The sequence below is a fragment of the Arvicola amphibius genome, chromosome 6, assembly GCF_903992535.2.
Source record: "Arvicola amphibius chromosome 6, mArvAmp1.2, whole genome shotgun sequence".
NCBI lineage: Eukaryota > Metazoa > Chordata > Mammalia > Rodentia > Cricetidae > Arvicola > Arvicola amphibius.
The window spans coordinates 91383618-91444565 of NC_052052.2; the positions used below are offsets into that span (position 1 = coordinate 91383618).

The following is a 60948-nucleotide window of genomic DNA, read 5'->3' on the forward strand; positions in this document are numbered from 1 at the left end:
CTAACCAACTCCATTATGTGTGCTTTCCTTTGTGCTGCGTATACTTGGCAGGGAAGCTGCAGAGACCTTAACTACTTGCTTCCCTTGCTGCTTTTCAGTGCCCAAGACAAAAAACCAGCAAACATAAAATTACCATAAAACGAAAGGAGAAAGTAGTCTCTAAGATTGCCAAAAAGTAGGATCGAAGAGATGACTCAGTGACTAAAAGCACTTACTGCTCTTGCAGAGGGTCCAGGGTCAATTCCCAGCACCCACATGGTGGCTTACAACAGTCTATACCTCAGTTCTAGGGGGTCCAACGCCACCTTCTGACCTCCACAGGCATGTATGTGATACACAGACATATATACAAACAATCGCATATATAAACAAATAAAAAAATTATTTTTTAAAAAAAAGATTGCTAGAAAGTGTCCAAGAAAAGGAAAAGCCAAAATCCAAACCTGAAGTTCAAGTTCGTCCCTTTTATAACCAGAAAGTTCTAGAACAGGCAAGTCTATCTTTGAATTAAGGACTCATTACTCAGACCCTTGCTTTTCTTCCCACTGTTGGTGCGTCTTCTAATGGCAGGGGAACGGGGTAGGGAGATGTCCCACTGATTGCCAATACTTCTGTGAAAGACAGAGGAATGGGAACAGTTGGAAAGATATTAGGCCAACTACCCTGCTTCTTACGACTGCACCAAGGTTTGAAAAATGTAGTGGGAGGCTGCTAGTTAGTTCCTGGCTGCTCAGCCCCAAAATTATCACACAGACACTATATTATTTGCAATACTGTTTGACCAATAGCTTAAGCATATTTCTGGATAACTCATATCTTAAATTTACCCATTTCTATTAGTTTATATTTTAACACAAGGCTTGTGGCCTACTGGCAAGGTTTCAGCTGGCAGCTTACATCTTTCCCCTCTGGCAGCTACATGGCATCTCGCAACTCCGCCTTCTTTCTCCCAGCATTCAGTTTAGGCCCCCCCCCCCACACACACACCTCTATTCTGCCCTGTGTAGGCCTAAGACAGTATTCACAGCATACAGAGGGGAATCCCACATCAGACAAGGAAGAAGGCTTCAGTGAAAATAAGGTACAAGAGTTTGCTAACTGAACTATCCATTCTTTTCCTACCCATGACTAGTTTTGAATAGTTAAATATGAGTGACCAGACAGAACAATAGACCAGAATTTTCTAGTGGTTGCCTGGAATCTTATCCTGCTGCTGATATATAACAATACCCTTGTCATAAAAAGAATGTGATATGAAAATAATTAGCATCCATGAATAAACCTGCTAATATTGTGTTCATTATCAGATTAAATTTATAAAGAAGAAAAACGGGTTTCATGATTTCTAAAGTGTAAGATTTGTATAATTGGCACTTAAACCGTCACTGGTTTCAGGGCCAGTGACTCTCGAGATTTAAAAAAAAAAAATCTTGTTTTAATTTGTTAGAAAACACAGTAAGAGTCTATTGTTTGGACCTAAAACTCATATCAGCTTGCAGTTGGTAAATTCCCAAATTTTCCACCCAAATATAACACCTTCTATTAATATCTTAGACTTCTCAGGGTGGGAACTAAATTTCAAGGACAGTAACCTTTTGATGAATCCTCAGGATGTGTAGGAAAAGGTTTCTGTCAATATATTTTTATGGTAATATTTTACAAACTTTCTAAACTTGTGTGGTTTCTTAGAGTATTCCTTTTTTTCCCAAAATTATTTTCTTAAGTACTAAAATATTTTAAACAATTTTAATTACATTCATCTATTCATTTGTGTGTTTCTGTGTGGGCTCTCACACTCACGCACACGTGTGTGGAGGTCAGAGGACACTTTACAGGATCAGTTCTCACCCTCCACCAAGTGAGTCCTGGCCACGGAACTCAGGTCAGTAGTCTTGGCAACAGGAGTTTATTCATTCCTTCAGAGCCATCTCACCAATTCTAAAATATACTTTAAAATCATGTTAACATATTTACTTCCCATAACATGGCAAAGAACAGAAATCTTATCCCCTAAATTAAACCTCAGGACAGAACAAGTAACTCAGTGACAGAGAGCATGCATAGAGAATGTTTTCATAACTGACTGCAAAGCAAAGAGTAGCGGTGCCTTTAATCCCGGCAAGTAGGAGCACGAGATGGGTGGCTCTCCATGAGATTGGGGTCTACACAGAGAACTTCAGGCTAGCTACGGTAACATAAAAAGACCGTCTCAAAAAAAAATTAAATACATTTCAATAGTTTTGAGAAACGCCAAAGTACAAGAAAAGTAAAATTTGCCAATAAATGGGTGACTTGAGATGGGTGACCCAGACGAGAGAGACAAAGTCAGGCCACCAGTCCTTACTCCGGTGGATTCTAGCTTTGCATCTTTGATTTTGTGTGTCTCACTTAAAACACCCTTAAAGTTGGGAAACTAGAAAGGGACCATTGGATGAGGGAGGAGTGAACTTACGGGGGAGGATGGTAGGACCCGTGGCTCGGGGGTCAGGCCCAGGGGAGAGGCTACTACTATTTCAATGGATGGACATAGTATCTAACTGCCTTTGAATGTCTGTTCTTAGATTCAGAGGTTAGTGCGGCTCTCTCTCATCCCTCATCAGAGAAGCTTCCTCTTATACAGAGATTTACAGTTTGTGCAGAGAATAAGTGACTGCAGAGTGCTCAGCCACAGATGAGACACATCATATCCCCTCCCTGCCGAGGCTCAGACAACATTAAAGAGGAGAAAGCAGAAAGACGACAGAGTCAGAGTGCAGGGAGGAGGGCAAAGCATCCTCCAGATGCAGCAGGGCTGCTGTGTCTCTCTGCAATAGTGAAGCCAGTCCACATTCCCACATGGACGGGTTAAGAGGTATGAATTCTCACACCTAGCTGAGGAGCTACTGGCAGCTGATGGATCCTGGGAGTGTGAACTATTGTAGGTTGCTCAGACTCCATCAGATGACTCCACACCCATGTGCATTGGTTAGCACTAACTAATCCTGTGATTGTGTGCTCACAAGCATACATGAGAGCAGGGGGAGGGGAAGAACACAAAGTTGGGAGGAAAATGTGGGGTGTGTCCAGGAGGAGTTGGAGTGGTTACTATGTAAATATATTGTAAACATGTATCAAACTACCAAAGAAGAAATTTTAAATAATAAACTTTCATCATTGACAAAAAATAAGCACTACTTCCCTTTTCAATATAAAAAATAAACATGCAGAAAATGGTAATGGTAATTCCACTAAAATAATGAAATTAGAAGTGTAGGGGCTGGAGAAATGGCTCAGAGGTTAAGAGCATTGTCTGCTCTTCCAAAGGTCCTGAGTTCAATTCCCAGCAACCACATGGTGGCTCACAACCATCTGTAATGGGGTCTGGTGCCCTCTTCTGGCCTGCAAGCAAACACACAGTACAGAATATTGTATACATAATAAATAAATAAATATTTTAAAAAAAAGAAATTAGAAGTGTAGACCAGGCTGGCCTTGAACTCAGAGATCTTCTTGCCTCTGCCTCTCAATTGCTGGGATTAAAGGTACCATAGGACTTTTATATAAGTCACAAGTAAGCAGAATTCTAAAGAGATAAGAGATTGAGGCAGGATAAGCGGTGAATAACCAGAAGTCTATCAACATGCGTGAAAGAAAGAACTGTACACATTCAAGCAGCTTACAAAACTCCAAGTAAGATGAATACATAGAAAGCCATGCTTAGATGCACCATGCAACTGCTGAAAAGAGAGAAGAGCAAAACAACAGAACAAAGCCAAACCAAAATCTCTCAAAAAGATAGGAAAGAGTTATGTTCCACACAAAGAGACAGTGGCCCAGACAAACACTGTGCCTCATCAAAGCCATGGGAACCAGAAGGCTGAGATAGGGTCCTTTCTGAAGGATCACAAACTTATTTTAAATGTCCATACCCTTTATCTAAGAATTCCACGTCAACAAATGTGTCATGACTAGATGAGCAAAATCCATGTAAGTAGCTTTAGACAGTAGGGGGGAATGACATATACTAAACACGGGTTCCAGAAATCAAACTCAGGTCCTCATCATGCCAGCAAAGGCTTTGCCAATGGAGGGAGTCATCTGGTGAAGCTTTGAAGGGAGGTTAACAAATGGCATGAACTTGTGTCTATTCCTGAACTTAAGCATGGCAAATTTTCACCAAAGAAAAACAGAATCCTGATTCTGTTTAATAAAGAAAGGCCATACGATCAAATACTATGAGGTACAGGAATCAACATTATTAGTGTTAGAATTCTCAAATCATGAACAATGAACTGTCTTCCTGGTGTAATGCCCACCTGTTATAACTGTGGTCGAGTGTATAAAACGGCCCCACGGATGACCTCATCCCACATTCCTTTACTGTTTGACTTTGCTACTCCACTCACAAGGGGCAGCACCTTGAACTTGCCAGCTTCTGTACAGTGCAGTAGGAGTGATGTTCTGGATCATTCTATGCCTTAATCAGCCTTACAGTTTCTATTTCTGCTTTTGGAATATGGCAACCATAGAGAAGTGGTCCTGCTGGAGGGAAGGCCTGGGAGGAGGGTGGGACAGCATATGAAGACAGGAGACAGGCAGGAAGAAAGGCTGTGTGTTTTGGCCCAGGCTCTGGCCTTCTAATTGGTCTTGGACCTGTGAATTTTAATTCCTCTACCTCCATCTAGCAGCCAACACGATCTCTCTAAACTAAAAGGGTTAGCGTGGATCTGGAGCGACGGCTCGGTAGTTAAGAGCATTTGTTCTCGCAAAGGGCCCAGGTTCAACACCCAGCTGCCACATGGTGGCTGAGAACTGTCTATTACTCCAGTTCTAGGAAACCCAGGGACCTCTTCTGACCTCTGAGGATGTAAGCAAAACACTCTCATAACATAACTTTTTAAAAAGGACTGCAGTATTCAACTTAAACTTCCTCAGTGACATCACATAGCGTTCAGAAATCAAATCAAAACGGATCTTGCCTTCCTAGCCTCATCTTTAAAACTCCCTTTGTTTGAAAATGAACACTACATACCACACTCTGGGCCATGTTCTCTCCGGTCCCATTTGCCTATTTAACTTTCACTTAAATTTTAAGCTTTGGATTTCATGTGTTTCATCATGTCCCCTAGAACGTTTATTTTAAAAATGTTTGTGTTTTGCTGTATGTCTGTGCCCCGTGCACAAGCCTGGTATCGACATTAGCCAGGAGAGGACTGTATCCCTGGAACTGGAGTGACAAATGGTTGTAAGGTGCCATGTGGGTGCTGCCAATCAAACTTGGGTCCTTTGGAAAAATAGCCAGTGCACTTGACAAGCCATCTCTCCAGCCCCCAGACTCACAAATTAAAGACAGCTAACAACCAAAAGCAAACTTCAGCAGGAAGCAACCTACTTTACTTTCATAAAAATATTGCTTGATGTCTTCTCTTTGACGGTTCTCTCTTCTGTTACATTTGCTACTTCTTTGCTTTGCTTTAAGTGAGAAGTTTGTCTTTGAAAGAATCTACTTGTAAGTAAAAAATATAAAGAGATAAAAATATATAAATATATATAAAGAGATAAAAAAATATAAAGAGATAAAAATGTAAGAGATAAAGCTAATGACTTTAATGGCTAGAGTGTAGATGGAGCCCCCCACAATGATTATTTCATATGTAGATTTTATTTATGTTACCAAATGGAAACAAAAGCAGATTACATTTCATGGGTTTGCTGGTGATGTAAAGTCTATTTTTGTTATGGTGACATCAAGCAGTCTGAATTATAAACCAGGTGTGCCAGCGGATTTAGGGCAACACTGCACCATCCATGATTTTCCAGTGGGTAACTTTTCAACTCTAAAGCATCATACAGTACTGTCTTAACTTTATTTTGATTGAATCATTTTATAATTTCTAAAATGCACAATTAAAAACCTTACTTGTAGCCCAGTGGTCATGCACACATCTTTAATTGCAATACTCAGGAGGGGCAGAGGTACAGGTATCTCTGAGTTCAAGACAAGCCTGATCTACAAAGAGAGTTCCAGGACAGCCAGGACTACACAGAAAAACTTGTTTCAAAAAACAAAACAAAACAAAACAAAAATTCTTATCTGTTTTTCAAAGTCTTATAAATTCACTGTAGGCATGTAATTATAAAATAATTTCATATGTACATTCTTATTGTAATGTCAAGATAAAACACATTACTAGAATTTTACAAAATGATATACTCATTGGATACAAGAACAGAGAAAAATTAGTAAAACACTCACAAATTGATAAGCATATTGTGATATGCTTACATATTATATATATATATATTATCTTATACTAAGAAAAGTCAGTGAGCCATAGCTTAATTCATCTGGTTGTCATAGTTTTAAAGTGTTCAACCACAATAAATAGATGATGCAGTATGATTTTATTTACAGAAAATTGAAGAAGTTCGCTGGGCAGTGGTGGTGCACGCCTTTAATCTCAACACTTGGGAGGCAGTGGCAGGAGGATCTCTGTGAGTTGGAGGCCAGCCTGTTCTACAGAGTGAGTTCCAAAACAGTCTCCAAAGCTACACAGAGAAACCCCGTCTCAAAAAATTAGATAGATAATAAATGAAGTTCAAAACTAAATAAAGCAAATACACACGCACGCACGCACGCACGCACGCACGCTGACTAACATGACGTTTGGGATAGCTACTTCTTAGAGGAGGAATAAATGCTAAGAGGGGCACAGTCTTTGCTCTCCACCTCAGGCTTCACTACCCACCCTGCATCACACTGTGCAGTGGAGATGATTATGGGGGATCACATAGCACTACATCTTGGGTAGAACATGCAGAAGCATAGTTGGGGAGACGTGTGGGTGCTTAGCAAGGTTTGCTTTGAATGCTAAACTATGAAAGGAGCATCTAAATGCACAGGAAGTCAGGCTCCCGGGAGAAGTTGAGGAAACAGGAGAGGAATGAGGCACATTATCAGAGTTGAAGGAAACCCGGCACAGGGCTCAGCCGGACACAAGCCCTTGAAAGGATGACCACCGCCTCAATCACATGGGCGGTGATGGCGCACGCCCTCAATCCCAGCACTTGGGAGGCAGAGGCGGGAGGATCTGTGAGTTTGTGGCCAGCCTGTTCGACATAGGGTATTTCAGGCCAGTTGGGGCTACATCCTGAGACCCTGTCTCAAAACAAACACAAAAAGAAGAGCTGAGGGATGATGGGGAACCACACACATGAAGACACTAGGTAACCATTTAGACACAAGCGCACAACGGAGAGCAAAGCAGGCAGACGCGGCATTTTCTCCCCATTGCCTGCTCCAAAAACTGCGCCCCGGTACTCCATCTGCTGTGGAACCTGGTTACCTTACAGCAGTGTTTCCTTTTGTTAGCTCGTTTATGTAGCACACATGGTCTCAAGTTCGCAGTCCTACTGCCTCAGCTTCCCGGGTGCTGGGACCACACGTGCGTGCCACCGCACCCACACCTTATTCCGTTTTCTGTTCAGCTCTGCCCCACCTGGCCTCATCACTTGCTTTTTAATATTCACACATATTTTGTGGTTATTTTGTGCTGTATGTCACTCTGACACCATGCGTTCTTCCATCAGGTGTTGAGTCCAAAATCAAGAATTTTAACGTCATCCCATTATTTCCGAGAATGCATTATCATGCACACGGCAGCATTAGGATAATTCTCTAACTCTATCCATGGAAGCAAATATTCTGAAATGATAGACTTTATACACAAACACCTCGAGCTTTGCGACTCCATCATCATAAACTGCTTCAGGTTTTTCATTTCTGGCTTTTTTTAAAAGACAGGATCTCGTGTATCCCAGGCTGGCCTCAAACTATGTAGCTTAACATGTCTTTTAAGCACTGTGTCTACCTTCCTATGTGCTAAGGTTGGAACCCAGAGTTCTGTGCATGCTAGGCAAGCACTGGAGCAGGGACATTCCCAGCCTCATGACAGGCTGTAGAACTACGTTTTAAAAGCCAAGCCAGAGATCTGATGCTAAAATGAAATTGATTTAATTTCAAACTTGTAAAACAGATTGCCCCTTGCCCTTTAAAACTATTAATATTTTTTATCATTTTAATTTTTAAATTAAGTTAAGCTAACTAGATGCAGAACATCATCAGCAAAGACACTCTGCAAGGAATGCCATCTTGTGGTGGAGACACTTCAGGTCAGTGACAACCTGTAATCCAGAAAGTAAATATTCAGGAAATACACACAGAGCAGTTAAAATCACTGCCACTACACAGCAATGAACATTAAGCATTTGCATTAATTTGAGTGGGTTAGGTGCCCAAAAATGTTTATTAAATTTGAGACAAATAGGAACAGACTTTGAATAATATAGAAAAGCTGTTGTCTATAATTGTACTTTTATTAAAACTTTTAAACATTACTGATTTTGGAACCCCTTCCTCTTGAAGTAGGTGGTTTTATTTCTGTATACTACACTCTGCAGTTCTGTTGATTGCTACACCCTAGAGTCAAGTGCTGGCTCAACTTTCAGACGTCCTCAGCCTAACTACAAATATTCTAAGGGTAGTGAACAGTCCGCCAACTCTAACTGGACAGGGTAGATACACACAAGCAACCACTGTCCAAGCTGGAGCTTGAAAGGGTTAAAAAAATATGGCTCCAATATTAATGAACTAACTTCCTATTTTTGCTATGTGAGTTAACTATCTCAAGCAGCAAACGGTTTGAACAATAAACAGTAAATGGCTACAGATGCAGTACTTAGCTGTGCTTAAATATTTTTAAATACCAAGCTAGATACCAGTATTTTGTTCCTCTCAGAAGTGGGGGTGAAGGAGAAACTGCCATATGCCCCATAAGCAGAGAATGAAGCTTGACAGCACCAGGCTCCAGGGGCGATGCTGGAAGGTCTCTTCTGGAGGACCTGGGGGTCACTGCAGGTGTAAGGTCAGGCCCAGGGGTCAGGGCACTGGGTTTCCAACAGATGCACACACAACATTTACACAAAACAAAACGCTACTGTAGTCCCAACCAACTGTCTAGATTTATTTTTTGCTTCTTGCCAAGAATACTCTACTCAGACTTCCTTATGAACCGATTTTGGATCAGACTTTCTACATGGCTCTTCAGGGCGTTCACGTCAGCTGCACAAACCTGGTAGTCCATCTTCCCTTGCTGTTTCATTCTCTCTAACAAAGCCTCATGAGGAGGTGGTAATGCATTGTACGAGCCCAGTAAGTAAAGCTGGCTTGATGATGTCTCGTTGAGCTCTTTAATCTTCAGGGCCTGCAGGATAGCGGGCGCAAACTTGGAGTAGTGAGCTGTCGATGAGATGATCACCGGGCAGCTTCTGTCTTGCATCTTGTCTGCAACCACCTTTGCGACAGCCGTGTGTGGGTCCAGAATATACCCTGCCGTGTTGTAGGTAGTGCTGATGGCTGCGAGGCACTCTCCCTCAGAACACCAGTCAGCAACAAAGTCCTCCTGCAGCTTCTGGACGAGCATCTTCTCTATTTGGAAGTGAAGCTGGTTCTCCAACTGATTAAATAAATCTGCCACTAACTGTCCATCTTTGTTGGCCATCAAGTATAAGTGTCGCTCCAGGTTTGAAGACTTGAGAACATCTATTAACGGTGAAAATGTTTGTGCTAATTTCCTATCCCTTAGGTCATAATGTCCCGTTTTTATGAAATCTGTCAAAACGTGGTTCTGATTAGAGGCACAGATAAATTTTCGGATAGGGATCCCCATTATCTTGGCATAGACTGCTGCTAGCATGTTCCCAAAGTTTCCTGTGGGGATACAGACGTCTACTGGGCTTCCAAAGGAAATAAACCCTTGGCTAACAAGATCAAGATAGGCAGATGCATGATAAACTACTTGGGGAAGCAGCCGAGCCCAATTTATAGAATTTGCTGAACTTAAGACTGTTCCATATTCCACAGTCAGAAAGCCAGTAAAATCAGAATCGTTAAATATTTTTTTTATAGCCGTCTGGCAAAAATCGAAATCTGACCTGACACCTATTGCCCATCCGTTTTCTCTCTGACTGCCAATTATCTGTGCTTTTTGAAAACCACTAACTCCACTCTCTGGGAAAAATGTGACCACAGCTATCCTTTGCTTGTCGTTTTTACTAAGGTGGCTAAACCCGTTTAAGACTGCACTCCCTGTGTCTCCTGAAGTAGCTACAAGGATCACATAATTGCAACCTGGTGGGATGCAGTAGGCAAAGATATGCGGCATGAGCTGCAGAGACAAATCCTTGAAGGACCCCGTGGGCCCATAGAACAACTCCAGGATGAACTGGTTGCCTGACAGGTGCCTGACGGGGGCAATTCTGGAGCAGGCAAAGCTGTCCCCGTAAGCAGTTTCAATCATTTCTCCCAACTTGGTGGCAGGTATGTCCGCAGGGTGAATACACCTTTCCAGAAGTATCTGCGCTCTCTCTATGTAGGTCGCTCCTATTAGGCTTTTCCACTCCCCACAGCTTAATTTTGGAAACTCCTTCTCAGGGACAAAGAGTCCGCCATCAGAAGCCAATCCCTCAATCACAGCTTCACTGAAACATTTTGGTGGAGGCTTCTTGTCAAGGTCTTTGGGACACACGTGCCTTGTTGAAATGAAAGTCTCTGAATCCACATCTTGGTATCGTTTCACCGCATCCAGCACTCGGTCTGCAACCTCCTCGGCGGAAGCCCCGCTCTCACAGAAGACTCGAGTGTCATACCACTTCTTATAGTACAGTCTTCTGTGCTGCAGGAGGTCTCTCATAGACGCTCCCGAGTTCTGACCAACAATCCTGCTAACTCTCACTGATTTCAGACGATTAATTATATCCACTAGAGGCACATCCAGGTACACAACAATCCCATTTTTCTTCAGATGCCACATACTAGCATCATGCATGGGATTGGACCCACTGAGGGAAATCACACTTCCAGATGCAGACAAGTTTAACACGGCTTTTCCTTCTTCTTCTAAAAACTGCTCATGACCAACATCCTGCAACTTTTCAGAAGCGCTCATCTTCCAGGTTTTCTCAAGGATGTCATCGACCACGTCAATAACACAGCGACCTAGTTTGTGACCTATTATTCTACCTACTGTCGTTTTCCCTGCACCAGGAGGCCCCATCAGGATAATATTTTTGTCTCCAACAAGAGAGTGGATTGAGTGCCATGACTTCCCTGATCCTGCATATGCAAAGGCCCGTGAGAGCAAGCGCTGCATGTGAGTCCGCACGTTAACCGGTGCACTAGAAAAACACTTCCGCGTTATCTGTTTCAGATGTTGACATCTGGTAAAGTTCAGCATTTCTTTCCACTTTTCTGTCCAAGCCAACCTAGGGTTGACTTTAGACCCTTTAAAGACATAACGACATTTAGTTACTTATTTCAAGAAATGGTTAAAATCCCGATAAGATTAAATATATTCATGCCTTCAACACATAAGACGTTCAAACTACTTCAAACTGATGGGACACTTAAGAAGTATTATACGAGATACACTGTATACTATCTTCCTTAATAAACTGATATAATTATGACATATTAATTATACAAAGCAATGAGCTTCACTAAGCCATCATGCTTTCATTAACCTGACTGCCTTTCTCCACCCCTTCTCCACCCCTCCTGCCTCTCCTCTCCCATCCCCTCCCTCCCAGTCCCTCTTCTACTATTACGTCTATTTGGTTGTCAGAAAGAAACACACAGTATTTGTTAATATCTTTTCAAATTTCAAGACACCAATAAAACGAAACTTCAAAAAAATATGTATGACTCCCAGTATGATACAAAGCAAATGTTAACAACAGAAATCTTATTCAGAAAACGTCCTATCACGCGTCTTCATAAAGACACAGTAAGTCCCATTGGCATCTCTCTTCCTTGTAGGAGCACTGTGACAAAGACAGGGTCACGATTTGTTGGCTTATAACACATCCGGATAAAATGTGCAGTTGTAGTAACAAGTATTTGCAACTCGTAAAAGCTGAGACACACTCTTAATATTCAACTTATTTTTATGATCATGTTGATAGACTATCATTATTTATTAATTTCTCATAAAATCCACAACAGGAAACTAGAATAAACAAGCACACTTGCTTATAAGATGCATAAACAATTTTCTAATCTGCAATTCCACATGTGCCCTTCTCTTCCCTATGTGTCTTTAACCTGCAGACTCTTGAGGGTCATGTTAACATATTTGTATATTCGATGCCTTTAAAGGCCATAGTGAAATGGAAAATGTGCCAAAATTAATAAAGACTAATTAATGAGGCCCTCACTTCCGTTTATGTTTCTATAAGCATCATTAATGGTGAGAATTCTAGACTTCAGAGAAGTAAAGAAACTCATGAGGACAGAAAACCTTTTCGGCATATGGAGATGATCTACAATTGTTCATATCAATCCTGTGCCTGCCTTTGGAAATGTACTCATCCGTAAAACAAAACATGCCAGATATCAAATATTTTGCTACAATAAAATTTAATAGCTTGCAATATTTCTTAAATTGACTGATATAATTTTATAGGCATGCTCTCTGATAGAACTAATATGAAGTAAACTATATCAAAAATTAAGTAAAAAACTATAAAAAATTTCCAACAGTATACTGCTATTGATACTACCTAAACTCTGTTTTGCAATAAAATCTTTAGACCATTTTTAAAAAGTTATTTCTGAATTTTACTTACAAGCACTTCAACCTAACAAGAGAAAGAATTCATTTCCCACTGACTTTGTATGCTGCTGTGTCTAACTCCATTGAAATACAAACGCAAAATAACAGGAACCATAGATGAAGAGTCTAGCAAGACCGAGGCAAAGCCAATCTTTGAAGAAAGCAGGGTCTACAATGAAAAAGAATTTCAAGTTAATCAGAACTTTATACAGTATCATAAAATCATGCATAAATACTTCAAATGGCACCTGAAATTTGTAAATCATCTATTATTGAATGATTAAGATATTGGACTTTTCTTTATTGCAACATTTATAGTATAACAGCAAAGAACTTTGCTAACAATAAAGAAGGCATTTTTACCATTAAGCAATAAAAGACAACATAACCATAACCAGGACTGGAGAGATGACTCAGAAGGGAAGAGTACTTGTCCTTGCCTGGGACCAGAAATTGATTCCCAGCATCCACACAGCAGCTCACAGCCATCTGCCAATCTAGTTCCCAGGATCTGGTACCCTCTTCTTACCTCTCTGGACACCAGACAGGCACACGATACACAGCTATCTATGTGAGCAAAACACTCGTACATATAAAATAAAATAAAAAGACAATATAACCAAATAATAACAACTGCAAAATCTTCCACAGTGACATGTGATTTTAATCATTTAATTAGATGTTTAATGAGGGGCTGACCAGTGAACTAAAAGCTATGAAATAAGGACCAAAATTGTTCTTTCAGATTTTATCCATCCAAATTACCATGAAAAGCCTGCAAGCCCCTGCCACCCACATACACATCTTAGCTACTGAAACAGGTCCGTGATAAATTCAAAGTGTATATTCTGGTGACTAGCACAAATATATTAATAGTAATCATTGCCAGTCAATGACAACTATCAAAGAATCTGTAGACCAAACGAATTATGCAGAGAAGAGGCTAAGCATATCACTTATAAATTTTCAGAGAGAACAATGGTGCTTCCCCTAAATCACAAACAATTTTGCCATGCAGTCTGATATACTCTGTAGAGTATAGCAAAGCCTAGAGAAAATTTTAACTTAAATCACTCAGCAATTTATAAAACTGCACTCTGGTACCATGTGTTAGTACTACCTGCTTTTAAGGACACTGTGCAAAACAGCATAATTAATCTATTTATGACAGGTACACTCTTAGGTACACACACACATCAAACAACTCACCACACACACACACACACACACACACACACACACTCTCCCGGAACTGTGTAATACCTGAGTTGCTGGTTTGTTTTGTTTTCATGAACAATTAATCTTCCACGTTTGATTCAACTTTATATTGGATGCTTGATATCCATCCCATTAAAAGCAGACAGTGGAAAAGCAAACACATGCATATTAACTTCCCTTATCTTCTCCAGTCTTCTTGGCCTCACTTCCCCCAAGCTCCCATTTTAAACTTTATCTCATTTCCCCTTTCCAAACGACACTGGGAGAGCAAAGTAAACCACAAGACTACTCTGCAGCTGAATTGGTAAGTCCCGCTTCGGTAGCACTTCACAGCAAACGTTCTCTTTGGGCTGGAAGGCAGCAAGCGCTGCGCCAAGCCCAATAGAGCCCTTTCGAAAGAAAACCTGTAAACTACATGCTAAATTTTGTTTGGTAATATTTAGTCATGAAAATAACTTTGAAGCCTCTCTGCCCTAGTCAGGCTAATTAAAAGAGAAAAGAAGATGGAATAATTCCCAGCTGTCAACTGGGTCTTCACTACAGGGGTTAGGCGGTATAACGCCGCCTCTCTCCCTGAACTGGTGTGCAAGGCCACTCGCTACTCATTCTTAGGTGAAATGCCGGGGTGGATTCCTACAAGCCTTTAGGTTCAATCCTTTTTTCCAATGAGTGATTATATTAATGTTAATACATATGTGTATCTGTTCAATGACATTACATACACTGCTTATTAATTACCACGCCAGCGGCACTTAACTCGTGCCTAAATGAAACCCATCTTAACATACCTGTTTTCTCTGTAAAACACACCAGCCTCTTCACACTTGGAACCACTACAGAGCAACTGAGTGCTCAGTTTAGGACCTGTCTGCGTGGCCACGGAAAGCATGAGAGTGCAGAACCTGTGGCGCCAAACAAAACGTAAAAAGAGCATCTGTTACTGAAACCCCAAAGAAACAACCAACACCTTTGACTTCAGCTGGGAATGTGCATGTACCACATTCAAAATTTCCAATGCCATGTGCAAGTTCACCATTGACTAAACATGTGTGGCCAGATATTGATTTGGGGGATTATGAATAAACTTGAGCAAACAGGACATTAACATATCGAATCCATCAATAATGTGGGTTTACTTACGCCATTCCCTTTATTGAAGGCGGCATTCTTACATCTTTTCCCACATATAGACTCCTTCCAATTAGAACAAATATAAGGCTTGAGGCATCACTGTGCCTTCAACCATGGGCTTAGCACAGCTGAAACCCTGGGTTCAATCCTGAGGTCAGGAAGGTATATATGTCTTGGCTAACGACTACTAGCAAGTTGATTAATTTTATGAAATCATAATTCAAACTTTAGCAAGCATAGGAACAGACGTCCCTGAAGAATTTTTTTCTATATATGTTAAACAAAAAGAAGAAGAGCAAACTTTTTTTTCCGAGGCAAAAATGGGTAATGTTTATACCTAAATTTATATAAAAGGTTTTTCTTAAAAACTCAATCTGATGTGAAATAAGGAGAATCTTTCCCCCAAAAGGTCATTCATCTGAACTATGGACTACCGAGAAAAATTAAATCCTATCAAATCAAAAACCAGAAAATTAAATTTATTCTTTATTCTTATAGAATAAAATTTACCAAGAGTCTCAGATTAGGATTTGCATTGAGCGAAGCCTTCCAAGTAGGAACTGAAAAGCTCCCTAAACCACCAGGCCATTTAACCCATCCACTAGGCAGTGAGGACTGCAGAAGAGATGCGCTCCGACTTCCCTGCTGGACACCTTCCCAGTGGATTCAGAGCTATGGATTTTTTCTTCCAAAGTACAGAGTGTGGCTGGGGCCAAGGTTTCTAAATGAGCGTGCAGATACTAGTGCATACGCATGAACGGAAGAGCAAATGGCTCAAAAAGGAATAAAAGCACTTGTCGGAGAGCGAAAAAAAAATGTCAAAAGGGGATGGGGGGGCTGAAACCTTGGCAATATCCGAGGCCCTCTTCTAAAAGCTGGTCCTGCTGGCGCAGGCTCGCACTCGCGCCCGCGCTCCCGAGACCTAGCGGAGCACAGGGCGGGCCGCGGGAACCGGTGCGACAGGTGGATGGCCTCGCGGGTCCCGATCGGGGGCGACGGAAGGAAGGATATGAGGGTAACGACCCGCGCCAGCCTTTCTTTCCTCCTCCATTAACTCACCAAGTAAACCACCCAGAGAAGATCAGGGAGAGAAAAGGGAAAGAGAAGCAGCTTCGGCACCTCCAAGGTAGCCTCAGCCGGCACGCCCGCCCCAAAGCCGCTGCATCTGCGCCTGCGCCGACTGCGCCGCTAGGTCGGCCACGTGACAACACGTCCCGCCCACTGGCCCGCGGCTCTTCCCCTTCCCCCCCGGCCGCTAGCTCCGCCCCCACAGGGGGGCGGCCCGCGTGTTGGAGACTATTGTGTGACGCCTGCGCACCAGCCATGCTCCCTGTAGTAGAATTTTTCTTCCCAGATGCACCGAATAATAAAAGAAAAAAAAAAATGAGTGGTGGTGGTGGGGCATTATTTTCATGTCGTCTTTCCCAAAGGCGCAGGAACGTTCTTACGTATTTCTCAGGCAGCAGAAGGAGTTACAAAACAGGGACCAGCCCGCCACTGCCCGTTTCCTAGCAACTGTTTCCACAGCAACCACGCGGTCAACAACGCTAGGCCGTCTCTGGAGGAGTAGAATAGGTTCTTCCCGAAAAGGGGTTACTATGAAAGGGTCAAAGGGAGATTATTATGCGAAAGAGAAATTTTAGTTCCTTGTTAAGAGAGCAAGAAAAGAAAAAAGCGGCGAGAAAAGGAGCAGAGACAGTTGGATAGGGAGTCAAAAGTTGAGTAGTTGTTAAGAAATCCTCGGTGGCCATGGACCCACCCTGCACTTCCGAGAGTATTTATAACCTCATACCCAATGACTCAAAGGAGCCGCCCCAGCCTCCTAGGTATGTGGTAAGCAAAAGTGACCAGCTCAAAGGAAGACTGTAAATCTTCCTTTTAAGGGCTTTCTGAGCTTACATATCGTAGGACTTTTAAAATTAAAATATATTTTTGTTTTAATGAAGTAACCTTGGGTGGCAACTTCTTAGGAACAGGTGAACAGGTCTGTTTAGCTTTTCATAATCTCAGAGAATGTGGTCGGGTGCTGTGAGATGGTCATTTTATGGCCATAGTCTCCTGCTATACGTAATTATTGATTCAGTTTGGTGGTGTGGTGAAACATTTGATGTTATTGAAAAGAGAAATATCAGTTTTATTAATAAGTTTTAAGAAATTCTATGTCTAACTTTAAGTTAAATTCCATGTTGTATTTGACGTCACGATTTCTCCTTCTGTATTCTTTGCCTCCTCTACCTAAATTCTCATTTGTTGCTTACTTGAATTGGTTAAGCAAAAATAGTGAACTAGGGAGTATTTTCTAGGATTTTTTTCAGGTCTTATGGTTTAATGGAAGGAATATAGTTGGACGGATAGAGATTCCAAATTATATAATTGAGGGAATTTGAATGCATTTGTTAGACCCCCTACAAATCTCCAAATCTCAAAAAGGAAACCGCAAAATAAATATCCCAGATACGCTGCCCTATAACTATTTCTTAAACTCTATTGAAGTCTGAGAGGGGAGAAGAGGGCAGTCTCATTTTGACTCATGAAACTTGCAGCTACTTTAAAAGAATCAGCACCCAGGAAGCTGAGTTCCAAGGCTAGCCTGAGCTACAAAGGCAGACCTTGTCACTAAAACCAAACAACCAAGAAAAGAAACCAACACTCTGAGCTTTAAAAATCAGATTTACAAGTTATTTTGAAGGTGTTCAGACAATTTGCAGTTGTTGTCAGATTTGAACAATAGGTGAAATAGAATCTCTGAGGTCAACTTCTTGTTGCTTGGTATGTGGCAGCAAAGTGTGCTCCTTCTGCTTTAAGCCTGAGTAGCTTAAACCAGAGAAGTCACGAATATTATACTTCCATCTACCTATCAAAATCTAGTTGAGGTCAGGCAGTAATGTGAATGCTGACACACTGTGGGGTTTACAGGGGTCACATTACTTATGGCTAAATTTGGTCCAAAATTTCCCTATACTGTATAAGATAAGCTTCTGGCTCTCTGTAACATAGTGAAAGAAACTACCTTCTGTGGAATACTGAATTTGGATGTCAAATTATTTTATTAGTTAGCATTCTGTTAAATTAGCGTTCTGTTAAAGTTTTACTACACCTGGGAATTTTGTTGTTGTAAAACAGTAATCATTTGGCCCCTGCTCTGTGTATAACAGTGCCCTAGTGTTCTTGCACATGTTGGAGTGACAGCATGCATTTTTTTTTTGGTTTTATTCTGAAGAAATAAGTACAAAAAAGGGACTTATGATGAGAAGAAATAAAGGAGGTGCCCTAAATAATTCTATTAGTTGAAGTCAATTTTCACAGTTAGCAATAATGGTAAGAGGGTTTTGACAAGATGCCAGGCATGCAAACTACTGATTTGTTTCTTAAAAATGATGCCCAAACACTTCACCACGTTCCTTCACCACACTAATATGAACTTCTTCCCCTCGGCCTTCTCATTAGTAGCCTTGATCACACAAGAAGTTTTAAATGTGCAAATCCTGTTTTACAACCCTGAATGATAATAACCCGAGCTCCCGGGGAGCTTGCCATGGGTTGAAGCACTGGCTTAGACTCATCTCTTGCTGCACTGGGATGTCCCACATGTCACAGATAAAAGTTTCCCTTGTTGAACAGAAATATAAGCATTAAAATGCTGATTAAGCACAAAGTAATATATTATTTAAAACCCTAATGAAAGTTTCAAATAAATGAGTAGAAGAGATATTTTAGAAACAACAATTTTCACTTTCTGACATATGAAGAGAAGGTCGCAATTACAGGTGGGGTTTTGTCAACAAGGAAAATTGCAGCTGCCATGTTCATCTGAGTCACCACCTTTTACCCACATTTCTGTAGATAACAAGCAGTAAGAACTGTTAGCACACCTTGCTGGAATTCTACATACAAACCACCGAGGAAAGAAAACATGCCAACACTGCCGGTTAAAGTGAGCTGCCAAGAAAATTTGTAGATAAGTGAACCTGTTCAGAACATTATTCAATTACAGAACAAGGTTTGCCCTCTTATGCAAACAACCTGTAATATGTAATTGTGATATGAAAAGTCATTTTAAAACATTAGTTGTTAGATTCACCAGAATTCAAATTTTTAGCAAGTAAGCCTGTGTCTTTATTCTATCCAGGACTCAGTAAAAACAAAGTATTAAATTAATTTAGTTTTAAATTTTAACTGAGCTGGGCATGGTGGCACACACCTCTAATTCCAGCACTCAGGAGGCAGAGGAAGGCAGATCTCTAAATTCAAGGCCAGCCTGGTCTACAGATCAAGTTCCAAGACAACCAGGGCTACACACACAGGAGAAACCCTGTCTCTGAAAACAACAACAAAAAAAATCCTTAATATACATGTCTACTAGTAAGAAGAAACAGAGTTGCAATGGTACTACCCAAAGAATCATGTCCAACATAAAAACCTTAATATACATGTCTACTAGTAAGAAGAAACAGTTGCAATGGTACTACCCAAAGGATCGTGTCCAACATAAAAACCTTAATATACATGTCTACTAGTAAGAAGAAACAGTTGCAATGGTACTACCCAAAGGATCGTGTCCAACATAAAAACCTTAATATACATGTCTACTAGTAAGAAGAAACAGAGTTGCAATGGTACTACCCAAAGGATCGTGTCCAACATAAAAACCTTAATATACATGTCTACTAGTAAGAAGAAACAGAGTTGCAATGGTACTACCCAAAGGATCGTGTCCAACATAACTGTTACTGCTGATGTTCCAGACACTCTTTTTTATCATCATCATCTATTCCCACAGCTCTATAATCAGTATATTTTAATTTTATGGAAGAGAACACTTGGGTCCAGAACCTCGAGGCAGATACGAAGGGCAGGAGCAAAGACTGATACCAGTAGGACAGGAAGGTCCAAACAGTCTGCGCATGCCCAGAGAGAGAAAGGGGACTGGGGGAGTGCCGCTGCTTCCGTAAGAGTGTTTGCCTCTGCTACTGATAGCATCTCACCTATCGGACACTGGTAAGTGTCCATACACTGTTCTCTTCCCATACAATAAGAAGTGTTGTGATGAGACTACCAGAGAGAAGAGAAACGGTGACATAAAACTGTGGTGGCATTACAGATGAGGAAGGTGGAAGGTGAGCTTGGAAGTCTTGTATCTGTCTCCCTCGGGTTTGACTCACAGCTACCAGAAAGCCGTCAGTCATCCACAAAGAAAGAAATGTGCTCCAAGTCATATGTCACAAGCAAACGTTAAATTGCAGCTGAGCAGAAGTATGGTGCTCTTTATAGGGATCCATGGTTCCTGGACAGAGGACACGTCGTGAGATAAGGACAAGGGTCAGCATCCCACAAGGAATGTTCCGTGCTTCACTGGTCTAATATTGGCCCTACTGCCAGCATAATTTAATGAAAACAATTTGAACAAAAAATGCTGTCCCATAGTTAAATTGGGTATATTTTTCTTGTATTTGGGACAACACTGTCCAATAGAAATGTAAAGCACTAAAACATTTTCTTAGTCCTTTTTAAAAGAAGGCAAAAGCAAAACTAAACTTCATGATGTATGTTGTTTAGTTCAATGATCTTCACTACCATTCTTTCAGCATGTGGCACTAGCCCCATTTCAAGTGTTGACTATCCACAATTATAGAGCAGCAGGAATCTAGAAGGTATAGTGACTGCGCTGATATTTGTCAACTATTTTTTCTCAATAGCTTATGAGAGATCATAATGTCACTCAACAAAACACCCCTTCATTACTGGTGATAAATTAAGTACAGAGCATACCTATCATAACTAACCACTCTGGAAGTAGAATATCATCTATTTTTGAAAAATTACTTTATGTAATCAAAAGGATGAATTGAAAATCATTTCAATGCCTGTGTGTGAACTTACACAGTATCTAACTAAATGTGAAAACAATCTCCTCAAGAAATAATTTTGAGGATTTTCTAACACAGTTCAGGCTCCAGAGTTAATATTCATTCATCTAAAATCAAAAGCAAACACACATGAACTCTTCTCCCGCACACTGTGGTTTCTCAGGTGTCTCATTCAGTAAAAGGAGAATCTTAGCTTCTTTCACATTACTAGCACGTTTGTGCATGTTACCTCTTTGTGTGTCCTTTTAAATTTATAAAATGGATAACTATATGGTGATTGTTAGCAGTAAAATGTTATAGTGTCTTAATTGAGGATGATAATTTTAATTTCAAAATAAGTCATCTCTAGTTCAGTCTAAAATGAGTAGACAACAAATTCACTTGTCTGATAAAAGTACTTACTACATCTTTACAGTAAAGCCATATAATTTCAAAAATGTAATGAAATGTAGCTATTTAATGTAATGAAAATAGCTGGATGGTGGTGGCACATGCCTTTAATCCCAGCATGGCAGGCAGAGGGAGACAGAGCTCTGTGAGTTCGAGGTCAGCCTGGTCGACAGGGCCCTGTAGTCGGATTTTCTTTTACTCTAGCTCCATGTTGGAACACCAAAACATTGTTGGCCATTCATTCATTCATTCATTCATTCATTCATTGTATATACAGTTTTCTGTCTGCATTGTGCCTACACCCCAGAAGAAGACACCAGATCTCATTCTAGATGATTGTGAGCCGTCATGTGGTTACTGGGAATTGAACTCAGGATCTCCGGAAAAATAACAGCCAATGCTCTTAACCTCTGAACCATCTCTCCGGGCCCTTGTTGATCATTTTTTTACTCTTATTATTCTTACTCTCTGCTCTTTAGTCTTTTTTGGGGGGTGGGGGTCTGCCGCCCAGCTACCAAATGAATACACACAGAGGCTTATTCTTATTCTTATTATAAATGCCTGACCTTAGCTAAGCTTGTTTCTAGCCAGCTTTACTTAATTTAAATTAACCAATATACCTTTAGCCTCTGGACTTTCATTTTCTGTCTTTCGGTATCCCTTTCTTTACTTCTTGCCCCGTGGCTTGCTGTGTAGCTGGGTGGCTGGCCCTGGAGTCATGGTCTCGTTCTCTTGCTCCTTCTTCCCTCAGATTTCTTCTTCCTTATTCTCTCTGCCTTCCGGCACTGCCTGTCCTTTCTCCTGCCTGACTGTTGGCCATCTTGTTACACCATCAGCTGTTTTAGACAGAGACTAACAGCTTCACAGAGTCAAACAAACGCAACATAAAAGAGTGGAATGTCCCACAGCATAAACAAATGCAACACACCTTAGAATACATTCTACAACAAAAGCGAGTTCCAGGGCTACCAGAGATACACAGAAAAACCCTGTCTTGACAAAACAGTAATAATAATATAAATAAAAGAATAAGCTTTGTATTTACTGATATAAAAATGTATCACACTAATCATACTTTAAAAATAAAGTTGCATATATACATGTACATATATCCATGAAACAATATGTAGTATAAAATAGTCCATGAATCTGATAAAGAGCAAGAGGAGTACATGGAATGGTTAGGAGGAAAGAAAGGAAAGCAAGAAATTATGTAATTATAGTCTAAACCTCAAAAAAAGAGAAAGAACTGTATATGAGCAAAGTTGAGAATTTTGATGTTCGTTAGTGCACTATAGGGAAGAAGAAATTAAAAAGAAAGACTACAGCACCAAATTAAAGTTACAATTCATATAGATAAACAGACACTGATTTTATACCAGAAAATTAATTGGAGAAATGAAGGGAAGGAAGCCAAGATTATTGCTCATTTGCAATTAATCTGAAACAAAAGATGTTACCAATATAGAATAAAATATCAACCATTGCTTTATGTAACCAATGAGTATGTTTTCAATTCATATACACGAGAAAAGTACTGAGTCACAAGTTTTCAAACTAAGAAGGAGGTGGCTATAGACACACCCTGCTTCACATAAAATGAAATCACGTCATTGATGATGACACCTCTGCCTACTTCCACAGAAGCTAAAGGCACAGGTTTGGCCTGATGATTGCTTCCTGAAATTGTCTTATGACTCATTCATTTCCATAATGTTCCCAGCTACTGAGTTCATGGGTAAGGAAAGGCCCAAAAGCATAGAAACAGTTTGTTTTTGCAAACAGACTTGTGTATCCACGTGAGCATGAACTGATAAAGGCAGGATAATTGACATGGAGCAGGGGGACGTGATCAGAGTGGATTTATACAACATGAGTGTGTCTAAGTTAAAAACCCAAGTTAGAAACAGACGAGAAAGAAAACCTATTTCCCCAAATTCCACATCCCCAAAGTAAATAGTTATATTTAAAGTATTTGCTTCCAACAATATTAGTGCAAACATTTCAATATGTTTATAACTTAGATAGACATTATATGTATAATTTTCATAACATCACTAGGTCTTGGGAATTTTCTAAAATTATTGAATATTCTACAAAAAGAAATCTATTTTTAATTATTTTAAAACCAAAAAATAGGACAGTCTAACTTCTGCCTCCAGCAAGGGTGGGGTTTGTTGTCTCACCAGAAGCAGCTAGGACACCAGGTTAAAAACACACAGAACAAAGGATTTCAAAGCCTGGAGAGTGGACACACAGCTCAGCCCTCCCTAAAGGAATGAGGCTGGCTTGCAGTTGCCCTAACAGACACTCCAGGGACAACTTCCTGGCCAAAGTCCAGAGAAAGGAAACAAAGCCCTTGATTATCCTGGAATTATGAGGACAGTTTGGAGCTGGAAAGACAAAGCAGCTATAATTCACATCATGGAGCAGAGAGCAGAGAGCTGCCGAGACAGGAACAGAAACCCACATGAGGTTTCCTTGAACTCCTTGATTGATAGTGTATATGTGTGATGAAATACAACACCAAGAAAATGACCCTCGGAAAGCAGCAGCTCCAAGTTCATCCGCTTACAGGGAGAGTGGTAAGGTCTCCTTATACACAGAGCGCATTGCCACAGGGCAGAATCGGAGCAAAGCTCTCAAGATGAAGACTTGACATCTAAGCTTAAAATTACCACTTTTTCCAACTGTGACAACTGCCTTCCAGACTCAAACTAAAGAAATGTTAAAGCAATAAAAGAAGAAAAAAGTTATATAAAAAAACAGAAGTCAGGAATCAATACTATAAAATTTGCATTACTTGGCATCCAATAAAATATGTACATTCAAGCCAGGCATGGTGTTGCATGCCTTAAATACCCATACCCAGGAAGCAGAGGCTGGTGGATCTCTGTAAATTCGAGGTCAGTCTAATCTTTCAAAGTGAGTTCTGAGACCGACAGAGCTATGTAGAGAGAGAGACCCTGTATTAAACGAACAAAAGAACAAAAATGTACAGGCATGCAAAGAAACAGGAAAATATAAGATATATCCTAAAAGAAAAGCAGTTAATCTAAACAGCTAGAACTGTCACAAATAAGAAAATTACAAGTCAAAGGCATTTAAGGGAGACATTTTAAACATCATGTCCGAAGAGGTAGAGGGATGCAGGAATAAGCTATAAGGAGATGAAGACGGGGAGTTGGGGGGGAGATACAAGTCTAACTTTCAAATGTGAAGAAGATCGTCCAAAATGAAAATATTGGGTGGGGTCAGCAACAGCCAAGGCACTAATAAAGAAAATAAAACAAATCTGAAGACACCACAGCAATACAAAATGAGACATGGGGAATAAAGAGCAGAAAAGAGAACAGAGCATTGTGAGCTAAGGACAATGTCAGCCAGCCTGTAAGTCGGGCGTGGTGATGCATGCCTTTAATCTACAGGAATCAGTCTCTCTTTCTACCACGTGGTCCCAAGGATCAAAACCTTCCTGACAAGTCTCTCAACCTGCTGTGCCATCTCACCAGCCCACAAAATTAGACTAAAAGACACATTAAAATCAAATGACACAGACATACAAAATAAAAGCAGTGACTGGCTAAAATTTCTATGTAGTCTATAAGAACATCCCTCTAACAATAAAACACCACGTACAAGAACCAGCTGATTCAGTCATCTAGCTGGCTTGGGCAGGTGTCCCCTCCTCACTACCTCACGGGTGTCCTTCTCCAAGCCATGTACTGGAAAGAGGAGGATGACCTATCCCCGAGATAGTCTTCAGTCACGGGAATGTAGTTGCGACCCTAGCTGTGCTTTGTCTAGGCCGCAACAGTATCTTGTTCCAGTGACTGAAGTCACATCAAGTATGTTCCCCAGCTACAGTGGAACTAAGAAGTTGGTGAAAAGGTATTGGGAAGCCTGAATCTATGAAAACAGAGCAAACACATACGAGCATACTTCTAATAGAAGATGATATCAAAGGCATTTAGGGCTGCATAAGAATGGAAGATGTCTTTCCTTTCCTTTCCTTCCTTCCTTCCTTCCTTCTTTCCTTCCTTCCTTTCTTCCTTCCTTCCTTTTTGTTCAAATTTTTATTTTTTCCAAGACAAGAGTTTCTCTGTGAAGCCCTGGCTGTCCTGGAACACATTTGGTAAATCAGGCTGGCTTCAAACTCATATTTTCCTGCCTCTGCCTCCTAGGTGCTGAGATTAAAGGTGTGTGCCTCCAAGTCTGGTAAACGATGCCCTTTCAAATGTTTGGGATGCAGGCAAGGCAATGCTTAGAGGAAAATTTATAGCTTTAATACGCAGAAAGTTCTAAACGTTAAAAACCAAATATATTTATATCTTAATAAACTTTTTAAAAATTACGTGTAAAAGGAGGGGACTAAATATTAAAGAGCAGCGAAGAAATCCGTGAAGGGAAACACGAGTGAGCATTAGAGAAAAACAGCGAATGTGGGTTCATTGCGAAGATGATTCAACCCCTGGCAAGACAGAGTGGCTGGGGCTTTGGGGTGGGGAGACACACATCACTAAGGTTAGCAGTGAGAGAGGAGACATCCCAGTCGATGCCGAAAATAAATAAACACCTTTGCCCCGGCACCTCCTGCAGCCTGTAATTCATAAGTGTGGTGGGTGGAGTCAGACCATTAAGCCTTTATGCCCAATCTCCGTTAGCAATCAGAAATGTATGCCTGTTCTCAAGCTTCAAGTATTTTGTACTGGAAATGTAAATGCTACAACTTTAATTTTTTAATTTCAGGTATACATCAGTGTTTAGACCAGCTGTAAAAGATGACATGAAGAAATCCAAAACTGCAATGAAAACTATGGGGCCCGCGAAAGTTGACGTACCTTCCCCGAAGGATTTTCTAAAGAAACATTCAAAGGAAAAACCGCTACCACCTAGTAGGTTTAGTCACTTACTGTGTTAAACGTTGGAATTATTGGCAGGTGATTAGTTACCCCGTTATTTTGCCAGCAACAAGAATTAAATATACACAGGCAGCAGCAACTTTACCTCCCTGGGAATGGGGCTTGGGCGACTTGGAGAAAGAGCGAGTGGGAAGAGTAAACTGAGTACTGAGGGTGGTTCCGGCTCCACCCAGACTCCTGGTGAGGCAAGCATCTTGAGCTACTTCCTGGCCTATCCAGGAAGCCTCCCCTCCAACATCCTGTGCTTCGTTGTTTTCTCCTGGCTTGTATCTTTAATTCTAAGCGTTTATCAGACAGGTTGTCACCCCATGTACAGTGTCTGATTGATAAGCAAGGTTGCCCCTCATCTGGACTCCAGTCTTTTTTATTAAGTGAAGGAAATTACAATGGTCATTACCAGTTGTTGAACCAATATTCGATTGAATTAGGGACCACTCTAATAACTTCTTTATCTAGATTACCTTAAAGAACTTAGTCCCAACTAACATTCACATCCTAAGGTACTGGATCTATGGGTCCAATATATAAATTCTGGAAAGAAATGTCAGCCCCAAGAAAATATTAATCCAACCCATAGACTTTTAATGTAATTACATATTTCCCTTTGAAAATAGAAGTAATATAATCTAACTTGTAACAGGACACCAGGCCTTAGTAGGCTCCCAGACCTTAGCACAGCCGACTCCATGATGGAAGCGCCATTCAGACTGTAAAACTCAGAATGTAGACAGCACCACCAGCCAAAACTAAAACAAAGACCTAATCCACCAAAGTCCATCATTCTGGAAAGTCCCTAAATGTACTAACTTACCTTTTGTGCTTAACAGCTCACCCTGAGATCCCAAATACCCTGTGTAGTCACTGGCTGGCTAATAAAGACTGTCTAATGGCTTAAACCATGTGTGAGCAGTCTTCTCTGATGAATGTCCCCCACAGCATTACTAAGAAGACAAAGTCAGCTAATGCAGAAGTAAATGAAGCCAGACCATAGTAACCATGATACAGTTAGGATTGGAGTAAGGTCCTGATGAAAGATCAGCTGCCTTAGTTCTTAGAAACACACTTCAATTACCTGTCACTTAGAATAGACAACCATGCTGATGTGGCTATATCAAAATGGTGTGTTGGAACTGTCACACTGAAAAGGCTGTGTTAAATGAAGCAGTTCCATCTGCTGCTATCAGGACTGTGTGCACTAGAGACAGAAGATATGTTGGATGACTGTTCCTTTAGGATGGTGGGACACACTAGGAAGGAAGGAGTAGGCAATCTTGGTCATATTGGTAACTTGTAAAACTGCATGTTTAATATATAGCAATTACTCGTTGTAATGGTTTCTATGAAAATATACACAGATCACTGGGCTGCCAACATCATTTTCTTAGTTTATTTAATGGCTTTGTTCGAGTTTTTTCTTAAAAAAAAAATACTGACAGCATGCTGAAAATGATCTATTTTTATATAAACTTATTTTAAATGGGAAAACTGAGTATGTGTTGTAGTCCTTATAATATCCATCAGAAATATAGTAGTGATCTATCATTATTATCCTCCTACTCTTTTATATTTTTTTAACATCAAATTGATCACATTGCATTTAATTTTATATTTTGATTATTTACAGTTGAGGTATAATTGACACATGAAAGGCAATACATATTTGATGTACACAAAATAATAATTTTTATTTTAAGTATTTGCATATAACACTAGTGAGACCGCAATACCAGTGGTAAATAACTGAATGTCCTAAATAGTGTTGAGTAACAATGTTTATTTTCAAACATTAACAATAAAATGTTATACTTAACAGAAAAAAAGTTTAATAGATGTGCTCCCAAGAAGCCTCCAGTGCCCTTGAGGACCGATCATCCAATCATGGGAATACAGAGTGGAAAAAACTTCATAAACACAAATGCAGCTGACGTCATCATGGGCGTGGCCAAAAAGCCCAAGCCAATTTATGTTGACAAAAGAACTGGAGACAAGCATGATCTTGAGACTTCAGGACTATTCCCCAAATACATCAACAAAAAGGTAGTCCTTGATCTGCCTGTCAGCGAGAGATCAGAGATTCCAAAGTCCTGCAGGGGGTTTCTATGAGATAGGTACACAGTGCGCTCCCTGGACAGACCACGAAGCTTGTGCATTCCCACTGCTCTGCGGTCTGTGTGGGGTTCACATCTAAAACTTGAATGCTGTCTTCCTCAATTTCAGTTATTAGTGTATTTAATAACTACAGCAGACATTCTCTAAAAGCTATTAATATCAGTAAGGTAAAAAGGTCACTAAATGCAGCCACTACTGTAAATCCTGAGGAGCCCACCTTTCAGGGGGTCTTGGGATGCAGCCATTCAACCTGGGAGCAGAATGGGAGAACTTAGCTGATGAGGCTTCAAAACCACCCAAACTGCCAATCTCTCCAAAACAACCCACATCACTATTTTAGTGTAAATGTGTTGATTTGAGATGAGTTTGGGTAAAAGAGCACTGCACAGGGATTAATTATTTGGGTCACTGATTTCTATCTGAAAAGTGTTCATCAGAAAGGGATATGATTTTATTTGCCAAATGTTAATTGTTAAAAAGGTTTCTAAATCAAAAAGCTTACAAGGAAAGCTATACAAATCCTTCCCTATTTATATATTTTATAGAGCATAAAAGTATGTTTGTGAACACGTACTAAAAGAGGCTTCAACATCCTAAATATTAAAACAAATAATAGTAAATTGTGGCCAGAAATAGAGGAAGAATAGAAAGAGGAAGGGAAGAAGGAAGGAAGGAAGGAGGGAGGGAGGGAAGGAAAGAAGGAGAGAGGGAGGGAGGTAAAGAAGGAGGGAGGGAAGGAGGGAGGGAAGGAGGGAAGGAAGGAGCGAGGGAGGGAGGGAGGGAGGAAGGAAGGAAGGAAGGAAGGAAGGGGAAGAAAAGAGAGAGGGGGAATGAAGGGAGAAAGAGAAAAGGAAAGAGGAAGAGAAGAGAAATAGTGGGAAGGGGAGGGGTTGGAAAAGAGACTTCAGTAGTGAGGAATGAGTCCAGGTGTCTAGTGATCTACTACAGACCACCCACCCATGAGCGCAGAAAGTGAAAACGGCCTCCAGGCTGCTTTCAGACCTTAGCACCCGTTCTCTGGGAAACGGCTCCATCCAGCAGGCCAAGATCACCTCTGGAAGAACTCAGCTGTTTTCTGGTCATTGGCCACATGCTGGGAACTTTACTAAGACTTTTCAGGATGCTTCTTTCTCTTGAGGCACATCTAAGGTGCTCGTGGTTCTTGTCACATCTTTGAGAAAAGTAGACTCCTGGCTCCTTCAAGCTACTTCTAACCCATTATTGATGTCTCATTGCCTAAGTTCCCTCTCCTTTGGTGGTTATGTTGGAGACTACTGCACACACCAACTCCACTCCAGCTGTCTCTGTTTATGTTGCCCACATCAATACATTTTCTTTTAGAACAGAAAAAAAGTAAAAGTATCCATCACAGACACAAAGATAGCAGATCAACCTACTACCTGTGTGTGTTTATCAAGCATAAAAGCAGCACACACTTGTTTTCAGGGTGTTGCTATTCACAGATTTGTTCAACATTTCATTATTTGGAGTTAATGATTAGTAAATGAGGTGGGTAGAATCTCCTTTGATTTCTATTGCTGTGATAGACTCATGATCAAACCAACCCAAGGAGGAAAGGGTTTGTTTAATCTTACAGCTTATAGTCCTAGTGAAGGGAAGTCAGGAACTCAAGGCAGGAACCTGGAGGCAGGAACCGATGCAGAGGCCATGGAGGGGTGCTGCTTACAGTCTTATTCCCCATGGTTTGCTCAGTCTGCTTTTTTATACAACCCAGGACCTCTTTCCCAGGGGTGGCAACACTACAGTGGTCCCTCCCATATCGACCATTTATCAGAAAATGCCCAACAGACTTGTTTAGACAGTTTGATGGAGGCTCAAATTTTCTCAATTGAGGTTTCGTCCTCCCAGATGACCCTAGCTGTGTCAAGTTGACAAAGTTAACCAGCACCAGATGGTAAAGGTAAAAAGATTTGAGGAAAAACAAGTAGACTTTTTTTGTGGTTTGTTCTAAATGAATATGCCATTTGTGATTTGAAATTGTGAACAAAATTAAAAGATGAACGAGCATATGAGGTTTATAACAATAACAGTGAGCTATTGTTTTGAATTCCAATTTGTCACTTGCTAACTTTGGGATCTGAGACAAGCCAGTGGATCGATCATAGGGGTAGGGTGAGCATTAAATAAACTAAGCATATGATGATGTCCAGCACCCTATAAAAGCGCTAGAGAACAGACATTATAACAGAGCAATTAGTGATGAGATTCGTCAGTCTCCAGCCAGTTAGCTTATAGGACCACTCAAAATCACTGACACTTTTCCTCATTTGCCAGATTTTTCTTTTCTAAAATGTGTAACACCGGTCCCTTTTCTGAACATACTATACCAAACATAATCTAACCTCTAAAAAGGTATTTTTATTATAGGGCAGGGTGGTGTCATGTGCCATAGCTCACATGCAGAAGGAGAAGAGAACTTCGTGGGAATCATGGGTAGTTTCCATGGCTACCAGATCCCTCACTGACTTCCTCAGAGACACATTCCTGGGTTCTTTATCTTCAGTTTCATCTATTTTCATTACCTTCTTAGCTATTATTTCTTCGGAGCATGTACACCTGTTATTTTATACTTTCCCTCTCAGTATTACAGGGGGGAACTCTTGTGGGTACCAAAATCCACAAATGCCCAGAGCTCCTCATGAGTGGCTTAGTGGATGTGTGTAGCATACATAATCTGTTACAGGCTTTATTTTATCTCTAGATTTCTTAACATAACCAATATAGGGCAAATACTTTGTACGTCATTGGTATATGATGCTGTTTAGGGAATAATAACAAGGAAAAGTCTGCACATATTCACTACGGATGTAGTTTAAACTTTTTTAGATTTATTAATTTTTATGCATATGAGTAATTTTCCTGCATGTATCTCTGTGCACCTTGTGTGTGCCTGGTGCCCAGGTAGGCCAGAAGAGGTTATTAGGTCCCCTGAAACTGGAGTTACAGATGGTTGTGCTGGGAACAGAACTTGGATTCTCTGTAAATACAGCCAATACTCTTTAAATTCTGAGCCATCTCTCCATCCCCAGGTACAGATTTTAAACATTGTCCTTTTTAGATGTTGATTGAATACATCTTTCTACACAAGAAGAATTCAATGGGGAAAGAAACTTTGCTTTTCTATTCACTATTATTTTAGTACTCAATAAATTCTCAAATCTCAAATATTGAGAAATAAACACAGAGAAATCATGTTTCTCTAGATAATGACAACATGTTTACTAATTTGAAAGAACCTCAGTTGATGGCCTCACCACCAGTCCCTGTAAGCAGTTCAGGAACCTGAAAACACAGCTTGCCTTTCCAAAACAACCGTAGAGGGCTGAGCCAAGCTTCCCTTAAAGTTATTGTGCATGGGACCATTAAGGGTTTGTTCTTATGGTTTATAAAGGTTTGTCTCCTTTTATTTAACCAGATTATAAAAAAGAGACCTCTGAGATATAAGAGTTTCAGGTAAAAGTTGAATTACAAAAAATATAGGAAAGAAAAGCCAATTCTGTGTTTTCCTTAAAGGCTTATTTTTTTTAACTCAGTATGCATGTGTGTCCTTATGTATGTGAATACAGGCACTACAGGAGGGAGGGGACAGCAAATCCTTTGGACCTAAATGGTTCTGTACACCTGAGTGTGTGCTGTCGACTGAGCTCAGATTCTCTGCAAAGGCAGTAAATGCTCCTAACCACTGAGCCTTCTCCCAAGCCCTAGAAAAGCCAACTCCTAAAAGTAAGCTTGCTGGGTGCAGTGATGTTAGTCCCAGCACTCAGGAAAATGAGGCAGATGGACATCTGTAGATTGGAGGCCAGTCTGGTCTACATCGAGCGTTCAAGGCCTGCCATGGCTACTATGTCTAAAAACTAGTATAGACCAATGGTTCTCAGTCTAACTAATGTTGAGACTCTTTAATACAGTTCCTCATGTTATGGTGACCCAACCATAAAATTAGTTTTATTGCTACTTTATAACTGTAATTTTGTTGCCATTATGAATTATAATGTAAATATCTGTGTTGCCTGATGATCTTAGGCAGCACTTATAAAAGGAACATTTAACCAAAGGAGTTGCCACCCACAGGTTAAGAACCCTCAGGTTAGAACTTAAGAACAGACACTGGTGAAATTCTGAAGAGAAACAAAATAAATTGCTACAAGATCTCTGTTCTTTTAGTGTGTGTGTGTGTGTGTGTGTGTGTGTGTGTGTGTACACATGTGCACATGTATGAAGGTCAGGGGACATGTAGGAGTCATTTCTCTGCCTCCACCATGTGGGTCCAGGGATTGAAATCAGATCATCAGACTTGGGCAAACACCTTTACCCTCTGATCCAGCTTTCTGGTCCAGTATCAGCAGTATCTGAAGTGACTAGGATGAACTGGCTCTAACTTGCGGGAAGGGGAAGGCGGGGGATAGGAGAAGGAAATTGAGGGATTTTGTCAATTTTCAGAGGTTTTGTTTTTTGGGGGTTTTTCCTTTGATATTTAAGACAATAAAATTGCTTGCTCGAGAGTCCTTCGTTGTTATGCTCACACAGAGAAGACTGCACACAGGATGCTGATTAGTTTTTTTCAAAAACTCCTCCCAGGATTACGGTGTCACGCCTGAGTACATATGCAAGCGGAATGAGGATGTCAAGAAAGCGCAGGAAGAGTATGATAACTACATCCAGGAGAACCTTAGGAAAGCGGCAATGAAGAGACTTTCTGATGAGGAGAGGGAGGCCATTCTGCAGGTGAGCCTTCCGGAGTCACTGCTCTCTGACCCTCTAGCCTGCATCAGCTCCATCCCTGAAGCCAAGGCTTTGACTTCGGTCAGAAGTGTCCCTTGGGTTCCAGCACAAGTGCACAGAGCAGAGTCGACTCATTGGAAAGAGAAAAAAAACCTGTAGTGTGGAGATTCGTAAAATACTTTATTTATAATTTGGTATCACTTGTAAGGAAGCCCATTTTCTCCTACAACAAACTGATACTTTTAAAAGTGAGAAAATAATCACTTTAATTCAATAAGATTATTTTTAAAATCTCATAAATGAGGTATTTTTCACTAGATGGAGCTCTAGAATAATTTAAGCTATCCACATCCACATTTTTTCTTTCCAATGATTCCAAATTATTAACTAAATGGGTGTTATATTTTACATATGTTCCTTCTATTTTGATAAAGGGGCCTACGACAATGTCCTCTGTAGTTTTATGGGAGAGGTCTGTCAAGTGTGAGGCACCGAGACGAGCAGGGCATGGCACTGTCATTTGTGCAGAGCGTTCATTAAGCACCTGCTCATACTCCTCTGCCACCATGCTGTCCCTTAAAGAAATGATTCCTTTTAACGTTTATTTGAAAGCTTCCTACCAAACAGTATCCAGTGACTTCACAAAACAAGAGGAGACAGTCCAGCAGGAAAGAGTTTGTCTGACAAACGTGGGTACTTAGAAAGTGGAGTGTGATGACGCATGCCTGTAATCCCCGGGCTCCCGTGCCCACATGGAAGGCATTGCTCCATGGGAAAGAAGTTCATGGGCAGTTAGCCTGGTGCATACAAGAGGCCCTGTCTCAATCAAGGTAGAAGGCAAGGATCAATACCTGAGGTTGTCCTGTGACATTCGCACAGTCATCATAGCACACACACCCATACACATGTCCACCATAAAAAAATCTTCTTTCATTAATTTCTGTTGAAAATGGGTTATATGCCATTTCAGAGTCTTAACATTTAATTGATGGCATCATAATCACCAATAAAATGTTATTAGATATCTATTTTGTACACAGTATTAGCCCGAGCCATGAAGATAGCACCAAAGGTAAAAAGATAATTTTTGTTATAGAGAGTGCTGTAGTTTGATGGGAGGCTGGGCAGACAGGAATGTGGGTTTGTGGGTTTGTGGATATTAAGGACGTCCCAAGGTGGTAGTCAGCTCCAAAAGAGATATTAGTGAAGACCCAGAGTGCCGAGTGAGAAACACCCAGACACCAGGTGGGGCCAGAGAACAGAGGCGCCTGTGTTGAGGAGGTACCGCCATAGTGCTGGAAGAGGGGGAGGGGCAGTGGCAGGTCATCTGGAGAAGCGAGGCTTTTAGCCGCAGCTTCAGGAAGCACATGCCTCTGCAAAAGCCAGGTCATTATACCGGCGTGCGTGATGCTGGAAAACGGTAACAAGGAAGGTCTTCCTTAGAGACTGCAAAGGCTCTTCCCTCCTGTGCCTTGTGGATGTAGTGGAGAAACACTCCTCCCTCCTCTGGTCACCCCAGAACCTCTCTTGGTGCAGCAATGGTAAAATGGTGACTCCTTCTCAGAATGTCCCACTCCCTAGCCAGTGCATAGTTACCCAGTTACCCAGTTAGAAAGCCAACTGCTGTCCTCCAGACCAGCCCGGGACCTTGCTTCCCACCCATTTCAAGGGTGCAGGGTTCTGTGGCACTGCAGGTGTAAGCCCTGAGCTCATCTTCATAAAAGTCACAGTCTACTACACCTGGGAGGGACTGTCTCGTGTGATGATCCCAAACACCTCCTTTTACAGACGAGCAGAGTAAATGCTGACTCATCTGTGTGCTCATCCGGTCCTTCGTTTGTGGACATCTGTGTGTATAGGGGCAGGAGTATAACACACAGGCTAAGCACAGTCCTTACTCTCGTGAACTCTAACTGTAGCTATACCTGCCTTTGGTCACATATCGTCAGGACTAAAGTCACAGCTAACACACAAGGCAGATTCATCTTAGATTGTGAAGGAAGCTTTAGAAGGAACTGTAATAGAAGTGAAGTCCAGTGAAGGAAACCAGCAAAGCCCTAAGACCTCCAAGACTAGGGACACGGAAGTTCAGCACCAGGTACAGGTATGGGAAAACTGAAAGATGGGGACAAAGGACTGTCAGTGTTCTCAGAACTTATCGGGCTGGAGAGACCTCCCAGCACAGATAAACACAGCTGAGCTGTGTGCGCAAGTGCGGAAGGCAAAGGGGTAGAGGCCCAACCTCTCCTCCTCCCACCAGAGCTGCTTAAAACTCAGAGGACAGAAGAACAAAAAGCAGGAGACCCACAGAATCAGCTGGACCCTAGCTGTGTCACAAGACAGGTTGGGAAGGTGGAGTGGGAACCAGGGGGTCCAGAGACAGGAAACAGAAGGCTTTGTTATGGATCATGGATTGAACTCTGAAGTTTTACATCATGAACAATATTATTCCAGTACAAAAACAGGAGAAAGAAAAAGGAAAAAAAGGAGAAATGTCTATTGCTACAATGGATAAAAGACTATTTTATAAGATAAAATAAACAAAAATAAAAGATTTGAAAATTGCAGAGGCTGCATCAACATGATGCAAAATTCTGTTGAGTTTCCATCCGTAGCTGTTGACTTTGATCCAAACACTGCTGTATGTTCTCGAAGTTAAGAGCAAGCTGTCTTTCAGAAAGAAAGCCACAGGAAAAAATGTCCTTCTGGGACAGCAAGTAATGTGAAATATTCCCCAACTTGCTTGGAAACCCTTTGATATTTGAAAGTGTATAATGTGTACATTTTCTCTCAGAGGTAGGCACCCTGTGGTGCACTGTGGAAACATGTTCGGTTTTGCGTAATGAAGGACCAGAGGAAGCAGAGTCCCTCTGAGAATGTCTCTTCAGGATGCATCCCATGTGCCATTAAAAGCAGCACTGACCCATCTCCCTCTTGAGAGAGTTAAACCCGGGTGACAATGGCCTCTCCCTTTCACCATCCCAGTTCTCTGGTTTAATCTGACTCAACAAAGGCCCAAATCACCTGTTCCATTTCCCCAACCAATGTACCTTATGTAGTGTATCCTATCTTTTCATTGCTTTACCCAAATACAGAATTAAATCACTGAAACTCCATTGTCCCCCAAAGGATTCTATTCACTGTGATGTCCTTGTTATATAAGATACTTCAAACCCTCTTTTCCCCACTTATTTTGCTTAGCATGAATTACTTACCCAAATTAGTGTGTATTACTGTGACATTTTTCATGCACACACTTAATGTGCTTTGATTGTATCCAACCTTTCATTGCCTTCTCCTGAAGGTGTGTGGTTGATCGGCAGTTATGATTCACCAGACAAGCTTTAATATATATAATTCAGTTTTAATAAAGGAAAGGAAAGGGAACTTACAGATCCAAGGTTCCAGCGAGGAGCGCAGGAAAACAAAGAGCAGGCTGGCCACAGGCCCGCAAGATTTTATAAGTCAATATTAGCCTAAGGGGGACACGCCTTTAGACAAAGGGGGGACACGCCTTTAGACAAAGGGGGACACGCCTTACAAAACAAGGTTTTTGGCTAGGCTTCCCCTTCATCTCCCCCTTTTGTCTAAATAAGACAGAACCAAACCAAATACAACTATATTCAATAGGAACAAATAATAAATATAAAATTACAAACAACAAATAATATTAAGAAGAAACATATAACAAAAGTTTTACTAAGCATTCTATTTCAAGGAGTCTAAATAATGTAGAGGGTAACTACAATTATCTAATCTTCAACCCCATCAAAGATCTGAGAAGGGAAGTAATATTACTTAAGCAACCAGGAAGTACAAACAAGAAACTTCCAAAATGTGCAACAAATGACAGAGACAACTAACTACCTGGGCAGTCACCCAAAGTTTCGTTTTGCAATGTTGAGGCAACCAACTTTGGCTAAGGCCTAACACAACTGACATAACATTTTTCAAAGGCAAGGAACTTTTTGTAGAACTGTCCTACCCTGTCTTGGCAAGATAAGACAATCCTTTTTTATCCACTTATGGATATTCTATATCTTTGTCAGTAGTTGATATGGGCTTTTCTTTGCCCAAAAGCCAGTTCTGCCAAGAAGAAGACAAGCTCTCAGTGGAGTGCCTTTGGTGCTCAACATTCTCTCGGGAGTAGAGCAGTGTTGCCAGGAGTGATTGTGTCTCATAAGTACAAAACTCTAGGTTAGATTAAAGGCCATTTTCTACAGCTCTTCAAAGAGGTTGAAGATTATACTATCTATACTAAATATAATTTCTATGTATCTAAAAAACCTGAATATCCTAAATATAAATATGACAAACATATATGACTATTGATATATAATTCTCGATACCTATCTAACTTGGAGACTAAGAGAATAAACAACTGTGCAATAAATGAGGACAATATCCCCAAACATAAACAATGTCATTACACAAATAATATCAGAGGTAAAAATGTACATTGCAATATGATAAATATCTCAATATAACAATTGTTTTAAACAGAGGTAGAAGCATACTCTCATACAATAGAGGTAGAAGCATACTCACATACACTGTTCAATATACAAGAATCAACAACAATGCAATTTTCTAATAACAATAATTCACAAATACCAATCATCCCATCAAACCAGGTAATTCCCCCCTTTTTTTTATAAACACCCCTGAGTCCATATAATACCTCCCCCATCCCCTCAACCCTATACCAACTACTAAATGATGTCCCTAAACCAGAGGGCAAACTCTGTTGGGAAAGGGGGCATCATCCTCTTAGGTTGCTTCTAGCTGACATGGGGGCAACGTTCTTCTCAGGGGGTCCCGTGAAAGCAAATGATGGTAAAATTCCCAGAATAACATTTGGTCAAGGAAATTGTAACTAGCCTCTGAGTGTTTTGAGGAGGTCTGGCCAGAGTGTTGTCAAAATTGTGCACCATTTGAAACTGTCTTGTGTAGTTGGTACCAAAAAACAGGTCTAATTTTAGCGCTATTAAAAACATGACATCATAGTAACCAGGTGAAATTGATGTTGTGGGGCCCCATCTTCATCCTGGAAACTTCAAAGATTACTGAAGGAAAATTTGTTGTTTGTTACAGGAAAGGTAAACATTATCTACAAATACATATACAGACATATATATTCAATGGAAGGTATAATAAAGACAGACACAGATATGAGGAAAGGCAAAGAAAGTTTATCAAGGATCATCATCATCATCATCATCATCATCATTATTATTATTATTACTGTTATTATTCTGTCCCATTTCATGGCTCCTGACCTGAGACAGAAACTCTGAGACATCTCTTATCAACAGGCTTGGAATTGAAGAGGGACTGAGCCATAGTCCAACTCCAAAACCAGCTCTATATACATATAAATAAAAGCACAGTAATGTATATATTTATATCTATATCTATATATATAGATAGATGGATATATGTAAAAAAATGTTTTATACTTACTAAACATATTCGGGTTCTGTGTTGATCCATATTAGGTTGTAACTAGTGTCCATCCATCAGTATTTAAATATCCAGGGTCCCTTAAGTTCTTTGAAGATGAGTGGTTTCCTGTGGAGATAAGAAAAGAACCCTGCCCCCCAACCTATATGCTTTTCTTACCATCAGTATGATCATCATCCTTGTGAATGAATTATTTTTCTTTTCCAAGGGGCTTCTCCTCTTCAAACCGAACCTTTATTAATTTTGACGGTATCCACAATTTTTCCTCTCCTGTGGAGACAAGAGCAAAACCCCTTCCCCAATGCAGCACATCTCCTGGCTTCCATTGCGAGGTCAGCACATCCTTGAAATAAACTGGTTGATTTAATTCAGCAGACTTTTCCATTATCCAATGTCTTTCTGCAGCCGTTGTCCCCTTCTCATTAGCGTTGAGAAAATTCAAGGTTAATAAAGCACTATGTAACCTATTTCTAGGGGTATTTTCCACCCCTTTCTGTTTGTTTAACATATCCTTTATAGTTCTATTTGATCTTTCTATGACTGCTTGACCTGTAGGATTGTATGGTATACCTGTAACATGCTTAATATTATAATAAGCAAAAAACTGTTTCATTTTCCTAGAGACATAAGCTGGACCATTATCCGTCTTTATTTGTGTAGGTATACCCATGATGGCCATAACTTCTAATAAATGAGTGATTACTGAATCAGCTTTTTCTGAGCTTAAAGCAGTTGCCCATTGAAAACCTGAATAAGTGTCAATGGTGTGGTGTACATATTTTAATTTGCCAAATTCTGCAAAGTAAAACACATCCATCTGCCAGATTTCATTCCTTTGAGTGCCCTTTGGATTAGCCTCTGCAGGCAGTGGTGTTTGGTTATAAAAAGAGCAAGTAGGGCATTTCTTTACAATTTCCTTAGCTTGTTGCCATGTAATAGAAAACTCTTTCTTCAAGCCTTTGCTATTGACATGATGTTTTTTATGAAATTCAGAGGCCTGCAGCACACTACCAATCAACAATTGATCAATGTCTGCATTACCTTGTGCTAGAGGACCTGGCAGACCCGTATGGGATCGGATGTGTGTTATATACATAGGGCAAAGTCTGTTCCTGATCATGTCTTGTACCTGGATAAACAATGAGGTTAGTTCTGTATCATCAGGTATAAATTCAGCGGTTTCAATATGTAAGATTACTCTTTCTGCATATTGTGAATCAGTAACTATATTAAGTGGTTCTTTAAAATCCCTTACCACCATAAGAATGGCATATAATTCTGCCTTCTGGACAGAATCATAAGGACTTTGTTCCACCTTACTCAAATCTTCTGATTTGTAACCTGCTTTCCCTGATTTATTAGCATCAGTATAAAATGTACGTGCTCCAGTTATCGGAGCATCACGGATGATTCGAGGGAGAATCCAAGAGGTTCTCTTTATAAAGTTAAGCCTCTTGCTTTTCGGATAGTTGTTATTGACTTCTCCCAAAAAATTAGCACAAGCTCTTTGCCATGGTTCGTTATCGTCCCACAACTTTTTTAGTTCATCAGCAGTGAAAGGCACTATAATTTCTGCTGGGTCTATGCCTGCTAGTTGACGAAGTCTCAATTTGCCTTTTATAATTAATTCAGAGACTTTTTCCACATAAGTTTTTATTTTCTTACTTGGTTTATGTGATAAAAAGATCCATTCTAAGATAATATCATCTCTCTGCATTAAAATTCCTGTAGGAGAAATTTTGGAAGGCAATATGACGAGAATACAACTGAGCTCTGGATTTACCCTGTCCACATGTGTCTCTTGTAATTTTTCCTCAATCATTCTCAGCTCCTTTTCTGCTTCAGCTGTTAATTCTCTGGGACTGTTTAAGTCTTTTTCACCATCCAAGGTTTTATTTAAATGAATTATCATATCAGGTGTTATCCCAACAGCTGGTCGTAAGCTGGAAATGTCTCCTAACAACCTTTGAAAGTCATTGAGAGTCCGTAACCGATCTCTCCTAATTTGTGCTTTTTGTGTCTTAATTTTTTGCAAACCTATTTTATAACCTAGATAATTAACAGAATCTCCTCTCTGAATTTTTTCAGGAGCAATCTGCAATCCCCATTTAGGTAAAAGTATTTTTACTTCTTCAAACAGTCTTTCTAAAGTATCCATGTTTGAATCAGATAACAGAATATCATCCATGTAATGATAAATTATAGACTTGGGAAATTGCTTGCATATTATTTGCAATGGTTGATTTACAAAGTATTGGCACAGGGTGGGAGAGTTCAACATGCCCTGTGGGAGGACGGTCCACTGGTATCTCCTTGTAGGTTGAGAGTTATTATAAGTAGGCACTATGAAGGCAAACTTTTCTCTGTCTTTTTCTTGTAAAGGTATAGTGAAGAAACAATCCTTTAAATCAATAACTATGAGAGGCCATCCTTTTGGTAATAAAGAGGGCAGAGGAATTCCAGATTGCAGAGAGCCCATAGGTTGAATAACCTTATTGATAGCCCTGAGATCTGTCACCATTCTCCATTTACCAGATTTTTTCTTAACAACAAATACAGGAGAATTCCAAGGGCTGGTAGATTCTTCTATATGTCGAGCATCTAATTGCTCTTGTACCAGCTGTTCTAAAGCCTGCAACTTTTCCTCAGCTAAAGGCCATTGCTTTGTCCATATTGGTTTCTCAGTCAACCATTTTAGAGGCAGTGCTGTTCGTATCTCTGAAGGGCCATCAATTGCTTTGCATTCTTGTACAACCCAAACAGCCGGTTTCTGCCTTCTGTAATATCTTTTAATATTTCCCTCAGTGATATAGGCTCTAGAAGCAGCAGGAATGTTAATTTGGGTATTCCATTGCTGCAACAGGTCACGGCCCCATAAATTCACTGCAATATTGGCTACATATGGCCTTAATTTTCCTATTTGTCCTTCTGGCCCCATGCATTCAACCCATCTCGTGCTCTGCCTTACTTGAGATAGGGTTCCAATTCCCAGGAACTGAACATTTACATCCTGAAGAGGCCAATACGGTGCCAACATTCTGGAGTAATGATACTTACATCCGCACCTGTGTCCAGTAGGCCAGTAATAAAAATGCCATTTACACACACTCTTAACTTTGGTCTTTGTTCATTTATAAAAGTTTGCCAAAATACACATAACTCATCTTTCAGGCCATTTTTGCTTTTAACAGCAGGCATGGGGCTTTCTAATTTTCTTGACGAGGCATGTTCTCTGAAGTTACCAGAAATGACTGGACCACATTCGTCATGGGGGCCTGCGAGAGGCCCCCCATTGCGTTTCCCAGTGGCAACAGGTTGCCTTGTCTATCTCTTGTTGACCTGCACTCATTTGTCCAGTGTCTGCCTTTTCCACATCTCCTACATATACCTGAAGGCTGAGTCCTCCTATGTCTGTTATTTCTAGAAGAGGCATTATTATTATTATTATTATTTCTGAAAATCCGTTGTCTGCAATTCCTTTTAATATGTCCCATTTTGCCACAATTAAAACATTTGGTAACTTGATGCCTCCTTTTTGCATTAGAAATTGCTTCTTCTACCCATGCTTCAGTGCCATAGTCAAATGATTCAACATTCATTGTATGCAAGACCCATTCATCCAAGGGCGCTGATCTCATCTTTAAAGGCCCCAGGATCCTTTTACACTCCACACTGGCATTCTCATAAGCCAAAGACTCAATTATTATATGTCTTGCTTCTGGGTCAGATATCCCTATTTGTACAGCTTTAGTTAGCCTTTGTAAAAAATCACTAAAGGGTTCTCTCTGACCCTGTTTAACTCTGATATATGATTCCAGTCTCTGTCCTGGGTCTTCAACCCTGTCCCAAGCCTTTAAGGCTGCTGTAGTACATATGGATAAGGTGTGTTCATCATAATTAGCTTGTCCTAGAGGATCGGAGAAAAGTCCTTCACCTAGAATTTGATCTAGGGAGATCTCAATTCCCTTTGCTCTTTCCTGCTGTTCTAAAAGTTTAGCCTCTTGTCTGAACATGCATTTCCAATTTAATTGTGACCCACTCTCTAGAACAGCTGATACTAATTGTACCCAATCGTGGGGCGTTGCCTTATTGCTTATAGACCAAGTTTTGAGCATCTCTCTAACAAAGGACGAATGTATCCCAAAATTCATAATGGCTTGTTTAATTTCTTTGAGATCATTCATACGGACGGGTTCCCATGTATATTCCTTGATGACCCTAGGGTTTTTGGAACCAGTCACCTTTTCTGACGTTATTATTGGAAAGGCAGGTAGAACTTTATGGAAATTATCCCGGAGAGTTTTACTCATTGACGGAGTTAAATTTCACCTTTTTACCGTTTGCTCCTGTTCATCACAGTCTATAATTTCCTCAATCTTTTCTAATCTGCTTACTATTGCCTTCTGTAAGGCCTGGATCTCCTGTCCAGAATTATGCTCCAAGGCCTTCATGGAGGATTCCAAAATATGAAGTTTGTCCAGTAGAGTTAATATCTCATCCTTGGATAGAATTTTCATGGCATGAATTGTGCCTTCTTGTATTGACAATCTGTCAGCCAATCTGTCATATCCTTTAGACAAAGTCCGATTTTCACATTCAGCAGTTTTAATTCTCTCTGATAATGTTTCAGACAGGGACTGAAGTTTACGATCCAAATCAGCTGTTCTCTCCTCCGCAGCAATGAATCTCTCCTTAATATCAGACTGTAGTTTTTCTAAATTTTGCTCATTTGACAGAGTCATATCAGACAAAGCCCTATTCCCTTCCTTGAGAACTTCAAACTCTTTCTTGGTGTCAGTCTGAATTGTTTTTGCAAATACCTCGACCGACTTAAAGTTGTCACTCAAAACAATTGTGCCCTTTCTTAAGCATTCAACCTCTGTCCTAAGAATCCTGGTTTCATCCTGTAAGGACTTTATCATTTTTCTATTTTCAAACCATGTAAGGGAGAAACCAAATACGAGAAAAATTGCAAGCCCTATAAATATCCAAGTTATGGGAATATCATATGTATCCTGCAATATTTCTACCATAGTATAATTAAATAGGCTGCAGAAGCTTTCAACGGTGATATGGTCAGACATTTTTTTTTAATCAAAAGAAATTTTACCTGTAATTACTGTTCCCTGCCAGTAGGTGGCGAGGGCAGTAACCGCTCAGCCAAACCGAGTCTGCAGTACCGGCAGAGCTCGAATGCTGGGACGCAGGCAGTAACCACTAGTCTCCAGCAGGTCAGGGCCCAGGCCGAACTCAGCCAGGACTGGTGCTGCCTGAGGGGTTAGCGAGCTCAGACTGAGTCACCCGCACGCGTCCGTCCTTTGCTCCGTACAAGCAGGGCTGGGTCGGGCTAGTCTGGGCTGAAGCAATCAAGAGCCCAAGGCCGAGTCCCTGCCACGCAGTGCGGGAACTGGAGCTAAAGGCTCCCAAATGCCTGAGTTGGACGCCAAATGAAGGTGCGTGGTTGATCGGCAGTTATGATTCACCAGACAAGCTTTAATATATATAATTCAGTTTTAGTAAAGGAAAGGAAAGGGAACTTACAGATCCAAGGTTCCAGCGAGGAGCGCAGGAAAACAAAGAGCAGGCTGGCCACAGGACCGCAAGATTTTATAAGTCAATATTAGCCTAAGGAGGACACGCCTTTAGACAAAGGGGGGACACGCCTTTAGACAAAGGGGGACACGCCTTACAAAACAAGGTTTTTGGCTAGGCTTCCCCTTCATTCTCCTGTCTCCTCTCCCTCCTACTGATCTCTTTCCCTTTCTATTTCCTTGCCTTTTTGTTACTGTGGTAGTTTGAATGTAATTGGCCCCCATAATATCATAGGGAGTGGCACTATTAGGAGGTGAGGTCTTGTTGGAGGAAGTGTGTCACTGTCGGAGGGCAGAAGGGGGACTTGAGAACTCCTGTGCTCAAGATCCTGCTCAGTTTCTCAGTCTACTTCCTGTTGCCGGCTTAGCAACATGAAGCAGCTCCTTCTCAGGTACCGTGTTTGCCTGCACACTGCCACGATCCCCCGCCATGACGATGACAGACTAAACCTCTGAAACTGGGAGCCACCACCTCATTTAAATGTTTTCCTTTATAAGAGTTGCCGTGGTCATAATGTCTCTTCCCAGTGATAGGAACCCACACTAAGTCAGTTACCAATTTTTAAAATTAGCATTAGTGATGGGGTTCGGTAAGCATTTCACACATATGTGACTTGATACTTTGTCCTAGCTTGTTCCCCTCCCCTAACTAACCATACGCTGACCCTCTCTGGCCAGTCCCTTTCCTCATAAATACCTCTCCCTCTACTTTCATGTCGCATGGTTCCATCATCCTCTCTTTCTACTGTTTTGCGTAAGATTTCCTCCTCCCTGCTCAAGACCTCTCTCTGATCGTATGGCATACACACATACACACACATATTAAAATTTTATCTTTATGTTCTCTTTATGAGGGAGAAAATGTTATATTTGTCCCTAAAAGTCTGTACTATTTCCCTTAAAATAGCTATTTTCGAGTGTTATCCTTTCCTGCAAATGGAATGCTTTTGTTTCTTTAAGGCCCGACGCACATGCTGTGCACCCTTACCCATTTTCCTTATCATATGGTCTGTTGACAGAGATCTGGGTTTGTTTCCTTTCCTACCTCTTGTGAATACTGCATAGATAAACATGGAAATGCCATGATCTCTCTAGTATGTTGATTATGAGTCCCGCTGGTACTTAACCAGGAGTGACGTAGCTGGGATGCAGTGTGTGTATTTTTAGAGAAAGTCCTATGGAATTTCTATAGTGGTACCCGGCTCATCATCCTACAGCAGTGTAAGGACTCCTCTCTCCACATCCTCACCAGTCTCTGTTGTCATTTATGTTTTTGAGCCATCCAGCAGGGGTGAGATGGGGTCTCAAAGAAGTTTTAATTTGCATTTCCTTGGTGGCTAAGGATATTGAACATTTTTAAGATATTTATTGGCGAACATTTGTATTTCTTCCTTTGAGAAGTATTTGTTCAGTTTCTTAGCCAAAGTACTGGTTGATTTGTGGTTGTTTTTGTTCCCCATTCGGAAGATAGTATCTTCACGCTAATGATTATTTTCTTTGCCATTAAGAAACTTTTCATACATTTTAATTTTATCTTGCATGTATGGATGTTTTACGTGCGTGTGTGTGTGTGTGTGTGTGTGTGTGTGTGTGTGTGTGTGCAGCTCATAGATGTCTGGTGCCCAGACAAGTTGTTGAATCCCCTGGAACTGGAGTTAGATGTTATGAAATACCATATGGGGGTTGTAAATCAAACTGTGGTCTTCTAGAAGAGTCCTTGCTCCAGACCCCGAAGAAGCCCTTTAATTTTGTGTAATATCGTTTGTCAGTTTGGGGGGTTATTTCCTGTGCTTTAAAGAAAACCCTTGACTATGCTGGTGATTTCAAATATTTCACCTGTATTTTTCTCCAGTAATTTCAAAGTTTCAAATCTCACATTAAGATCTCTTTGGCCCATTTTTGAATTGGTTGTAGCATGGTGTGAGCAGTTTCATTCTTCTACACATCGAAATTCTATTTTCTCAGTAGTATATTTTAAAGAAACTGTCTCTTTTTAATGTATATTTTAGACACCTTAATCAAGAATTAGGTGGTTATATCTCTGGGTTTATTTATAGATACTCTATTCTATCCTATCAGTGTGCATATCTATTTTCATGCCAGTACCATGCTGGTTTGTTACTATAGCTTTGTAACATAATCTGAGATCAGGTATTGAGATTCCTCCAACATTGTTCTTTCTGATATGGATGATTTTGACTATTCAAGGCCCTTGAAAACTGAAAACTGACACTTCTATGTTCAGAGGTGGAGGCAGGCTCAGTTAAACTAGTGGACTCCCTCCCATCTTTCCCAGATTTATACTGATGCTAAGTCTCTATTGAAAAACTACAGACGTTCACCAGGTCTGTCTTCACTCTGGCAGGTTTCCTTTCCTTACCAACAATCTCTGCTGACCACAGGTAGCGTTTCAGCCTCTGGGCTTGGCATGTCTCTCACCCTCCAGATAACACGGTGGATTGTATCCCTGGGGTGGCTACTGCTCTAGCCAGAGATGACTCTTGAATGTGGACCATCTACTATCTGCCTTGGGAGTGTGAGAAGGAGCTGCAGCACTGAGCTCCAATCAAGCAGAAACGGTCTTCATCCTAGCAAGAACTCTAGACAACTTCTGCCATGTCGGAGAGAGATGCAGCTGTCAGGTGTATCGACCATGCCTGGCATGTCAGGTTTCTGGGCTCTCTGGCCATGAAGGTCAGAATTCGTGGTCCAGAGATTGTTCACACCAAGAGCAATCTGACTACAGGACTATTCTGTGTTGATGAAATCTGTTCCAGGTCCCCAGGGTCAGATTATCATTCCCCATGCACTTCCTTGCCCAGCTTCCTGTCACCTACAGCCTGGACTTGTCAGCATTCAGCCTGCTGCTTTCCACTTCCGTCTCCAGAGTCTTCCCACATCCTGAGGCTATGGCAGGCCAAGCTGAGGCCTCAGGGAAGCTTGGTTTTTTTTAATAGATTATTGCTCAAGATGCTAACTGGCTGCCCTGAGTCACCCAGTGTGACACTGTGGGATTTCTCACTGTCTCACCAAAATCCACAGCTGGAATTGCAGCCTGTGAATGCTGTGTTGTGCTTGTCCCAGTGGTGGGACTGCCTGTCTCATGCATGGCTCACCTTTCAGAAACGACCCAACTTGTCCTTCTCCTTATTCTTAAGGCAATTGTCATTTTCTCTGCCCTTTTGGGACATCCTTTTACTTGTTTTGTGAATTTACAAAGCTCTTTTTTTTTTTTTTTGGTTTTTTTTTTTTTTTTCGAGACAGAGTTTCTCTGTGGCTTTGGAGCCTGTCCTGGAACTAGCTCTTGTAGACCAGGCTGGCCTCGAACTCTCAGAGATCCGTCTGCCTCTGCCTCCCGAGTGCTGGGATTAAAGGCGTGCGCCACCACCGCCCGGTTTACAAAGCTCTTTTTGTCTCTAAAATGGAGCCTGCATTTTCTTAGTGTGGGTGAGTATACACTTGTATGTAAGTGTGTGTATGTGTATGCAAGCATGTGCGTGTGTATGAGAGCATGTGCGTGTGTATGCATGTATACATGTGCAAATCAGAGGTCAATGTGGGGTGACTTCATTCACGGTCTACCATATTTTTTGAGAAAGGCTCTCTCGCTGAACCTAAAGTTTCCCAATCCAGCTACAAGCTCCACAAGCTCCTGGCCTCTTCTTGTCATGTGTGTAAATAAAATTATCTATGATCTCACAATGACAAAGAAGCAGTGCTAGTTTATAAAACCTCACTGAATGAATTCCATCAGTAGCTTAAGAGCATGTTGTCAGTGGAGCCCCCTGGTGCGCTGTGATGGGAAACGGAACGAGGCAGAGATGGAAATGGCATTTATAGCTCCTAAGAGGTCCTTAGTTTGAATCTGTTGATTTTAGAGCCCATAAAACATGAACCGTGTTATTGAATTAGCATGTGTTCTATGTTTAATGATATTACAGCCATGTCTAGAATACATTAACAGGAAGGATGGACCCCCTGACTATGTGGAAGATGATTTATTCTTTATAATATATTGAAAAGATATATAAAAGGTCATTGTAAAATTGAAATTTTTTCTTACAATAACATTTTGTCAAATAAAATATGATATGCCAGTCAAACAACCAGGCTTCTGATGTGGCTTCTGTGTTGAAGAATATGGATAAAACAGAAAATTCTGGGTAGGAGAGTGAAATTAGGGAGTGGGGTGGTATGGTCAAAAAAGTGCTTTCTTTGTGAACATGGGGACATGAGCTTGAGTTCCAGAGCCCATATCAGAATGCCAAGCATGGTGACGTGTGCTGTGAACCAGCAGCGGTCAGGAAGAAACAGGTGGATCCCAGGGTCTAAACAATGAGCCCCAGGCCCGTGAGAGACCCTGCCTGAAATAAGTACAGGAATGGTCCTGAAGATGACATGTGAGATTGTTTCCAGCTTCACTGACTTGTACACACATGCCCATGCACACTCATAAATGCACATGTGTACACAAATATATAAACATGCATTAGGAAGTAAAGCTTTTCAAATAAATTTTTGAAAAATATTTTCCAAAGCCAGCTTTGACTTGGGGCTACCAATTTTCAGATAGTTGGTTTTGACCAAAACATTTGCCATGAGCTTGGTGCCACTCTGCACTTACACATGAGACACTAAAAACAGTGACAGTGACGGAAGTGAATACTCCCAGCAGAGATGGCGCAGACCACAGAGGGCAGGGCGTGGCTTCTGTGCCATGTCCTCTGCTACTGTGGCCAAGTCCTGGACCAATACGTTACCATTTCTAAAGCTGCTTTCAGGAGCTGTTTTCACCTACTCACTCTTGGTTACTGGCACAGTTTCTCACTACTTCCTTTTACAGTGTCTGTATTATTTCAAGGCTTCTCTACCATTTGCAGGGGCTGAAGAAGAACTGGGAAGAGGTGCACAAAGAGTTCCAGTCCCTCTCAGTCTTCATAGATTCCATCCCGAAGAAGATTCGCAAGCAGAAGCTGGAAGAAGAGATGAAGCAGCTGGAACACGACATCAGCGTCATCGAGAAGCACAAGATCATCTACATTGCCAACAAGTGAGAGGCATCGCAGGACAGGAACAGAAGAAGGAAATGGGGACCATGGACGACGTCATAATAAACCCATGCTTTCAAAGAGGGCCATGAAGAGAATAGAAAGTCTTCACTAAAACTGTAGGAAATGTTGAAAGAATAGCTGAATTATTCACTGTCCTAGAGAAAATTTTCTCTTCCAATGTCACGGTTCTACTTATAAACAAAGCATTAAAGTTGGAAGCCGCAGCCTCGGTCTGCATTCTGTGATGTCAGTCCTGTCACTCTGTCCTTGTTTCACACGAACATTAATTTTGGACCTTGAAAAATAAAAACACTTAGCACTTAAGGTTTTTTTTCCCCCCTCTTCACTGGGTGATACCAAGAACACAGTTCAAAAAACCACACGACTACCAGAGATTGGAGCACATGACTTCTTGTTCCTCTGAAGTGTTATCTGTGTGTTGCTTCCAAACTTCAGAGGTTTGAAACATATAATCTCAGGGGTCCCATGTTACTTGTAATTATTCCTAGCTAAATATTTTCAGTATCTACAACACTATGCATTGTTGGAGGAGAAAGCCATTTGTTTGTCCTGGCTGCCCAGAACCAAAATAACCACACAGAAACTACATTAATTAAAACACTGGTTGGCCCATTAGCTCTAGCTTCTTATTGACTAGCTCTTGCATCTTAATTTAACCCATTTCTATTAATCTGTATATCACCACAAGGCCATGGCTTACCACGACCAGCAAAGTTTCAGCACATCTACCTCCGGCTGCGGATCCATGGCGTCTCCCTGACTCCACCCTCCTTTCTCCCAGCATCAGTCCATTCCTTCCCACCTACCTCAGTTCTGCCCTATCAACAGGCCAAGGCAGTTTCTTTATTCATTAATGGTAGTCACAGCACATAGAGGGGACTCCTACATCAATGCATGATAAAAAGGTTTGTCTAAAGGAAGAAAAATTAAGAGGACAATTGGTGAAAGGCTCTAGTGAGAATGTAGCCGTCTGGTGGACTCGCTTTAAGGCTAAGCATGTAACTCAGTAGCAGGGAGCTAAAGAAGCACGGGGAGGGCAGACTGGACACAGGGGAGGGAGGTGAGGGCGACTTGTGGATTCCCAGCACAACACAAAAAGGGAACAGAAAAGAACAAGAACAAAACAAAATAATGCAAACAGGCTAATATTCTAATTTTAGACTGTGATGCCCCCCCCCCCCCGCATCCTATGATTCACAACCAATACTTCACAGTTGGGGTCTGCTTTTGTTGGGTTCCATGTAAGTATACATTTACTGAGTCCCGAAGTCACATTTTGAAAGATCACATGACTTATTAAGCAACAGATTTATGATCTAGAGGAGTCTTCAACTCAAAATGAGAACCAAATCTATACATATCTAAGAAAGAAATTACCTTTCTCTTGAAGTTCATTTATTTATTATGTATTTATTGGCTTTTTCAAGACAGAGCTTCTCTGTGTAGCCCTGGCTGTTCTGGAACTTGCTCTATAGATCAGGCTTGCCTCAAACTCAGATAACCACCTGCCTCCCTATGAAATTTTAAATTAGGAAAACTTGGCTAGGCATCAGCACTGCAAACTATAAGAACAATAGTTTATGCTGTTTATACTGTTTTTTAACCTATGGGTAACACAGAAAAAATGTAACAGTCCTCTTGAAACATTTTACACACAAAGAATTTGAGAAGTTCATTTAAAAGCTTGTATACTTAGAGGAGAATGTTATATGTCATTATGTTTGAAAATTTATCCTAGGAATTGTTTATGAACTTCTTAACTCCTTTATTAATCAAGGGCAAATATAAAATAATGGACAGTGCATGACAAACACAAAAGCTGTTACCTGGTAAATTCCAACTTGTGCAGCTAAGAGCTGCAACACTAAACCCCAGAGGAACAAAATAGCCCTTAACAGACCTAGACCTGGTTCCACAGTTCTCTGATGGAAACAAGTCAATAGGAACCCTTAGCACACATTCAGAAGCTCAGTCTTAAGGAGTGGGAAGGCTCTGTCTTGTCCAGAGACCAAAGGACTACTAACCAGCCAGCCTATAAATGCCAAGTACTGTTTCAACCTACACTAAGTCACCAATGACAAATTGCTGTAACAAGTCAACCCTAATCAATCAAAAATAAGCTTCTCATTTACATCACTACTCATGTGAATAAGAGAGGAAGTACTTAGTTTTTGTCTAGTGGCCTCCTGTGACCACTGTCACACACGATCTTTTTGCAGAAGTCTCTTTCACCATCAAAGTCCTCCTTGCCATGACTCTCAACCTTAGGTGGCTCCGGTGCAATTGTTCCCCATTCACGTGCAATCCTGGTCACCCTAACAGCCAGAGGAGGGACAGACACCTGCTTCAGGCAGCTGGCCATGAGTAGTCAGATTCTCACCTTTAACTGTGAGTTAAGAGACTCAAGAGACTATGACCACTGAAAAGCAGACACCAGCTTAAATGTTCACAGCACTGTCTCAGCAGATGTGACTTACCTGTGTTTCTGGTCTAAGACGGTTGAGAAGAACCAAGATTTGATGCGGTCAGACCCTCAACTTGAGTGCTTGAAATACCACTAGTTTCATTCCACTGTAGTGGACAATTGTTGTTTGCATAAGAATGGCCCCATAGGCTCACATATTTGAATGCATTCTCATCAGAGAGTGGTGCTACTTGACAGGGATTAGGAGGTATAGCCTTGTTGGAGGAAGTGTATCACTGGGGATGGGCTTTGGGGTTTCAAAAGCTCAAGCCAGGCCCAGTGTCTCTCTCTCTTCCTGCTGCTTGTGGATCCAAACCTAAATGTAAAATTCTCTGCTACTTCTCTTGCACCATGTCTGCCTGTGTCCTTCTGTCTTATTAGGGTTTCTATTGCTACAAAGAGACACCTTTGCCACAGAAACTCTTACAAAGGAAAGCATTTAACTGAGGGGCAGTTAAAGGTTTAGTCACACAGTTTAGAGATTTAGTCCATTCTTGTCATAGCGGGAAGCATGATGGCATGCAGGTGGACATGGTGTTGGAGAGGTAACTGAGAAAGTTACATCTGGATCCACAGGCAGCAGGAAGAGACAGTGAGCCACAAGGCCTGGCTTGAACTTCTGAAATCTCAAAGTTCACTCCCCAGGGACACACTTTCTCCGACTAGGTCACACCTCCAATAATGCCACTCCCTATGGGAGCCATTTTCATTCAGACCACTGCAATTGCCAAGCTTCCCATCGTGATAACAATGAATCAAACCTCTGAAACGCTGAGCAAACCCAGTTAAATGCTTTCTTTTATTCAAATTGCAATGCTCATGGTTGTCTCTTCACAGCAATAGAACAGAAACTAAGTCCTCTCAGATCTGCAGGTGCGGTCCCCTCTGCAGAAAATGACACTTTCCCTTCTCACTGCATCTAAGTCTGGCAGATTCTTATAGTATGTTAAGGTATTGATCCTCCCGCATTCTCAGTATTGGATATTTGCCCATTTCTTATGGGACTGGAACCATCAACTGTAGAAGAAGCTGTGCCTTTTCACCAGCATTGTTTTATCTGAAGATAAATCTGAAGATAGTTACAAACAGAAGGCTCTCAGAATTCCTTATTGAAGGGCAGAGAAGGCTCAGTCTAAAGGTGCACACAGACAAGTGTGATGATTTGAGCAATCCCCAGGACACACAGGATAGAAGGGAAGAACTAACTTCTTTGGTTGTCCTCTGATCTCCATATACATATCGTGGCACATGCATGTGTGGGTGTACAAACACACACACACACACACACACACACACACTAAATAAGTGTAATAAATTCTTTACTGATTAAATTCATGAGTAATATCACAACACGTATTTTAGTGACCAATTGGCTTTATTCCTATGGCCTGAATCAGACTTTGAGACTAAAGCTTGGGCTTTTGTTTGTTTGTTTGTTTGTTTGTTAAGCTGGCTGGTTGGTTTTTGTTTGTTTGTTTTGATACTAAGTAAACTAGTTGATACCCAAGCAGACCTTTAAGCTGAAGAGTCCAGGCCCTGGAGCCAAGCAGACTCCGGTCTGCAACTAAATTCATCCCCTCCCCTGACTGTGCCCTGAAACCCTTCAAAGTCACAATTCCCATCTCTGTCAAATGGAACCAAAAACACAGAACTCTGCTTTACAGAGCAATGGCTAGCAGGATGAAATAAAATATGGTAGCACGACTCCTGTCCTATGGAAAGACAGGGACTGACCACTGTGATTTCTTAGAACCATTTGTCGATTCTGTGTTACTTCTGTCCAGCTAGTGCTGAGTCCATTCACATAATGTCAACAGAACTTTCCAGGACAGGAAGAAGCGGTTGCAGTAAGAGACCTGCTTAGAGAGTTAGAAGTGCTAAGATTACCCAGCCTGGTTAATCTCCCAAGGGGCACATGTAGACAATAATGACTCTCTAATAACTGGCTAATATTTGACAAAACTTTCTAAGTTACTCAGTGTAGACATTCCAAAATGAACTACAAGCTCAAGTCAGTAACGGTGCCAAAGAGACACCAGGTTGGAAAGTCTTAGGGATGGATGTCTACAATAAAGCCCATCACCCAGGCAGACAAGATGACTCAGTGGGCAAAGTCACATCCAAGGAGGCTAATGACCTGAGATATTTCCTGGGACCCACATGGCAGAGGGAGAGAACTAGCTGGAGAAAGTTATCCTCTTCTTCTACATGTGTGTCATGGCATATGTGCACACACACACACACACACACACACACACACACCAAATGTAACTGTCTACAAAGCACCTTCTTGACTGATACTAGTGAATTAAAGCAATTCCAGGCTTGATCTCAAGTCTGGGGACACCACGAATACTCTCAGGACCCCATTTTGCACATGAACTGAAATCTATTTAAACGGAATTGCTGCCTGAACATCAATCTTTAATAAATATCTCACAGCTGGGTGGTGGAGGTGCAGGCCTTTAATCCCAGCACTCAGGAGGCAGAGGCAGATGGATCTCTGTGAGTTCAAGGCCAGCTTAGTTTACAGAGTGAGTTCAGAGACAGTCAGGACTGTTATATAGAGAAACCCTGTCTCAAAAAAGTAAATAAATAAAAGTCTCCCATATCTCCCATCTAAACAAGTTCAGTTGGTAGTTGGTACATGAAAAAGCCATAACCCAAAGGTTATTTGTGACAGGGTAAAAAAAATTGAATGGATTTATTTCATCACCACCCCTTTAGCTTCTATGGCACACTCCTTGCCATTCTGAAACAGTTATATTCCAGGAACCCTCCTATTTATTGGGCTTATACAGATTTTTTTTTAAAAAAAAAGCAGTGCTCAGAGGATATACATAATCAGGAACTACACAAGCCATTTATTCTTAGAAACTTGTTTTGAAAAAGAAAAAAATACGATTTTATGCAAGAAAACATTAAGGAAGTCTTAGATTAGATTTCGTAGTACCCAGCATTTTCAGTTAGATTACAGAGTTAGCAGAAGTTGGGAGACAACAAGGAAGCAAAGGTTGCAAGAAGAAAGAATTCTGAGCAGAGAAGATAAGACGCATGACAGAAGCAGGACGCCCCTGCAGCCAGGTGGGGCTTAGGGTGGAACATGCCACCTGAAGAGGAAACAGGGCCAGAGAGTTCTGTAGGCGCGATGCAATCTACTTTCAGTCACTTGCTATGTTGGCAGACTGTGGAAGATTAGGTGAGTTGGGCTGACCTCCAGATGGAGATGACAGTGACATAGGTCTCAGTAACAAAGATACAGAGTAGCTGACAGCTTCCAGATACATTTATGAGCTAAAAATGTGACTTGGTGATGACTTGAAAGGGAAAGAAAGAGTAAGGTCTCAAGAGTAACAAATTCTGCTCTGAGAAAAAAGTGACTGACAGGGATAATGTCTGCTGATTGAGAAAAGCTGGACGTAGAGCTTGGAGGAGGACATGGAGGAGAGACAGAGGGCGCTATGTTAGACATCTGCACAATTTCATGACGTCTACTAAAGATTTAGACTGGCGGATTGAGGGGCAGACTCACATCCACACAGGGAAGAGGGTGTGAACATGAGTCAGGAAAGAGATCTGGGCAGAGCTATAAGCCCAGCAATACATCAGCAGGCAAGAGACGGGGACAGTTATGATGACAGGCCACTAATGAACCCCCAAGCAGCTCTCCATGAGGTCAGATGGGCACACAAGGAGAAGTTAGACTACAAGTAAGGGGCTGGAGATAACGCTCAGCGGTTAAGAGCACTGACTGCTCTTCCAGAGGACCAGGTTCAATTCCCAACACCCACATGGTGGCTCACAACCATCTGTAACTCCAGGGCAGGGAATCAGATGCCCTCTGCTGGCTGCCTTGGTCACAAGGCACATGCATGGTGCTCAGCAGACTTGCAGGAAAAACCCATACACATAAAATAATAACTAAATAATATTTTTAATTAAAAAAAGTGTTGATGGGGACAGCAAGAATGGCTCAGTGGATAAAATACTTGCCACAAAAGTCAGACAACCTGAGTTCATCACTGGGACCCACATAACAAACGGAAAAAACTAATTCCCTAAAGGTGTATTCTGATCTGTGTGTGTGTGCACGCACGCGCACACACACACACACACACACACACACACAAAAAAATTTAAAACTTAGTAGCTGAATGAGATCAAAGGTGGTAGTTTTTAAATTTTTTTTCCACACACTAAACACCTGATGAACAAGAAATTAACAACATGTAAACATGCAACTAAATCATGTTATTTCACTGTATTAATATAGTATAGTATATTACCTTTGATATGCAAATACTGCCTAGTTATTTTTTAGAATAAAAATACATATTTTTATTCTGAAGTAGCCATCCTGCACAAGAAATGAAATTGTGCCAGGCAGTGGTGGCACACACTTTTAACCCCAGCCCTTGGGAGGCAGAGGCAAACAGATCTCTGAGTTTGGGGCCAACCTGGTCTACAGAGTGAGTTCCAGGACAGCCATGGCTACACAATAAACCCAATCTTGAAAAAAAAGAAAGAGAAAAAAAAAGAAAGAAGAAAGAAAGGAAGGAAGGAACAAAGAAATGAAGGAATGAAGGGACAGAAAGGAGGAAGGGAAGGAGGGAGGGAGAGCAGGAAGGAAAAAACAAACACAGAGAGAGACAGAGAGAGAGAGAGAGAGAGAGAGAGATACTGTTCAGGTGTAGGTGTGGTAATGAATGAGAATGGTCTCCATAGGCTTATATGTTTGAATCTCCAGTTGGTGGAACTGTTTGGGAAGGGTTAGAAGGTGCGGCTTTGTTGAAGGAGGTGTAACTCTTGGGGTGGGCTTTGAGGTTTCAATAGAGATGTAGTATTCCCAAGTGTGATGTGTTCTGATCCTGACTGCATATGAAGATGTGAGCTCTCAGCTGTTCATTCTGCCATGCCTTTGTTCCATGATCATGGATTCTAACCCTCTGAAACTGTAAGTCCAATTAAATGCTTTCTTTTGTAAGTTGCTTTGGTTATGGTGCTTTGTCACATTAGGAATATAATGACTATAGTAGGCAAGGCGTATATTTTTAAAATGCTCAGGGTCGGTGAGATCGAAGGAGAGAATCAACTCCTGCAAGTTGTCCTTGATTTCCATATTCTCTTCCTCCCTCCCTCTCTCTCTCCCCCCTCCCTCCCTCTCCCCGTCTCCTCCCTCTCTCTCCCTCTCTCCCCTTTCCCTCCCTCTCTCTCTTTCTCTCCCCATCTCTCTCTTCCCTTTCCCTCCCTTTCCCTCCCTCCCTCCCCCTCTCTCTCTCACTCACACACACACACACATACATATACTCTCTCTCACACACACATACAAACACATACACATACAAAAAATACATGGATAAAACTGTTAAGTGATGTGACATTATTACTCAAGTGAGTGTGGTCTATGATGGAAGAACATTAAATTCACCTAAATGACACTGCTGACATAGTAATCATCAGGACAGCTCTTACAATTAAAAGTCTCCACCCCTAATACTCTGCTCTCAAGTTGGCCTTTCCTGAGACATCCAGAGTTCTCATCTTACAACAGCAAACACATATGTATGCACACATGGACACACAAGTAATTACAGCATACCACCTACATTCCTCTAATCCCATCCGAGCACCACCCAGGTCTGACCCTGCATAGCTTCCTAGATCAGCTAAGGTCAGGAATTTGCAGGGTGGTATGACCATAGAGTCTATTTACTCTAATGATGGTGTGGCTTTTGCCTTTATTGTTGTTGTTGTTAGTAATATTGTGGACCTCACATCCTGTCAAGACATGCTGTCCTCATTCCTTTTGTGGATGCATGCTATTGAGTTGGGTAGGGTAAAATATACTTTATCAGCGTCTTTGTGGCAGCTGCTTTTATTCTGTCAGTCTTTGCTATTAAAATCAGGGCTACTGGGAGTTAACGTGCAAGGACATCATTTTTTACATGTGGCTGTATTTGTGGCCTATTATTCCTAGGAGAGAAAAACTTGAACCAAAAAGCATGCACTTATAATTTCATTAGGTGGTATAGTTTTTCTGTGTATATGTCATTAGGTGGTATAAATACAAATGATCTAAAATTTACAACCTATCTAACGATGAACAGGGAGTGTCTGCCTTCTTCAGGCTCCTACAGCAATGAAATCCCCCTTCCCAGAAGCAGTCACTGTAACCAACTTCTGATATATGTTTCCAAATAATATTTTATGTATGTGGATATTTAAAAACAAATATATATATATGTGTGTGTGTGTTTCTATAGGAGAAGTATTCTTATGCTAAAGGTATTGTCAGCTTAATAATGATTCATATATCAGCTATCCTATTAGACATTTACACTATGATTCATAACCTTTATGAATATATATATGGAGGGGGTGATTATGAAAGAATGGTTTCATTAGATTTCACTGTGTTACTGTGTTGATGGCTTCACTCTGGACAGAAGAGAAGCTATGAACCTGGAAACCTTCATTGTACTGGTCATACTGTGTTGAATGTTCCTGTTTATATTTTTTGCAACCATCTGAGAACTTTCTGCATCCTGTTGAGGGCATTAACATGCCAACTGCTTTCTATGTATTTCTCTTTCACAATTGTTTTTCCCAGTATTAGGAGGCAACTTATTCTTTTTTTTTTTTAACTTCAGCCCATCTGCAGAGAAAACACAACACAATCTCATCTGTTCATTTTTGTCCTTCCATGCAAACAGTGCACTCCTTGTTTGAGTCCTCCTCTTTCACATTATTTTGCTAAAAATAACAAGGAGCATCTGACCTGCTACAAAGTTCTGAGTATTTACAACCATTTCCCGTGGAAGAGAAGATAGCACTTGGGTGCTATTCTGTGGCAGTTTTGCCACGGAATAACGTCAACGGCTTTCCTGCCTGCCCTCGGGTCTTTCCTGTGCACCACTAGACCCAATGCCTATTGAGAAATGCACTCTTCTAAGATACAGCAATCCTGTCAGCTGTTGATTTCAGTAGGGTTCTCTTCCAAAAACATGATGTGTCATGTGACCTGAAGTGCCCAGATAATAGAAGTGCTCAAGGCTTCTTACCAACACTAAGCTGATGATCTCATTTAAAGTTCCTTCTAAGCAAGTCAAACAAACAAACAATGAAGAACAGAGACCCCCACAGCATTTCTCCCCATTTCCTTGATTTTCTGAGGCCAGCAAAGAGAACAAATCTCATCTTGTGCAGTTCCCACCCATGAGTTGTGCTGTTTTGGACTATGGAAGGTTTCTTTTATCTTATTGGCTTTGAGAAGATGGTCCATTTTTTTCCTGGATAAGCTGGATGGCTCCACACAGCCAGCAGGCTTGAGGCCCAGAGCTCCCTGGAGGCCACATGTGGTCTAATCTGGACAAATGCTTTGAAACAAATTCCTGGCTTTCCTTCAGGATTACTGAGCTGACAGGCAGCTGCCACCCACATAGAAGGATGATGTCCGGTGCTGGCTAACATGGGAGCCCTGAGGGTGTAGATGGTATAAACCATGAGCCCGGGGAGCTGGCCCTCACATTACAACATCCCCAGAATTCGGATGCCCACTTCACTGGACCATTGCATGTCTGTTGTTCTTCTGTAGTTCACTGAGAGATTTTTTCAAGATTCCTGTGACATACCCTTTAGCGTATTAAAATACAGTGTAAGTCCTAAAAGAGTCTGCTTCCTATAGGCAGATTTTATGACTTAAGAACTGCAGAAGAAAATGTGCCAAGATTTTTAGCCTTCAAATTTTCTACTTAGTTCAGCATAAGCCAAATAAACTAGTAGTGACTGGCTATTATATTTTTTAAAATTTAAAACATTTTTAAAAAGTTCTGAAAAAATTAAGAATGAAACCCAAGGTTTTTGTTTATTTGTTTGAACTTAATCTAAATTGTAGAAGACCCTTTGTGTAGGTTTCTCATGGTCCCAGTATCATTGCAGTATCATTACAGTATCATTCAAGAGGCTGATGCAGGAGGATCACTACAAATTTCAGGCCAAGCTACAACATGAGACCCTGTCTCAAAAACACAAAAGCACCTTGCTCAAAGCCAGCTTCCGCAAGCCTTCCAAAGAGAAAGTCCTTTTGACGCGTGCCTTTTGACCTGCCCACCTGACCAGTCTTGCGATACCCGTGCTCTCACTTCCAGAGCAAAGCCTATGAACCCGGTAGAGGAGCCCTCGGACACTGCCGAGCGGAGGGCTGAGAACAGATGAAAGACTCTTCAGACGACCAGAGGCGTCTTCAGTGCTGGCTTAGGGAAACTCTAGTTTGAACTTCGCATGTGCAAACTTAGTGAAGGGAAGCCCCTTCCCTTCTCTCCACAGATAACGCCTGCTCATTTGAGAAAGTGTTCAAATACGCAACCAGATGGATTTGACTCCCAACCAGTGTTGTGATTTGTATAGCTTAGATATGTGTATGGAAATTTACTACAATGATTAGTCTTCCATTCAATGGGGGAACGTTTTGTTTCTATGGTAACTATCCTAGACTGGTGTGTATGTACATACTTACTATACTTCTGAAGTATGCAGCCTGTCCTTATGGGAGTAGACATCAACTTGAAAGGACTTTTTGGGTTTCAATAAGCATTAATTTTTTTAAAAAAAAATCCTTTTTACCTGATTTCAGAATAAAATAAAGCTTTGTAAGAATTGCTAAGGAAGAGTTTCAGGAAATGAGAACCATGCCCTTTGCAGCTGTCATGGGAGAGTAGCTGCTCAGTCCCCGAGTGGTTTCTGGGAACACATGCCCAGTCTCTGCACAGCTTTATTTCTCCCAGTCTCTGTATCTTCCCAACATCATCGCTTTTGCTGTGTTTGGGACGTTGCTATGCAAAACGCTGTAAAAGAGTAGGGTTTTTTCTTTTTTTTTCTTTCTTTCTTTCTTTTTTTTTTTCTGAGGCAATCAAGAGTCGAGCAGATGCAAGTTTCGACGATACAAACATTTCTTAGAACAGTTTTAGAGTTCCCTGGGGGGTAGTATAAAAACGCCCATGATAAGAAAGGACAAAGGCCTAGGCTGTCATTCCACATGACGGACTCAGATGCCAGCAGCTGTGCAGCTGCGGACAGTGCTCAAGCAGCAGTTTTGAAACCCGCTCTCCTTTGGATTTTGCGAAGGCCTTCTCAGTATCCGTTTTCAAACTTTTAGTCTCCACGACTATTCCCTGTACAAATCACAGCACATCTTATTAAGGCAACAAAGTAAATTAACTAAAACTACAACTGTGGCACTTGTTTTTAAATAAGTGGCTTCACTTTTCACTTTATCTTGCTTTTACGTATAAATTTTTCTTCCAACTTGACTCATAGAGATGCATGGATA

At 41.1% G+C, this 60948-nt stretch overlaps 2 protein-coding genes across 3 annotated transcripts; one reads left to right on the plus strand and one right to left on the minus strand.

Moving 5' to 3' along the window:
* Positions 1-8252: 8252 nt before the first annotated feature.
* Thnsl1 (threonine synthase like 1) lies at positions 8253-16189 on the minus strand. 2 transcript variants are annotated; one of them, XM_038335179.1, is made up of 5 exons: positions 16059-16189; positions 14657-14770; positions 13914-13984; positions 12664-12819; positions 8253-11320 (listed from the first exon to the last, which is right to left on the minus strand). In XM_038335179.1, exon 5 carries the CDS (start codon positions 11271-11273, stop codon positions 9030-9032), a length of 2244 nt encoding a protein of 747 aa, XP_038191107.1. In that variant the 5' UTR covers positions 11274-11320; positions 12664-12819; positions 13914-13984; positions 14657-14770; positions 16059-16189; the 3' UTR covers positions 8253-9029. The 2 variants fall into 2 exon arrangements, with proteins under 2 accessions (XP_038191107.1, XP_038191106.1); XM_038335178.1 differs by lacking the exon at positions 13914-13984.
* A 559-nt stretch (positions 16190-16748) lies between these two features.
* Enkur (enkurin, TRPC channel interacting protein) lies at positions 16749-49138 on the plus strand. The gene is made up of 5 exons (XM_038335532.1): positions 16749-16825; positions 26006-26151; positions 27992-28215; positions 32887-33033; positions 48965-49138. The coding sequence occupies exons 1-5, from the start codon at positions 16749-16751 to the stop codon at positions 49136-49138; spliced, it is 768 nt and encodes a 255-aa protein (XP_038191460.1).
* Positions 49139-60948: the final 11810 nt, after the last annotated feature.

Coding starts and splice junctions, on each gene's coding strand:
- Thnsl1 (XM_038335178.1), bottom strand. CDS start 11,273: ATGCTGAACTTTACCAGATGTCAACATCTGAAACAGATAACGCGGAAG.
- Enkur (XM_038335532.1), top strand. CDS start 16,749: ATGGACCCACCCTGCACTTCCGAGAGTATTTATAACCTCATACCCAAT. Junction 26,152..27,991: donor GGAAAAACCGCTACCACCTA/GTAGGTTTAGTC, acceptor TATACTTAACAG/AAAAAAAGTTTAATAGATGT. Junction 28,216..32,886: donor CCAAATACATCAACAAAAAG/GTAGTCCTTGAT, acceptor AACTCCTCCCAG/GATTACGGTGTCACGCCTGA.